Genomic DNA, 71,865 nt, shown 5'->3' with positions numbered 1-71,865 from the left:
GAGAAGTTGCTTTAAAACTTAGGAGAAAATAAATTTCCCAATGGTTTGTGTATCAAATAAAGCTGTTTTTAACTCTTGTGTGGACTGTGAGATTTTTCAAAAATATATTTCCCATTAAACTTCAAAAATAAGTTCAAAGAAAAAAAAAGAAATGAGCCCTTCTGAGCCTGGCAAGAATTCCAAGCTGTCGGGAATTGGCTGCCCTCTGCTGGTCAATTTGGGCACTGCAATTTTATGGATTTTTAGGTCCCATATTCTTAAAAATTATCAGAGCCCCTTTTTCAATCCCAAAAATAATCGTGGATTCTACGTAACAGTGTCATGCTTTTCACAAACGGGTTTTAATTTTACTCATAACTAACAGGAACTCAGAAATGCATTTAAAACATTATCTCTCTTGTTGCTTCATTCACCGCACCACACATCTTTATTGGGCACCTACTATCTGCTGAGTGCTGTCCTGGGACAGGACAGAGAAAGCTGTGTTCTACATCTGCTCCCGTTGAGGCCACAGACAATAAGCAAATGAACAAACTGACAGACAAAGCAAGTTCACCAGGAAGCCAGGTGGTGGTGAAGGCTGTGAAAATATATCACAAAGGCAGGTAATGGGCAGGCAGGCTGCTCTGAGCACAGATCCGGAGGCGGTGAGTGGCGGAGCTGCAGGAGGGGTGCTCCTGGCAGAGGGAACAGCCAGAGCAAAGGCCAGAGGACGGGGTGTGTTTGACTGGTCAGCAGGAGAACAAGGGGCCGGTGAGGGGATTCAGGAGAAGCAGGGAGATGCAATCAGGGGGACCAACCACACAGCCCCGAGGACGTCGGAATCAGACCTGTGCCAAGCAAACATGTGAGGGAACCTCTCCGACAGGCAACACCTCTCCTCGGCACGGAAGGGCTCCCGCAGATGAATCCCACCGCAGGCCGGGAATCCCACAGCTTCCCAGAAATTCGAGGAACCTGGGACAACAGCACAGGAAACCCAGCCTCACCCATTGCTGTGGCAATCCCTGCTCATGTTTGGGAGAGCTACCTCCACTCTAAGTCCCTGGTAGCCACGCTCAGGGGCCCAGGCTTCCCTGCTTCCTGGTCCCCACCTAGTCACCTATGTGGAGGTGCCTCTTGGGGAAAGCTACAATGGCAGCACACGGCCACCTGGAAGTTTCCGGGCACTCGAGGACAGAGGCCAGCCTCTCTGGAGTACACTGAGCCTGGGCACCCCCTGCCTGCCCCCTCGCCCTCCCCACTCTGGCCAAGCTGGGCCTGTTGTGCTGAGCAAAGGCCTCCGTGTCCAAGGCCATCACTGCCCCCCGCCCTAGTTTCCTCTCAGGAAGGGGCCCTGCCTCCCCTGGCTTAGGTCGTGATGACTCATGGAGGACAGCTGACCCCTGGCCCAGGGTCAGAGGGCACAAGTGTGCACCCACGGCCAGGCAGCATCCAAACTCTTTCAGTACATTGGTCCCGCTTAGGGGCAGGGAGGCAGAGCAAGGGCCATCCCATCATTAGGCTCCCCGAAGCTGCCTTGCCCTCAAAGCAGAGAAAGTGCCCTTGGCCATGAATCAGCATCGCCAGGGCACTGAGAGACATGCAGAGCTGGGGCCCACCCACACCACCCAATCAGGCTCTGCCTTCACACGCCCATCTCCCCGGGGTGCTGATGCACGGGGCAGCTGAGACCCGGCCTGATGCTTAGAAAGGACCACTCTGCCCCTAGCAGGCTGCTGCTCACTGCTGGCATCACTGTGTGGCATGAGGTCTCACTCTCTCTCCACCAGCAGCCCCTCCACACAGGGCATGAAGGCCAGCTCTGGGCCAGTGCTGGGCGCCCACCCCAGGACAGCCCGCTGCTCCATGCCACCAAGGCCATAAAACTCAAGTGTTTTCTTCCTGCCCTCCCCATCACCTCCTTGCACCCTGGCTTTCTCAGCAGACGTTCAGCTCCCAAAAGGCTACCAACCCTGCCCAACCCCCACGCGGCAGCGGGGCCATAATTAGCTCACACCCATCAGCACTTTCCAACAGGCCCCCCAGAGAGGAAAGCACTTCTCAAAGCTGACATGGGAATGTGCCGGGGAGGAAGAGGTGCCGGCTGTGCTGGGACAACACGGCTCCACCACCCTGGGTCCGGGGGCAGCTCCGGGGACAGCTGGGAACAGACCTGCTGGGCAGCAGCAGGGCTGTGGGAAGGAGAAGTGGCTGCAGCACTGGGATAGGTAAGGGACACGCTTGCAGGTTCCTCCGGAGGTTCGGCCCAAGAGTCCTGGGGGGAGAAGGGCCATCTGGCCGGTGAGATGGGCACCTGAAGGACTGTGGTCAGCCAGCGCCTCAAGTGGGCGCGGCTCCCACTTGCTGAGCAGTCAGTATGTACAGACACTTGTAGCAGGGGTTTTCTTTCCATCCTCACCCAATTTCTTAAATTTCATTATAAAAAATTTTCAGAGAAAATTCGTCATGAAAGCAAAATAATTACCATTATCCACAACTTCGACTCAACCATTATTTTTTTTTTTTTGCTAAGCTTTCTGCTCTGCAGATAGTTGGATGGGTTTTGTTGAACCATTATAAAGCATCTTAGAGACAGACATGCAGACTTCTGCCCTAAATGTTGTAGCAGACATCTCCAAAACAGGCATTCCTCCGTGAGATCGCAATGCTGTTAGCTCACCTGGCGAAATTAGCCACCATTCCCAGGATCAGACCCACGCCTGACCTTCCCGGCAAGAAGGGCCCCAGTGATCAGCATCCACAGACACAGGACCAGGGCCTCCGTGGCCACAGCCACATTGGGGACAAAGCACCCTGAGGAATATCAGCCACAGCTGCCAGAACCCCTCAGCTGCAGCTCTGGTTGTGCAGAGGCCCAGGGGTGGCTGGAGAGGCAGACCAGGGGTCTCCACGACAGAGCTGGGGGGAGCCCGGGTGCCGAAGCGGCAGGAGGAACAGTCAGCCACCAGCAAGTTCTCTATGTGCTTGTCTGTCCACTTATTCCGGCCTTGATATTTGAGGGCTCCACTGGGCACCAGGCTCCCTCCCTTTCTCCATCGATGCCAACTTCAAGTCTTCACGACCACTCCCTCAAAGCGCCCCCTGACCCTCCCAGACCCATCCTGTCCCCCACAGATGAACCCTGAGGGAGGGGCTTCATTGTCCCCCACTGTTTCTGCAGTGTCTTAGTAAGGTGCTCAGAAATGTCTGGAGACTGACGGAGGGAGTGGACATGAACAACGACGACAACAATAATAACAGCTGACACTCTCATCTTGCAATGAACCACACCCTGTATTCAACACATCACTGTCCCCGTGTCACAGGCGAGGAAACGGAGGCCCCGAGAGGTTGTGATGGTCCCACATCCCACAGCTAGGAAGTGATGAAGATGGTGGACACACCTGAGCTCTGGGCAGGAGGTGAGGTGGGGAAACTCTGAGGTGGGTGAGCACCGGGTTCTGGGGCTGCAGAGACTGGCTCTCCCCCTCACCCAGGGAGCTGACACCTCAAACTTGAAAGGTGGCAAGTGATAACCCGCTGCAGACAGGTGAGCAGTCTGCTGGGGATGGACTTGAACAGAGAGAACAGGGCAAGAGCCTAGGGGGCGAATCTCAGTTCGGGGCACTGGGACTGACCAGGGCCCACCCCAGGGGTCCTGGTTCGCATACAGCCAGGGCAGGATATGCAGACCAATTAAATGTTTATCTGTTTAATTCCTGCAAGGTAAGGAATTACTGGCTTTGGAGATGGCAGAGATTGAGGTGAGAACTGGGATTTAATTCAAATGCCTTAGAAAGTTCCAGTACACACACAGCAGCGGTAGACAAGACTGAGGGGTACGCAGGGTCAGATCGCACCACAAATGCCATGTCAAAGAACTTGATGTCACAAGGCTCCCTGCGCAGTCAGGGCCCACTCTGAGGGCTGGAAGGAATTGAGGTGACACCATCTGGGGGTGGAGGAGAAGGGGTGGCAGAGTAGGATCTCCACCAACAGGGACCCAGTCCTGGGCTGCAAGCCTATAAGAAAACTGGGTCCCTATCTGAAGTCCCCTGTCTGTCCAACCCCCCTAGAACCGTGGTCGGCAAACTGCGGCTCGCAAGCCACATGCGGCTCTTTGGCCCCTTGAGTGTGGCTCTTCCACAAAATACCACGGCCTGGGCGAGTCTATTTTGAAGAAGTGGCGTTAGAAGAAGTTTAAGTTTAAAAAATTTGGCTCTCAAAAGAAATGTCAACCATTGTACTGTTGATATTTGGCTCTGTTGACTAATGAGTTTGCAGACCACGGCCCTTGAATGTGAGCCCCATGAAAGCAGGAGTTGCCCCAGGGTTCACTGCTGGATGCCCAGCAAGTGACCCAGTGCGGTGTCTGCACACAGTAGGTGCTCAATAAATATGGGATGAGTTGTTAGAAGCTCAACAGGGGACACAGGGGCAGCCACTCAGATGACAAAGAGAGAACCCGTTCCCGTGTGGGAGTTGAGCACTAAAAATGTTCCCCCTCTCCTCCCTTCGCTCTTTTCCTCTCTTCTCTCTTCTTTCTTCTCCTCTCATCCTCCCTAACAAGCTGAGGCAGCCCACTGTCAGGACACCTGTCCAGGACGCATGGCAGTTTGTAAGCTCACAGGAAGGGGAAATTGAGGGGCAGGCCCGCAAACAACGTTGACGGGGAGGGAATCACGGAGATCAGCAGGAAGAAATGGGGAGACTGAAATCCAGGCACCTCGGCCGGTAGGGAAGAGAGTGCCAGAGGAGAAACTGGCCCAAAGTCACCAGCAAAGTGATGCCAAGTGTGCTCCAGCTCCCAGTGTCTCTGTGGCGAATGGACATCAGTGCCCCCCAGCCCCCAAACCCTAAGGTCCCGGCTGCAGCGATCAATCTACAAACAGGGAGCAGACACCCTGGGTGCCCCACCCAGACAACATCCCATCCCTGTCACGATTTTGGTGCGTGCTTCCCCCCGCATCTCTGTGCTTCTTCTTCTATGGGCGCACAGCTGGGACTCTCTTCTGAGAACTGGACAGGAGCTACTAGAACCCTGAACCACGGGCGTATTGGTGGGACTATGGAAGCCGGCTTTTTCCCCTCTTACATATAATCTCAATTACATCTGTAGACAAGCCTGGAAGGATGATGGTACCAGAGCAGGACGCCCAGGTGCAGAGGGCGGGGACAGGTAACCTGCCCAAGGCATACACCTAGCGGAGTTGGTGAAGTGGGACGCCTTGGGACCTGCCCTGGTGCCCATCCTCGGAAACGTTGCATGGGCCCGTTCACAATGTCGTTGGGAGACTCCCGGGTGCCGCACAGTGATGCCGCTTTTCGGGAAAGAGATCTCGCGGACCAGGAACCTGGATCTGTTGCCTTAACTCCCACGTCTTCTGCTGTTCGTCAACCTGGGAACACAGCTGCTAAAACACCACTTCCACCTCATGGGTTCCCAGGCACCTCGCTCCCAGAGCTGGGGAACGTGCAATGCTTTCAATAGTTCACAACCTTCGCCTTTTCCTCTCCTTCCCAATTCAGGAACTGAGTTGAGTTCCTTTCTCCCCAGTGCTGGGCAAGAGAGGAAGCAGTGTCTCCCCACCGCAGCCTGCACAGGCAGAGACTTGGTGGGCTGCTGGTTTCCTGCCTGCCCTTTGCCCCTTGTCACGCCCAGCCCATCCTCCACTAACAAATGGGCCACCTTTTGCCACATGTTCCCACTGCACCTGCCAGGCAGCCCGCCTGGATTTTACCCACTCACCAGAGAGGAACAGATGAGGATGGCCGGGGTCTCTTTTGGAATAAAAGTATGAGCTTCACTCACCACTGACACCACCATTGGTCCCTCCCCCTGTGGCATCCACCAATTACTCTGGGGCCCCATGCTCACAGGTCATGAGTAGGACATTTTTTACCTGACCACCCTATTACACCACTAATGTCTGCTCAGTGGAGAAACACCTAGAGCAAAACATCTTAATATATAAAGAGGTAATATAGGTAATATGCAAATTAGGCCGGGACAACTGCACAGGAGGAGGTTGCGCGTGCAGGTGAGGCCCAGAGCGGAGACAGAGACAGAGACAGGGGAGCCTGCTGGAGCCAGCGCGGCAGCTCCGGCACCCCCGGAGAGGACAGAAGCAGGGGGTTCAGGGGGGCCTGGGGCTGGTCGAGCCACCGTGCTGGCTCGGGCACCCCCGGAGCGGACACAGGCAGGGGGGCAGAGGGGGCCTGGGGCGGAAGTCAGGCATGGGTCTTGGCTGCCCGCGGCGGCGGTCCGGCCTGACTCCCACGGCAGCCCGGCACTGCGCAAGTCAAGCGCGGGTCCCGGCCACCTGTGGTGGCGGTCCAGCCTGACTCCCGCGGTGGCCGGCAGGGCACCTCCTTGCGCAACATGCCCTGGGCTTCTAGTAAGTTAATAAAATAAGAACTAAAACCAATTATTGTGAAGGGCTTACTGGGCCAGGCAGTTATGAATTTACTAGTAGCCCATTTGCAGGAAGAATCCTGCAAGCAGCCGCTGCGGCCACTGCCGCCGCTGCCATTGCGGCCGCCGCCATTGCGGCCGCCGCGCCTGCACCCGCGGGCCGCTGCCGCCCACCCCGCTCAGCCCTGCTCCGCCCCGCTCCGCCCCGCTCCACCCGCCCCCCAGGCTTTCCCTCTGGCATCCACGTTGCTTTCCGCTTTTCCTCCCTCTTCCTTCTAAGTTGTCTTCAGTCTTCACTCCTCCCTCCCTCAGCATATGCAAATTAACCGCCATCTTTGTTGGGTAATTTGCATATTCACCCTGATTGGTTGGTGGGCATGGCTTTGGCTGGTGGGCGTGGCTTGGGCGTAGCGAAGGTGCTGTCAATTTGCATATTACTATTTTATTAGGTAGGATTAGAGGCCCAGTGCACAAAATTTGTGCACTCGGGGGGGAGGGGCGTCCCTCAGCCCAGCCTGCGCCCTCTCATAGTCCGGGAGCTCTCGGGGGATGTCCTACTGACAGTCTAGGGGAGCAGGCCTAAGCCGGCAGTCGGACATCCTTAGCTCTGCTGCGGAGGCAGGAGAGGCTCCCACCACCACCACTGTGCTTGCCAGCTGTGAGCCTGGCTTCTGGCTGAGCAGTGCTTCCCCTGTGGGAGCGCACTGACCACCAGAGGGCAGCTCCTGCATTGAGCATCTGCCCCCTGGTGGTCAGTGCACATCATAGTGAGTGGTTGAGTGGCCTCAGCATATCATTAGCATATTATGCTTTGATTGGTTGAACGGACAACCAGACACTTAGCATATTAGGCTTTTATTATATAGGATATATTCTTCCTTCATGTTCATCCACTGGCTACATTATAGTCTAACTCCATGCTTCATCCAAGGCTTGAGTCAGCAAGAAGCTGTCATCCAGCCCTAGCCGGTGTGGCTCAGTGGATAGAGCGTCGGCCTGCGGACTGAAGGGTCCCAGGTTCGATTCCGGTCAAGGGCATGTACCTTGGTTGCGGGCACATCCCCAGTGGGGGGTGTGCAGGAGGCAGCTGATCGATGTTTCTCTCTCATTGATGTTTCTAATTCTCTATCCCTCTCCCTTCCTCTCTGTAAAAAATCAATAAAATATATTTAAAAAAAAAAGAAGCTGTCATCCAGCTTGTGTGCTTTAGGGGTGGGGAGCTCATTCCTCTCCAAAGCTAGGAAGTTCTTTCACATAATGAGATGCAACTGGCCTCCCTACCCCTTCCTCCATCAGGCCTTGGGAACCAACCTCACACAGCAAGCCCAGTTATGACCCGGAAGACACCTAAACACAAGTGCCCTTCCTCCCTCTCACTTCCTTCCCCCTCCCTCTGGGGTTCGTCCCTGTCCTGACCACCTCTCCCTGGTCAACAGAAGCCAACACTGAGTGGAGACGTCCTTCATGCCAGGAGCTTTGTGGTCATCCTCTCAGTCCTCACAACAATATTGCCATGGGGGCACCATTATTATCCGTTATACGTGTGGACAAAAAGGGACGCATGCTGCCCTGACAAGCCCAGGAAAGGCCTGCATGTCTCGCAAACTCAGAGACCTAAAGTCACCACAAAGGATGGTCTGCAGTTAAACTTTTAACTAAAAGCAGTGATGGTGGGTAGTCACCTCCTAGGCCGGTATCTTCACTGTCAAAGTCAACCTTTACCTTAACTGAGCCTATCTGTCTTTTTGCATCTATGATAACAATCCTTGAAATGTCTGGGTAACTTGTAACTTCCCTTTTTCCAGACCCCTTGGGGCACAACCTACTGTGCCCGGGTGCCAGGACATACACCGCAAATTCCTTCATTGTTATTGTTATCATGTTAATTGTTGACTGTTAAGTAAAAGAAGTATGTGTCTATCATTTTACTCTTTATCCAATCCGAGGTTCCTCCCCCCACCCCTGCTTTGCTTTCCCCGCCTCTCTAATCTATCACCAATGGATTTCATGTAACCCACCTACATCCCTCCTTTGATTGCAACGTATGAAAATAAAGGAAACCCCGCCATTCTCCGGAGCACTATCCCAATGCATTGAGATACTGCTTCCCAGCAACTGTAAACAGTTTGGCTCTAATAAACTCACAAAAATTCTTTACAGGTTTGAATGAATTTTTTTTTACGTTAACATACAGCTGAGCACGCCTGAGTGTCAGGTGAAGCTGTGTACCCAAAGGTGCATGGCCAGAGTCCAAAGTCCAGTCTCAACCCTTAGCCCTTAGCTTTCCTAACCCAGAAGTACTTCCAAGAAGCCAAAAGTGTTTCGTTGAACCCAGAAGACTAGGGAGTCTATGAGGGCGCCTATTAAAGGGCTATGAGCCTAAGAAGATGGAGGGAGTGCCTTAGAAACGGACGTGGAATGTTCTCCATAACATACCTGTGTCTGCTCAGCTCTGCCTGGAAACTGTTACAACTCACTTCCTCAGGGGGCGGGGGGCGGCATTAGGGGACCAGGGGTCAAGGATGAAGGGGAGAAATCCTTTTTACTCTCTATTCTTTTTCACTGTTTGGAATTAGCTTTACCTTTTTGAAACATATTTTAAAATGGAGAAATTAAATAATATGAACCCCTGAAGGGCAGAGACATGGAACAGTCATCTGTTCCCCCCGAGGGAGAGAGAGGGAGAATAAAAAGGGGATGGGAGGAAAGGGTGGAGGAACAGAAAGAGATTAACTTAAGATAGCCTCTTGGAAAATTTTATCCAAATTCTATCACATAGCAGGCATCACGTACTAAGCCGTCATGATTCAGGGAGGGCCCTGGAATGAGCTTGAAAAGGACCTGTTTTGCAGTTTTCTTTCTGCTCTATCTAGCTCGGTAGATACAGTGGGTGCACGACTTACGAAATCATTACCTTTCATGCTGACCACAGCAACCATCTCTCAGACAGCAGCTGGAAAAGATGAGGGAAGTGTCTAATTTGAGCTGTGCTCTGGCTCCTGGCCATCAGCTCTGCCCACTCCTGTGGGGCCCCCGGCGGGGTCCCTGAGCAATGCCCCAGCTAATGCTGCATGAGTGACCTGAACCAGAGGTGTTGGCGCGTGGTATATGGCTCCCAGCCTGGACTGCTGCCTGGCCTGCCAGGAAGAAGGGCCTCCCACCTGCAGGCCTCCCTGAGTGCCTGAGGGAGAGAAGTGCTCCCAGCAGCTCAAATATTTCTCCCTGCAGGTGCCAGGTCCCTCCCAGCCACCTCCACCCACAAGCCCTCAAGAATAGCAGAGGCTGCAAGTTTTCATCAGTTCGTGTCTCTGATAAGAATGAGTGGGCAAAGAAACACCCAGAGGTGGGAGCCAGCAGGAAATGGCTGGCTGGCTCCTGGGATTTGTCCTCAGGGGCATCTCACACACTGCCCAAGGAAATGCAGATCTGACAATGACCTGCTTCTGGGCAGCCTTAACAACGTCCATGTCAACCAAGGAAGCCACTTGATGAGCAAAATGGTGTGAGTCCAAGGATATTTAGCTCAGCGTGGTTATCTATATATATAAAAGCCTAAGCGAAAATACAACTGGTCAACCGATCAACCAGTCGACCAGTCGCTATGATGCACACTGACCACCAGGGCGTAGACACTCAGCATAGGATCTGCCCCCTGGTGGTCAGTGTGCTCACACAGCCAACCTCCCATGGCTGGCCAACCTCCCGCAGTCCCTTCCCCCGCAGTCCCTCCCCTAGGCCTCTATCACCCAATCGCCGGCCAGGCCAAGAGACGAATTTGTGCACTGGGCCTCTAGTAATAACAATAATGGGCAGCAGTCTAAATGCCCCATAGGCAGGCTGGGTGATATGAATGAGGATGAAGCCACAGGACACAATACTTCCACAGCACAAGTGTGCGTATGGAAGCGCTTTTGTGGATGTGGAAATATGTTCTCAAGATGCTGTTCAATGGCAACAGGAAACCACAAAATAGTGAATGTTACATGACTCTGATTTTGTAAAACAAGACACATACATGAACACATACAAAGAAAATGTCTGCACCATCATTTGGGCTGTACTCCAAAATATTTACAGGATCCTTTCCAAGGGGTAAGGTTAAGAGTTATCTATCTTCCTTTCTTTTTTCCTTCCTTCCTTCCTTTCTTTCTGTTAATATGTGCATTCTATTATTTCTGTGAAATGATAACTTTTCTTAAATTAACTTTTTTGAGGTATAATGTTTGAACCATAAAACACACTCACATTTGAAGTGTACATGACAAGTGTGTTGATGAATTTTCACAAATTTATACCACCCATGTAAAAACCACCAAAAACAAGATCTAGAACACCCCTTCGCCCACAAAAACTTCTCTTGAGCCCCTCTTAGGACATCCCTGCCCCCCGTCCCCAGTCCCAGCCCCAAACAACCTATGATCTGCTTTCTGTTATTAAATTAGATTGTTCTATGCTAGAGTTTCATGTAAGTAAATCATACAGCATGTTCTTTTCTGTGTCTGCCTTCTTTCACTCAGTGTAATGTTTTTGAGACTCTCCCATGTTCTATGAATCAGTAGGTTTTTTTTTTCTTTTTTGTAGCTGAATAACATTCCACTGTATAGATGTGCCATGATCTGTTTATCCATTCACTTCTTGTGGGTATGTGGCCTGTTTCCAGTTTGGGGTTACAATGACGAAGTTGTTATTCATGTTCAAATCTTTCTGTGGAGAACTGTTTTTCTTTCCCTTGGGGAAATGAATAGGAGTGGAATTGCTGGGTTATATGGTAAAAGTTTAGTTCTCTAAGAACTATGAAACTGTTTTACAAAGTGATGATATAATTGTACATTCCCACCAGCAACAGAAACTCCAGTTGCCCCATCCTTGCTAACAGTTGTCAGGCTTTTTAATTAGGCCATTCTAATGGGCATCTTTAAAGATTCATATCTTTTTGTGTGAAGTGTCTTATATGTTCCCCATATTTTCATGAAGTTGCTGGCTTATTATTGAATATAACAGGATTTTGGTTTTTCTTTTTTAAATATACTGGACACAAGTCCCTCATCGGATATATGCATCATAAATATTTTCTCCCAGTCAGTAACTGGAATGGGCTTTTCCATTTTCTTAAAGGAGTCTTTTGAAGAACACAAGTTTAAAATTTTGATTAAGCTCAATTACTAATGTTTTCCTTCTATGGTTTATGCAAATTTTTGTGTTTTATCTAAGAAATCTTTAACGCCGAAACCGGTTTGGCTCAGTGGATAGAGCGTCGGTCTGCGGACTGAAAGGTCCCAGGTTCAATTCCGGTCAAGGGCATGTTACATTTGGTTGCAGGCACATCCCCGGTGGGGGGTGTGCAGGAGGCAGCTGGTCGATGTTTCTCTCTCATCGATGTTTCTAGCTCTCTATCCCTCTCCCTTCCTCTCTGTAAAAAAATCAATAAAATATATTTTTTTTTAAAAAAGAAATCTTTATCCTAAGGTTATAAAGATTTTCTCCTATTTTTCTTCTTGAAGTTTTATAGTTTTGGCTTTTCTATTTAGGTTTATGACCTATTTTAGTTTAATTTTATAAATGGTGTGAGATAATGTTAAAGGTGCATTTCTTGCTTTAGATTGCCCTCAATTTCCACCATTAATTCAAAGGTGGCCTCATGGAACACGCACCCCCTGCACACAAGCAGGTGTTCCAATGTTGATTTGCTGAAACGCTCACGTAGATGTCCTGGTCAGTTACAGTGTCCGGGTAATTCAGAGGCACAGCGATACCTTGATGCTCTAAGCCACTTCCACTGTCACATCCGGGGTCCTCCGCAGCCCTGCAGGGAAAGGTGACTCTGCCGGGCTGTGGTCACGGAGGTCCCGTCAGCACAGCTTGACCACAGGAGCCTTAGACCTCTGCCTGTCATCGGGTTCACTTAATCCCCGAAAAACATTACAATCTATGGCATCCTCAGCAGGACTGAGGACATAAAGTGTGATTTATTGCTGCTGAAGCATGTCCTTTTGTATTTCCAAACTGCCTTGGGGAGCAATTCCTCACGATGTCAGCAGCTGGCTCAGGAGAGGAAGAAAGGGGGGAGCGTGAGGAAGAGGGAACTAGGACGGCGCATGTGCGCCCTTGCCCCAGGGACCCTCACCGGGACCCCTGCTGACCACCCAGGCCAGGAAGACGTCCGGCCTCCAAGTCCCAGGGAGGAGACTCTGAGGACCCTGGTGTGACCCGGGCTCCTGGGCCCACGGGAGGAGCCCTGGGTCCTCCACACTTCCTGCCCTCCCCGGCCCAGCTGCCCTGGTTTTATTAGAACCAGTTGCAGATGAGTTTCTGGAAACAACAGGAGCTGATTTCATCTGCCTCTCCCTGAACAGGGGAAACACACACAGCAAGGGCTGAGGTTGGTGAGCCTTTCCTGTGGGTCCCTCCGGAGTCCTCGCCCAGGAGGGCGTCTGGCACCACTGTCTCTGCACAGGAGGGGCACCTCCTTGACCATCCCACTGCGCTAAAACTCCAGGGTTCATGTTCCCCTGGCACTGCCGCCTGGATGCCAGGCCAAAGTCCTAGTTCTAATTAGTGCAGTAAGTAGAATTCTCAATTTCCAGTCCACCAATATTTTCTCAGCTCCCTAGTGCCCCAGGCCCCAGGTTAACCTCTGGAGACACTAACAAGGACACAGTCCCTGCCCTTGGGAAGCTCCTGGCCAGGCAGGTGATGGACCCAGCCCCACCGAACGGCTGCCCGAGCAGGAGGAACTCTCAGTCGTATCACCTGAGACCTGGCCTCGGGCCTGAGGAGGGAGGGACACTAATGCCTGGGGCATCTGACAGGGCCTCACGGGGGAGACGTCCAGCTTGATGGGCTTAGGACAGGGTTCCTCACCTTCAGCATGGTTGCCATTTGGAGCCAGATACTTCTTGTGGTGGGGGGCTGTCCTGCGCATTGTAAGATATTGAGCAGCACCCCTGGTTTTGAGCAGTAACACACACACTACCAAGTTTTGACAAACAGATGTGTCTCTTAGGAGCAACATTACCCCTAGTTGAGAATCACTGGCACAGAAAAGGCAGCAGGCCTTTTTCTAGGTGGAGAATAAAGAAAGGGCATTCCAGGTAGAAGAAACAACCTAAATACAGGTACATTCAAGGTAAGACTGAAAGGTAGTCTGCGTGGGGCGGGCAATGGCAAAATATGAAACTGGAAAGGGGAGCATAAGCTATACTGGGAGAGCCTGGGATATCTCATCAAAAAATGTGGCCTCGCCGAAACCGGTTTGGCTCAGTGGATAGAGCGTCAGCCTGTGGACTGAGGGGTCCCGGGTTCGATTCCGGTCAAGGGCACGTACATTGGTTGTGGGCACATCCCCAGTGGGGGGCGTGCAGGAGGCAGCTGATTGATGTTTCTCTCTCATCGATGTTTCTGACTCTCTCTCTCTCTCTCCCTTCCTCTCTGTGAAAAATCAATAAAATATATATTAAAAAAAGAAAAAGAAATGTGGCCTCTATCTTACAAGCAGTGGGGAGCCTTGCATGGTTATTAAGCAAGGAGTGACAGGATCAGGGTTACTACTTTAAACAACCACCCTGTCAGGGATGTGGAAGCAGGAAGAGCTGTTGGGAGGCTACTGCAACAGTCCAAGCAAGAGAAGATATGCACACACACAAAGAGGAATGTCGTCATACAGGGATGTCACCAAATAGATATGTCACCAGGCCAGACTTGTGAAGTGTGACAGGAATTTGGAGGAAGAATACGCTGACACAATGGTTGAGGGAAGTCCCAGCCAACTGAAGCTTTGTGTTAAGCCTTGAAGGGGGTGGCCAGGAGGGGGAGGGCATTCCTTGCCATCGGAGAGGCGCACAATCAATGAAACAGGACTGCAGGTCCACCTGGCTGAAGTGGAGGGCATCACCTTCAAGATGCCAAGCTAACAAACCTGGTCTCGGTCCCAGAGCCATGTGCTCAGAAGGACACAGACAATGGTTCGGGAAGATGTGTTGGAAAATGGTGTGCGAGATGAACCATGCACCCACATGCGCGTCCACCCACCATGCTGCCAATCGAGGGGAACCCAGGATAAAAGCCCTCATCCCCCATGTTCTTACAGCCGGCTAACCCCAGAGGACTCTCCAGATGCACAGGGAATGGGTCAACGTCTGCCCTGCCCAAGTGTCTCCCCATCGGCCGGAACAAGCCCAACAATTTTCTCAGAGCCGGTATAAATCCAAAAAGGAGAAACCTGATTTCACATGGCCAAAATGGGATTCCAGGTGATGCAGAAGGCAGAATCTGAGAGTATCTTTTTGCAGCCCCCTTCCACGGCCCCCATTATATGTGTCCTGTATCTTGTCTCCCTGGGCCCCGTGAGGTCTGGGAGGGCCCATGGCCACACCCAAGAATGTGGCCGGGACTTCTCCATTGCGGCACACCCCACATGCCTGGCTCTGTGCCAGGAATTGATGCTCAAAGAATATGCATGAGGCCAAGCTGCCGCTTGGCCCATTAGACAGGTTCTGGAACCATCCCATAAACACGCCTTAAAAACACCAGCTTCTTCTGCGGAGCTATGTGAAGAGTCAGCACCTTTTTATCCAAAGATAGAACGCTGAGCCTCTTTATCTGGCCCTCGGAGACTCGGCACAGCCTGAGGGTTTTGAGAAATGTGCCCACACAGAAGGTGGGAGGGAAGCATAAGCCATCCACACAGGTTAAAAGCGCTCTCCCAATATCGCAGGGGCACTTGTCACCCTGGGCACCCCGTGCCCTGGCTCCAGGGACTGACCTTCTCACAACTATTTGTTGACTGAATTTTTGCTGCTGTTTTCTGCCCCAAGTCTAACTGCTCTGATAGATAATATCTCATGATGAGAGGAATGTGGTAGGAAACACTTGGGGGGGCTGTTCCTATAGCCAGGCTCTGAGCTACGCTCCCGGGTCTCATCTCAGCGTCACAGCCATGCTTTGAGGTCACCCCCGTCATTTGCTCATTTTGCAGACAGGGGATGGGGTGTGTGAGATTCAGGCCCATGCTGTGCTCTGCGGGTACCCAGGAGCTCATGGAGGGAGGAGGCTCCCCACCCCCACCTGGCACACGGAGGGGGCTTCACTCTCCCCCGACGAGCTCCAGCCCCTTCCGGTGCTGCCTCCTCACTTGGACCTATTAGAGCATTTGATGCTCTCACCCCCATTTTACAGATGAGGACACCACGGCACAGAGAGGTTAGCTGCCTTATCCAAAGTCACACAGCTGATAAGGAGTGACATCCTTTTTTTTTTTTTAATATATTTTATTGATTTTTTTTACAGAGAAGAAGGGAGAGGGATAGAGAGCTAGAAACATCGATGAGAGAGGAACATCGACCAGCTGCCTCCTGCACACCCCCCCCCCCCCACACCGGGGATGTGCCCGCAACCAACGTACATGCCCTTGACCGGAATCGAACCTGGGACCTTTCAGTCCGCAGGCCGACGCTCTATCCACTGAGCCAAACCGGTTTCGGCAAGGAGTGACATCCTTAACTAGGAAACCACACAGTCGCTCAGGTCACTTGTACTCAGTAAATGCTTGCTGAGCGACGCAGAAGTGAAGTACGAGAGTAGAGATTGACTGGTTGTGATGAACGTCACCTTCCCCACCATCGTCACCACCTCCATCATTAGTAGTTTGTCAACGGGGATGTCTTTCTCAAGGCTGACTAAGAATAAGACAGGACTGCAGCCAGCTCCTTGGATGCCCAGGCCAGTGGTCACTACTCTGCTCTGAGCCTTGGTGTGTCCAACATGTTCCACCTGAGCATGGCCACGCTGCTGAGTCCCCTGGGCAGCCCTCCCTGCCTCTCCCTCCTGGGGACCTAAGACGGCCAGCTTCACCCCAGGGTCCCACACAGAGCCTGGGCCAGGTGTCTGCCTGTAGCCCGAGCGCCAAGGCAACACAGGGATCAAGAGTGTGGGTTTCTAGAAGGAAGGCCAAGAGACTAATCATAAGAGAGATGCAAATCAAAACAACAATGTGGTACCATCTCACACCTGTCAGAATGGCTATTATCAACAAGTCAACAAATGACAAGTGCTGGCGAGGATGCGGAGAAAAAGGAACCCTCGTGCACTGCTGGTGGGAATGCAGACTGGTGCAGCCACTGTGGAGAACAGTATGGAGTTTCCTCAAAAAACTAAAAATGGAACTCCCATTTGACCCAGTGACCCCACTTCTAGGAATATATCCCAAGAAACTAGAAACACGAATCAGAAAGGATATATGCACCCCTATGTTCATAGCAGCACAATTCACCATAGCTAAGATTTGGAAACAACCTAAGTGCCCATCAGCAGATGAGTGGATTAAATAACTGTGGTACATCTACACAATGGAATACTACGCTGCTGTAAAAAAGGAGTTCTTACCATTTGCAACAACATGGATGGAAATGGAGAGCATTATGCTAAGTGAAATTAGCCAGGCAAAGAAAGATAACTATCACATGATCTCACTCATTTGCGGAATATAATGAACAACATAAACTGATGAACAAAAATAGATCCAGAGACAGAGAAACATCAATCAGAACGTCAAACCTCAGGGAAGGTAGGGGATAGTTGGGGTGAGGGGGAGAGATCAACCAAAGGACTTATATGCATGCATATAAGCCTAATCAATGGACACAGACAACAGGGGGGTGGGGGCATAAATGGAAGGTGGGGGGTAATGGGGGAATAAAGACACATATGTAATACCTTAATCAATAAAGAAATTTAAAAAAAAAGAGTGTGGGTTTGGGGGGTGGATGGGCCTTCGATGAACAACATGGCTGGGCAGTCTTCCTAATCTCGTCTTCCTCATCAGGACACCAGGGACAAGAACAGACCTATCTCATAGGGTCACTTCCTTTCCCAAAACCAGCGGTGCCCATGTTCAGTTTGAGGTCTGACAAGCTCTCACACATGAGCTCTGATGGCCAGGCCTGGGCAGAACAAAGCACTCTTCCACCCGAGCCAGCACAGGGCATCTCAGTGGGCGGTCGGGTTGGGCTGGGGGCGGGGGGAAGGGCCAACAGTGCTGCCCACCTGGCCAGGTTGTGCCCAAGTGGTCATTGTCGAGGCCCAGTGCTCACTGCCAGGGCCCACGGGTTCGGAAGAGTCATGCACACTGCTGCCTGTACTGGTACAGCTTTCTTGGCTGTTGCACTGGCAGAATGTAGCACAGTTGGTTTAGCTATTCACTATCAATGGACACTTACCTGGGTTGTTGCCAGCCTGGGGCTATTATCAATGAAGCCAACGTGGACATTTTTGTACACGTCTTTTGGTGACCTATGCACTCATTTCCCTTGGTCATCTCTAGGAGGGGGATTACTAAATCACTTTCCCATGTCCTTGCATCATTTTAGACCCCAAGGACCATGTCTGAGAGTTCTAGCTGCTCTGCCTCGTCCCTGACCCTTGATACTCTGGGGGGAACGAGCTGTGTCTCTGTGATTTTGATTCCCATTTATCTAGTGAGTGATAATGCTTGGCAATATTTTATATGCTTCCTGGGCAGTTTGTATCCTTTATGGAAGGTCGGTGCTAAGCCTTGGCCCAGTCTTTAACCCAGTTGTCTGTCTTTTCCTTCTCGTTGATTTGCGGGAGTTCTTTATCCATTCCGGATATGCTTCCTTTACCAGAATCGTTGTAATTTGACTACCTTCTCTCTGTCTTTAGCTTGTCTTTTCAGTCCCCTAAGGGTGTCCTTGGAGGAACAGAAGTTTTAAATTTTGATGAGGTTCACTGTAACACTGGTCTCTTACGGCAGTGTCATTTGGGTCCTGTTTCAGAAACCTTTGCCTGCTCCAAGGTCCTTAGCTCACGATAAAATGTGCATTTGCCTGCGCTCCATTTCTTCAACCTCAGCCCTGCAAACTTCTCTCCGTCAGGAGGTCTCTCTTGTCACTGTACCCAGCCCCTGGCACAGCCCTGGCTCCTCGTGGGGGCGCCCCAGCGAGGCGGCCGACAGTCATTAGGTTTGCCCCTCAAAGCCCAGGATGCCCCTCACTGCCTCCCGCCTTGCTGCGCAGATAAGAAAAGATGCAGCCCTTTGATGGGGCTCCGGTTCTGAAGGCGAGACTGCAGAGAGGACTTCCAGCTGCCCCGTGATAACTGCCCCGACAGCTTCCCCAGGGGGCTCGTCTCGCAGAAGACACAGGACTCAAGTCACCTCCAGCCTGGTCCAGACACCAGGGCCTCCCTGGGAGCTCAGATCTTCCTCGGAGGGAAGATCAAAGACCCAGCCCCACTTAAGAGGCAGGCATTTGGATTGTGGAGATAATTGGGTCATGGGGTGAGGGAGCAGAGATAACTGTGGGGAGATGATTGGGTCACTTGAAACCCTAACTCCTTGAGCCTGTGGAAGACTCTGTCAGATCCTCACATCCTGGGGTCCTGGCTGGACCAGAAGGCCCCAGTTTAGAGGATTCAAAGGGAAAAAATTCACCCAGCTGTCCAAAACCTAAAAGGACATCACAAACGATCCAGGAATCCCTCATGTTGGAGGTGGGGGTTCCTATGAGTCCAATGACTTTGGAAAACCATCTGAGAGAATCGATGAAATCTAAGCATACGTGCTGTTCCTGTGTGCCCCAATTCCGCTCCCGGGTGTGTGTATACCCCGCAGAAATGCGCCCATATGTTCACCAAAAGGCATGTTCTATAATGTTCACAGCAGTATTAATACTAATAGCCCCAAACTGGGTACTACCCAAATGCCCAACAGGGGTTGGTAAATAAATGAGGGTGTATTCATGCAACGGAATACACTAAAGCAATGAGAATGAATATGCTATCGCTACACGAAACACAGGTGAATCTCCCAAACGCAGTGCTGAGAGAAAGAAGCCAGACAGAGAAAATACTCCATGATTCTACTGTACGAACTTCAAAAACAAATAACCTAACCCCTGCTGTTAGAAGTGAGGAGAGGGGTTGCTCCCGGGGTGGGGGGAGTAAGACGCGGCATGAGGGGACTCCAGAGGTGGGTCAAGTTCTGTATTTTGACCAGTGCTGGTGACTGCGCTGTGTTCAGTTTGGGAAATGCCACTGAGGCGTCCCCTTATCTCTGTGCATTTCCTCACGTGTATGTGACACTGCCGTCAGGGTTTCTTTTTCAAAGGGAGACTCCTTGGCATCAGAGAAACCTGAGCTGACACCTGGAATCTATCCCTTGGCAAGGAACTTCGCCCCCTGCTCCTCAACCTGCCCTATAGATGGGAGAGGAGCTCTCCCTCTCCCCTTGGCTTGTGATCAGGGTGCCGAAGAGAGAAACTGGACGCGCGTGTTCCACTGACCCACGGAAACTTCCTCGGAAGCCCTAGGAAGCCAGCACCCGCCAAAAGGAATCAAAATAAAAGAAACGTTACATTATTTGACAGGGTGCCCCCGGTTTTATTCAAGGACTAAGAAATAAGGATTAAAACAGGGCTCAACAGAACAAAGCTTGTAGTGCACGGAACAGACTTCCCTTTCAACCCAAAGACAGGCTATTTATTTGAACAAGAACTCGTACACGTCTCTTTTTATCCCTGTTGGAGCATATTTTATGTCACCACGAATTTCATGGTTATTAAAAGCTGAAAAGAAAAAAAGAAATCCTTTTAAAACTGCCTGATTTGCCGAAACCGGTTTGGCTCAGTGGATAGAGCGTCGGCCTGCGGACTCAAGGGTCCCGGGTTCGATTCCGGTCAAGGGCATGTACCTTGGTTGCGGGCACATCCCCGGTGGGGGGTGTGCAGGAGGCAGCTGATCGATGTTTCTCTCTCATCGATGTTTCTAACTCTCTATCCCTCTCTCTTCCTCTCTGTAAAAACTCAATAAAATATTTTTTTTTTTAAAAAACTGCCTGATGGTAGCAAGAGGAAGGGTGGTTTTCAAAGCCACGAGGATGGCAAGGACCTAGAAGGACCTCTGAAAGCCGACGGTCCACAGAGCCACCGGAAACTGAGCACACCCTGGCCTGGACGGAGCTACGCCACTTCTGGGGCCCGCCCCAACCGAAAGACACATGCTAGGACGTTTGCAGCTGCCCTGCCCAAATACCCACCGATGGTAAAGTGGAGAAATGAATCAGGCTATAGTCTCACACATGGACTACTATACAGCAACGAACACGAAAAACACAGCCTCACACCCACAAACGTAATTATGATCAAAAGCAGCTGGACACAGGCACGTCCACACTATATGACTCCGTGGCCATAAAGCCCCAAATCAAACAAAAGCGCCGTGTGGTGATGGGGCCAGCATAGTGGTTCCTGAAAAGGGAGAGCTGTGGGGAGGGGACGCAGTGGGGACTCTGGGGTGGGCTCACGCTCTGCCCCTTCGCCTGGGAGCTGGTCTCGTGGCGTGCACGCAGTGACAATCACCCCAGGGCTGCATTCACCGTGTGGTGCTTTGCTGTCTATGCTTTTTCCATACGAAATCGGGGTTAAGTTTAAAGCACATTTTAAAACGTGGCCTGGATGAACCTTGTATGAAGAGCTGGAAAATCTACCTGAACCTGAACCTAAAGAACCCCTTGGAAAGTGAGGCTGATGTGCCAGGCTCCCTTCAGGCAACACGCACAGAACCCCGGCGACAGGGCCGACTTCTCCCACTGGCCCAGTCCCAGCCCCGGGGCCACACGCCAGCCGGTCCGCGGACGCTGGGCCGAGAAGGAATGCTCTGAGCAGAGTTCCGTGTGGCACCGGCCCTCGGGCCCTGAGAGAGGGGGCCGGCTTTGCTGCAGGCCACGGAGGCCCAGCGTCCAGCCAGAAGCCACTGTGCCAGCTGTCCCGTGAGCGTCCAGGAAGGAAGGGAGGCTGCAGCCGTTCTGGGGTGCACACGTTCTACGGTGCTGCTGGGGACAGATTCCTGGTTGTGACTTAAGTCTGTATCGGTGAGTATTAAGTTAATCTAAAGGGAGGTCACTGGGTGGGCCTGGCTCAATCAGTAGGAAGTCTTTATAGAGGGATGCAGGCCCTCCCTGAAGGAGAGAGGCCAGTCGCAGGGTCTTCAATCGCTCTCCGTGTCTCTAGATCCTCCTTCCTTCACGCCGGCCGCCTGGGCGCACGAGCTTCACCCCCTCCCACGGGCCCAGCCCGCTGGTGGTCACCCTTCCCGACTTCCTGCCCTGCGGACATTGGACAGGCTCAGCCCCCACAGCAGGGTAAGCCCGCACCTTGTGGCAGGTCTGTCTCTCCATCCATCCGCCAGTATATGTCATGTATTTCTTTCCATCAACCTTTTGGGACTTAAAGTTGTATGTAGAAGGGAAACAGCGGATCAGCAGCATAAAAGGGAAACCAGTCTCCCTTTCCATAATCGAAGGGAGCCATGAAAATCAACACACATCCTTGTCCACCTTCTCAAAACCCAAAAGCTCCGAGAAGAACGCGATTTGGGGAGGCGGTTTTTTGTTTTTTTGTTTGTTTGTTAGTTCGTTTCACTTCTTTTGCTTTTCTAAATCTGGTGCATTCTCATTTGATGGAAAAGCCTGACCTGATCAGACCCGAGGCCTTTCTGGCTACGCCTCCCACGCAGCAGGAGAACCACGTTTCCCCGAAGAAACAGGAATAGAAAAGAACCGCCTCCAGTAGCGACACCCAATCAATCACCGTGTGAGCACCGCACTGCCTCCCCCAAACCCAAAAGAAACACGGATTTCAAAGTCCCTCTGGCTCGGAAGTGTGGCTGGAGAAGGTGCTGACGAACACTGGTTGTGCAAGTGCAGTTATGAGGGGACAGATACAAACACGTACACCCGCACCCAAAGCAAGCGGGACACGGCCTTACCCTCCGAGGAGGTTCCAGGTCCCGAAGTCCCCTGGCCTGCCGTCCTCGGGGCCTCTCCCGCGGCGGGCAGCTGCCGCGGGGCGTCCGTCCCAGCGCTCAGCGGGCTGTGGCCGCGCACCCCAAAGGCCGCACCACCACGGCGGCCTGTTACGTAGTAATTTGGACATCTTCTGTGCAAGTTGGACGTCTTACGTGCAAGGCTGACGTCTTACGCCCTTCGTAGTTAGTTGGACGTCTTACGTGCAAGTTGGACGTCTGACGTCACGGCTGGCCTCCCCGGGTGGTGCGTCCTGATGGAGCCAGGCGGGCGGCGCTGCTCCTCTGACGTAGCCTCGGACGTCACGCTGCCTCATTTCTGCAAGCTCTCCGGGACAAAGGGTCCCAGATGCCAGAGCTGGAGGCAGACATCCCACCTGACAATGACAGGAGAACCAGAAGGCGGTAGTCCTGTTCTAAACGCGCCATTATTTTATAAGTTTTAGTGTTGGTTGAGTGTGTACCAAGCATGCACTTTTTTTCCTAATGAATAAAGGAGATGTGTGCATATCTGTTTTCTTTGCGGCATGAGCTATGGAACCCAAAGATCCCAACTCCATCATCTACTGAGGACGTGAGGCCGAGTGAGTCCCTGGGCCCGCCGAGTGACCTTCCCAGTCTGACGTGTGCCCCACGATTGAGCTGATCCCTTTCATACAATGTTGACAGTTCTCTCCTGTCTCCGTCAGTTAGTTATGCCCCCATTGGAGGCCGGAATGATGGCTGGAGGGAGAAACCCCCATGGAGCCCCTCCTAACGTGCTCTTCGGGAATGGTGAGTGACCCTTTGGGAATTTCCCTCCGGCCCTGCCCAGTCCCTTCCTTCCCCACCCCACCCTACCCCATTCCCAGCTCCCTCCAGACTCCTGTGCGCTGGGAAGTCCAGACGCCTCCAACATCCTCCATCCTTCCTTCTTGTGCCAAACAGGGGCCCAGAGGGAGAGAAGCGCCTGGAGGCTGAGGGGAGATGGTCATCCTGGCATTTGGAGGCCCGCGGTCCCACTGAGACTGTAAGGACAATGCTTGGCAAAGCAGCTTAGGAGTTCTAGGTGGTTTCCATGGCTTGGAACTTATAACCTTCTTTTCTTTTTCCCATGTAGAGAAAACGCTTTGGCTCCCGGCCAGCCTCTGACCAGCAGCTTCTAATTACCCAGGAGGGGAGAAAAAAGCAGGCTGGAGGCAAGCAGGGGGTGCTGAATCACGGGGAGCAGGGACAGGAAGCCCAGAAACTTTCCTCCTCCCCAGGCCACAAGGATGCTGTGCAGGGGAGGTGGCGCCAGGTTGGGGAGGCCTGGACATGTTCACTGAGGCTACACCCACTGGATTCTCTGTGACCTGGAAGCACAGCCCTTTAGGGCAAAGGAGGACCAGTCCCTCCTCCAGGACTGTATTAGTCAGTACCCTAGCTGCTGTAACAAATGGGCCCTGAAATTTCAGTGGCATCACACAAAATTTATTTTTCACACTGGACATAATCCAGGGGCTGGTCACACGCTCACGTAGGAGCCCAAGCTCCTTTCATCTGTGTGTCTGTGTTCCCAGGGGTATACAATTTCTTCTCTCAGATCCTCCCTGTCCCACCATTAAACAGGGGAGGGGGAGACGTGTGGAGAAGGCACACAGTACTTAACCACGGGCTTAGCCAGTGTTGCCAAATATATGTTTTGTGAGCCACATGTATAATTTTACATTTTTATAGTTATATTTTTAAAAGTAAAAAGGGGTAGATATTAATTTTAATAATTTATTTTTAACCAAATATACCTAAAACATCAACATGTGATCAATATAAAAATATGACATATTTTACATTATTTCACACAAAGTCTTCAAAATCTGCTGTGTATGTTATACTTACACCTCTTAATTTGGATGCTAAATTTCACTGGAAGTGCTTGATCTAGAATTTAGAGTTCATAACATTTATAGTTGAAAAAGTCGATTCACCTACCAAGTTGGTACAAACAGGTTGAAGAGTTTTCTTCGCAGCCGAATCGCGTTTTCACGTTAAAATCCATTCACGTTAAGTAATATTGAAAATGCAGTCCCTGGGTCACACGGGCCACATTGCAAGTGCTCTGTGGCCGGACTTGGCTGGTGGAGACCGTGGAGAACAGAGCAGCTCTGGAACTCAGGCCAAATCTACAATGACCCCTGGGATCCCTCATTACAGGGAAAAATCTGTGAGAATTACTTCTTCCCCAGGCTCATTTGCGAAAGAAACCATCGCGCTGGGAAAATAACAGAGGCGCGGAGACTGCTCATTATTCTTTTTCTGCAGCCGTGCCCCTGGTTTCCCAGGGCTGTTGTCTGACCAATGGCAGCGTGGTGTCCCCTGGCTCCCCCAGGGGAAGGCAGCCTGAACCTTCAACAAGACCATCAGGGCCTGGGGACAACCTGGATACGTCCTGGACAATTCTCTGTCGATTGGATTGGAAGACTGTAGGTGGGACGCAGGGCTTTTGAGAAGAGCCAATGCCCTGAGGCCCTGCGGGCTGATGGGTCACATGGCCGTCGAGAGTCTGGATGCAATTACAGTCACTCAAAGGATGGGACTCCAGGTCACCCACTGGGTCAGTTCTGTGGGGCTGCTGCCCGAGCATCACAAACGAGGGGGCTCAGCACAACAGAAATGTATTCTCTCGCAGTTCTGGAGGGCAGCAGCCCGAGTTCAGGGTGAGGGCAGGGTTGGTTCTTTTTCCGAGGCTCTGAGGGAGGATTCTTCTGCCAGTGCCTGGGGGCGTCGGCCATCCTTGGTGTCCCTTGGCTTGTACACGCGCCACTCCAAGTTCTGCTTCCGTCTTCAGAGGGCCTCCTCCCTGTGTGTGTCTGTGTCCCAATGTCCCTCTTCTTTATAAGGACACCGGTCAGATTGGATTTAGTGCCCACTCTAATCCAATCGGAGCTCATCTTATAACATCACATCTTCAGAGATCCCACTTCCCATAAAGGTCACGTTCACAGGTACGGGAGTTAGGACCTGAACATATGTTTGGGGGGAGGGGAAACCCAAGCCACAACAGCACTTTACAGTCATCCAATCATGAAACCTCCATCCACCCTGGGAGGTGAGTGACCCTAGGATCCCCATTTCACAGGCAGAGACGTGGGTCAGTGAGAACCCAGCTTGTCAATGACAGTCCTCATCTCCAAGCTGGTCCTTCCCCAGAGCCAGCTCTCTCCATCACTCCCTCCTGCACTTCCTGGAACCCTCGACATCGTCCAGCTCAGATACTAGGATACGTACTTGTTTTGAAGGACAATCCATAAAACCCAAGGCAGTCTGCTCAGGTTCAAGCTTCCCCATTTAATGACCCGGGATGCCAATTCTGATGAATTACAAGCACTTTCCTACGGGATTGACCAGAAATCTGAAAAGGGCCATTTGATATTTCTCTACTCCCTCCAACCTCAGCCAGCCTGGAACACAATATGGAAAACTGCAGATGCAACATGTGAAAATGAGATTTTCTTCTAATTAGCTAGAGAGGAAAGCCCAGATGGCTGTCCTGCTCCTGCAGCGGGCACACCCCCACCTTCTGGAGCCCCTTGCCCCAGTCTCAGCTCATAGCACCTACCTGACCCTCACACAACTCAGCCCTCTTCCAAGTGACAAAGAGAAGGCAAAGCCAGAGATTACCCCCAGGAAAGCAAAACCACTCTGCAAGTCCTTCACCGGGCCAGGCACCTGAAGCCACATGGTTACTGCACCCGCGAGGGAAGACAGAGACAGCAGGGCCTGCAAATGTCCACAGCATCCCTCCTCACACCTGGCCAGATGGGCTCTGGGACAGCATCGATGACAACAGGACCACCAGGAGTGATTTTGCTGCCAGGTCCCACCCTCCCGGCCAGGGCCATGTAAGGCTGCCCCAGAGAGCTTGGTGGCCCCTAACCCTTCCTCAGCAATCTGAAAGCGCTCCCCAAATGACAGTGGGAGGAAAGCCCCTCCGAATGCACCCACAGACTGGACTTGGGGGGGGGGGTCGAGGCTTTGATCACAGCCCTGCATGCCGGCTGGAGCCCGGCCATTTTCCTGCATCTCATTAGGGGCGCGCGGTGCCGCCAGAACATCAGACAAGCCTGGCATTCTCCGTTTGACCTAATAAAGCCTCGCTAAATTGCGCTGCTCTCATTCCTGGAGAAATGAGGCCTGCTCCAATTACTCTCCTAAGAAAAGCCTCTTAGAAAATGCCGGAGTGGGGGCAGAGGCAGGCACTCTCTGCCCGCCTGGGAGCGGGGCTCGGACACCCCGGCTGCTTTCTACAAGCAGCCTGTGTGGGAGGTGGGCGCTCTGGGAGAAGGTAGGGCCTCAGGGGCCCCTAAAAGGCACTGTTCTCCCCCCCCCCCCCACACACACACACACACACAGGGTAGGGGCTCCTGTCTCCCAAATTGGCAGGTGGCATTGAGCATTAAGGGAAAATTGGCCTGGCCAGGTCAGGGTGGAGGTGGAAACTACTCGGCTTTGGTAGGAAATAACAGTGAAGAGAGAGAGAATGGTGCTGGGTTTCCCTGAATCAATGACGGATTATAGGCCTGCTTGGGTGGGGCCCCGGGAGGAGGCTCCCAGGATGGAGGGATGGTTCTCGGGATGAGGGATGAGGGATGAGGGATGGTTCTCGGGATGAGGAATGGGAAAAGGAGCCAGGATATACACTCGTGTATACCCAGCACGCGTGCACGTGCACACACACACACACAATCTCAGAACTTGGCCTGAGGTTATCCAGTCTGGATTTGGAAAACATGGTGGGACTGATCTGGTTGCTTCTCAAGGTATTCACTTCCTCCCTTCCCACCACTCCTCCAGGCTTGCAGGAGGGGATGGGAGCTCTCCTGGGAAGGTAAAGGACGAGAAGGAGGCCTGCGTGCTGGGAGAAGCTGAGCTGGGCTCCCGTTTCAGGGGAGGCCTCAGCTGCCCATGGAGAGCACCTGGGTGAGGTGGCCCTGCAGACCCGTCTCCTGTGGGAGCCAGAGCTCAGGGGATGCGAGCGGCCCCATGCTGTGATAATGTGTTATAAAATTATGCAAAGCAACCGTACACAACGTTCTAAGAATTAGCTTAGAGCTGCAATTATCCAAAATGTTATTAAACAGCCTATTTTTAAAAGGAGCTTATTTTCTCATAAAATTTTTTAAAGCTGAAAGCCCAATTTACTATGAAAGCACATCCACTTTTTCAGTTCATAGCTTACCTGCTGATACTACACCCACGGTAGGCATTGCTAATCAATCACAGAACACACCAGATCTAATTCACACTCCTTTCAACATGACGCTATCTCTGGCTGAAGCACTCCCTCCCTCCCTCCCTTCCCCCTGGCTAGGTCTCAGTTTAAGTTTTTCTCCAAAACTACTTTCCAGGCCATTGCCAAGTTGGGTCACCTATCCCTTCTTTGGGCTTGCCCTATCATAGTATGCCTTCTCACCACACGGCATGTGCCTGCTTTCCTGTCCATCTCTCCCACCAGGTGAGCTTCATGAGAGCTCAGGTTAATGCCCTATTCACCATGGCCCTCCAGGGCCTGGCACAAAGTCTGGCACATAGTAGGGACTCGTGGTGAGCATTGCAGGGGTATCACCAAGATCCCTTCTCTCCTGCCTCTTTGTGATGAAGACACAGGAGTGGAAGGGGCTGAGCCTACCCCCAGGTTCAGGTCTGAATCCTTATCGCAGAGATCAGCCCAGGTAAGTCAGAGCTAAACCAATCAGAGCATGTTATTCCTCTGGCTAGAAAGATTGAACCAGGAATGGGCACACGATCCATCTGCAGCCATTGAGATGTGATGGGGAGCCTGTTGGAGGCTTCTGGGAAAGCATCGGCTTCTCCTAGGAACCAGCTGTTTCTCCTTATGGGGGGGGGGGGGTGTGTGGAGGCGATGCCTGGAACTCCTGCAGCCCTTTTGCAACCTAGAGGTAAACCTGAGAATGAGCTTACACTTCAGAAAGAAATCAGGCCTTTAGTGACGCCATAGGTATAGTAAGCCAAACCAAAGCTGAAGCCCACCCCACCTCTGGAACATTCCTTACTTACAGTTGATCGTTTATTGTGTCAGCCAATACAACTGGGCTCAGACCTGGTTCCCACCTTTCTGACTCGGCCACTTCAAGTCACTTTTCTTCCTGGTCCTGAAAACAGCCTGGGTTCAAATCCCAGCTCCAGCACCACTTCCTCACCATGGGCCTTCGGCAAGTCACAGTGCCAACTTGAGTCTTGGTTTCTTCAGGCATAAAATCCTATCTAATAAAGAGGGAATCTGCTAATTGACCATCACTCCATCACAAAGATGGCTGCACCCACAGCTGAGGCCAAGTTCCCATAAGGAGCCTTAAGGAGCAATCAGCAGGGACCTGAGGCTACGCCCTCCCCCACCCCCATGGGGCTTGACAGGGGTCCTTAGGCCACGCCTCCCACCTGGCAGGGCTTGACAGGGGACCTCAGGCCATGCCCCCCACCCTGGAGTCAGGCTGGGGGACCTCAGGCCACACCCCCTGCCCCAGTGCCAGGCCAGGGGACCTGAGGCCATGCCTCCCCCGCAGCAGAGCTTGATGGGGGACCTCAAGGTGTGTTTCCTGTCCTGGTGCTGGGCTAGGAGACCTCAGGCTGCTCTCCTTGCTCCAGCGCCAGGCCGGGGGACCTCAGGCCGCACCCCCTGCCCAGCGGGGCTTGACGGGGAATCTGAGGCTGCACTCCCTGCCTGGCAGGGCTTGACAAGGGTGGGAATGGTTGGGTCTGGATCTAGCCCAATGCAGGGGCGGCGGGGGGAGCGGGGGCTGTGGCCGGGTCTGGGTCTCACGTGATTTTGAGGTGCATATGGGTGGGCGGGGACTTGACTCTGGGTCCCGTGGTGTGCCCCAGACTCTGACAGGAGGAAGGTTTTCATATACATTTTAGTAATTTTCTTTCATCTCTGACACTTCTATTATAGAGAAAGGGCAAATAGCAATATTAAATTATTTCCTCTAATTAATCCCCTTATAATGTGCACGAATTTCGTGCACCCGGTCACTAGTGTGGTTAATAAAAGGTCAGGTGTTAGGCGTTACTTCCCCTTTCATGCTGTTTCCCTGTGCGATCACTCCACCCAGCCACAGCGATGGTCACAGGAAGAACGGACATCCCCAAACCCTTGGGCAAAGGAGGGAAGGTACCAAGGATCGTGGCTCTGGGTGCTGGCTCTTTTTGGAACCAATAGGTATATTTTTTTCATAAATGTTGACCTAGCACATATTTAATGCCGGGCTCTATTCTACATGCTTTGCAAATATTAACTTAAATATTATCAACAACTCTGTGAAGTGGGTACTGTGGCTATACCCATGAAATAAACAAGGCCCAGAAGGGTTAAGTGACTTGCCTGATGTCACAGAGGCAGTTGGGTGGGGGAGTCTGGGTTTGGACTCAGGAGGCCTGTGGCTCCCGTTAGAACATGGAGCCACCCTAGCATGTCATAATAACGTGTGTATTTACATAAAATGGCTCGTTTGATCTTCACAGCAACTCCAGGAAATATACATCGTTACTACCTCATTTGACAGACGGCAAATCCATCTCTGTGAAATACAAAAATACTCCTCCATTCATGGGTGGGTGAATGAATGAGTGAATGAACGAATGACGGTGGGCCGACCTGTTGAGTGATCTTGGCTTGATCCCTGTGTTCCTGGCCAAGAGTCCACTCAGGAAGTCCCAGTTGCCCCCAGAGTGTGCTCTTGGGACCAGGGCCTCATCCTGTGTGGAATCCCTGAGAGCGGCCCTGGGCACTGAGTTCCCAGTAGCTTCAAAGGGAGGCCGGAGCCAGCTGAGCTCCCAGGGGGCGAGGACAGCGGGGAAAGCTGGCCTGGCCCCTGCTGCTGCGGACTCGGCCCCGCTGTCAGACGTCAGAAGCGTCAGGCGGCTTTGGTCTCAGGCCTCAGCCGATGGAACAGGGGCAGCGCGGAGCCAGGCGCTTCTGGGAACCGTGCTGGCATTTCCTGGTTTTGTCAACGCTGAAGAAGCGCCCCAGAAACCACACGCAGAACAAAGTCTCCGGGGCGCTGCCTGGAAGGCGAGAGGATTAGAGAGAGGGAGAGGAGACGGGGGCGCTGGGGGAGCCTCCTCCGGAGCCTGGGAACTGCTTCTGGCCTCCCCCGAGATGTCAGCTCCACCGGGATGTCTCGGGACCTCACACTGTACCTCATCCACCAGGCAACAGGTCACCATGTACCGAGAGCGGGCTTGTCAGCCAGGTGTGCCAGCCAGATGTGCCGGCCAGGTGTGCTCCAGGTGTGCCGAGCACCCACGGGCCTGCTCCCCCAACCATCCTCCGTCCTCCCCATCCCCGGGGTAAGGACCTTTGTTGCCCCCATTTTACAAATGAGATCATCGAGGCTTGGGGTGGTGGAGTACCTGGGGGTGATGAGGCTGGATCTGGACCAGCCCATGTCATCCCAAGGTCGGTGTCGGCGATTTCCGCCGGCTTCTCTGTTTTGTTTTCATAGATAACATGGCTCGCAAATGAGAAAGTGGAAGAGGTACTGGTGAAGAGTCCCTGCATCTCTGACAGATGAGGAAACTGAGGCCCAGAGTGGGGAGAGACTTTTTCGCAGGGCTTCGCCCTCAACACCCTGTGACACACGCCACACAGGTTGGAATCCAGGTCCTCTGTAACACGTGGAGGTGGGGCTCACCCAAATCCACCGGGTGCACTCAGCCCCCAGCCCGCTGCTTGGGGTGAGGCTGCAGGCCTGGGCCGCATGGCCCTTAGTCCTGCTGCCTCCCAGGCCCTGCTCGTGGGGCCCCAGAAGGAGACTCCCAGGATGAAGGGATGGTTCTCGGGATGCGAGCAGGGGCTTCCCGGGGGAAAGGAGCCAGGATGCACAGTCGTGTATGCACAGCTTCGAGATGGACACCCGCACACACTCACACGTTCTCTGTGCACCCACAACCCAAGCTCCCATTGGCTGTCCCAGACAAGGCAGGATGAGGGTCCTGGGAGGGTCGGGGGAATGCCCAGGTGAGCTGCTTACCCCCCTGACAGGGACCCCCCTCCCCTCCCCCAAGGCTGCCCCGTCCTGGTGCACCGGAGGCCAGGCCGGGGTCACAGTCTCGGTCTCCCTGTTTCCTCCTCCCTCGCGCTTTCTCCTGTCTCCCGGTCGCTCACACTGCGTGCTGGTTTCTCTGCATCCCTGTGTGTGTAGCTCTCTCTCCACCTGCCCCTGATCACCTGAGCTCTCCTGCCTTCTCCCTCCCAGCCCTTCTCACTCTCTCCCACTCGCTTTGCTCTCGTCCTCTCCCTCTCTCTCTCCCCACCACCTCCTTAGGGGCCTCCCCTGTGGACATTGCAGGGCAATCCTCTAACCAGGCCCGCGGCTGGCCCGCTCTGGGACCTGGCCTCTCCTGGCCCTTGGAGGCCTGCTGAGCACTGCGTCCCTGGAACCAGGAGGCGGCCAGGAGGCAGGAGTGGGCCCTGGCCGGGAGGCTTCTGCAGGAATTTGCGGGGAGGCAGGAAGCAGAAAGCAGCTGAGTCCTTCTCCCCCTGTCCTCCGTTTGGGGTGGGGGAGAGGCCTCCTGTCTGGAGGGGTTTGCATCTTATCAGGGGCCACTCCCCCACCAGCCTTGGGGGTGGCTGCTCGGGAGCAGCATTCTTGAGCTGCCCTGGGCTGTGCGCAGGGACCAGCTCTGCTCTCCCAGGGATAAACTATGCCTGGGATGGGTCTGAGTTTTCAAACTGTAGACGGCCCCCAAACCTGCGCTCCTTTCTTCCAGAACGTGGCCTTTGTCCCCGTCCAAAGTCCTGGCCCCCTGCAGGGAAGGGCTGTAGCTACAAGGAAACCCAGGCCTCCTCTTGGCTGGAAATTTGACCAATCCTGTCTGCTCAGAAGTGGGGTCAGCAGGGCCCTCAGCCCAGGCTCCTGGGTCCTCTAAGAACAGCCGGGGAGAGGGCTGGGGGCTGCGGAGCCCAAATGGGGAGACAGACGGGGAGCGACAGAGAAAGAGGCAATGAGGGCCCGTCAGGGAGACTGCCCGAGAGAAGCCAGGGCAGCCTGGAGGCACCTGGGGAAGGGGACACGGGCTCCTGCTGGTGGTACAGCAGGATGCTAGACCGAGGCCACGCCCCCTGCGCCTGGCAGCCTTGGGAACACATGGGAGCTACATGCTGGTTATGTGACTATTTCAAACCCTGGCCAGTTTGGCTCAGTGGATAGAGCATCAGCCTGTGGACTGAAGGATCCTGGGTTCGATTCTGATCAAGAGCACGTACCTCGGTTGCAGGCTCGATCCCCGGCCCTGGTCAGGGTGCGTGTGGGAGGCAACCAATCGATGTGTCTCTCTCACATGGATGTTTCTCTCTGTGTGTCTCTCCCTCTCCCTTCCACTCTCTCTAAAAATCAATGGGAAAATATCCTCGGGTGAGGATTAACAACAGCAACAACAAAAGAATATTTCAGCACAGATAACAGAGCCACCTCTTCTCCGTCCTCTTCACCGGGAGCGTAGAGACCCTCACGGAGAGGGGCTGGAGACAGACCTGGCTGAGTCGAGGGTTACCCAAATTCAGACCGTGCAGCCCACTCTCAGGGTTTTGCCCTGTCACCACACCTGCCTTAGGAGAGTGTGGGCTCTGGAGCCACGCAGCCTGGGTTCAAATCCCCGTTCTTCCACATATTGGCTATGTGACCAGGGGCAGGGGATCTAACTTCTCTGTGCCTTTGTTTACTTATCTAGAAAACATGGATAATAATCTGCATCGTGGGGTTCTCATGGAACTCTGGTGCTCCTGCCAAAGACACAGAACTCAAGTTGAGTCACAAGGATGCATCAGACAAACCCAAATTGAGGGGCGTTCTACAAAATAACTGGCCTGCAGTCTGCAAAGGTCTCCACAGTGGAGAGTCACCCCAAAATAAATGCATACATACATACATTAATACATACATACATGCATGAATTCATACATACATGCATAAATACACACATACATAAATACATAAATAAGAGTGACTGGCCCTAGCCAGTTTAGCTCAGTGGATAGAGCTTCGGCCTGCAGACTGAAGGGTCCCGGGTTCGATTCTAGTCAAGGGCACATGCCCGGGTTGCGGGCTCGATCCCCAGTGGGGGGCATGCAGGAGGCAGCCAATCAATGATTCTCTCTCATCACTGAGGTTTCTGTCTCTCTCCCTTCTTCTCTGAAATCAATAAAGATATTTTAAAAAGGAAAGAATTCACTACTTTAAAAAATCTTTCTTTAAAAAAAATAGAGTGACCGTCGGCCCTGAGACATGGCAGCTCAATGCCCCGTGGGGTCCTGCACGGGGCTCTTTCACTGTAAAAGGGTTCTTGGGGCAACTGCTGAGACCAGATGACAGTGATGACCTCTCATCCTGATGGCTCCTGTAGTTCTGTAGGGGGCTGTCCTGTGTGCAGGACGCACCCTAAAGCATGGGGGTGCTGGACCTCGGTCAGCGACTTGCACTCAGAAAGCCCAGCTGCTCCAGGCTGGCAGCTCTTCTGTAGGTGTGAAAGTCTTTTTATTTTCTTAATGTATATGAAAAATTAAAAAGAATACATTTGTATCCAAAACAAACAATAACAGTAAAACCCCAGGAGAAATTAGTAAATCGAGGTGGGTATTAAAGACCCGTGGGTACCACTCTGAGACTTCCGTCTTAACCAGAGGCCTGAGAGCCTTTCTCCCACGTGGGAGTCGTGTTTTTAGGGCCCAGCCCTGCACGTTTGGGAAACTTTGAGGCACTAGGAAGACACTGAGCTGCAGTGTCAGACAGACCTGCCCAGACCCCAGCTCTGCCTTCCAGCTGGGCAGCCTTAGACAACATATTCACCCTCTCTGAGCCTCAGTCTCCTCATCTGCAAAGCGACATGCTAGCACCTACCTTCGAGTGGCTGTAATTAATGAGGCCCGTATTCAAAGTGCAATAGAAGGTGGCTCGGTGGGAGGCTGTTTTTAGAAGCTGTTTTCATGTGGGTCCTCCACGGCCAGGGTTCTTTGTTCCTGTCCTTTGCCTCAAACATGGGCTCCCGGCCAGCATCCTCCTGGGCTCCCTACAGGCCACCTCCTGGCTGGGCCAGGTCCCCTCGGGAGCCACTGATCTCCCATTCAAGACCTGGGGGAAGTGGGGCCATAAACCTCCCTCCGCCCCTCCTGTCTCTGGAGATCAAACCCTTATCAGAATCAAAGCCGCCCAGCTGATGGATGAGCCCACAGGATCCAGGGGCCCCGGCGGCCAGCCCCTCGCTGTTATATGGAGCCCAGAGCCCTCCAGCCACCTCACCAGGAGCCTGGGCACAATTTAATGTGGGCCAGAAGGTGACTGGGGCCTCCTCAGGAAAGATGCTTATCTCTCTCTGGAAGGAGGAGGGGACGGAGGTGTCAGCAGGCAGGCGGGGTGAAGAGGCCACGCTGATAGGGAAGGCCACCTCCCCGGTGTCCCTCGGCAGATGGCTGGAGCCCCAAATGGCTTTCCGAACCCAGAGAGCCCAGAGCTGAAAGTTTGCAGCCATGAACAGATGGACCAACCCAGCGCGTTTTGTTTCGGGAGGCTTTGGCGGAGAGACACGATGGGAAGTGCCCCTCTGACACCCTCTGGACTCAGCCTCCCAGCAAAAAGACCCCATATCCAGGGGATGGAAGATTCCAGAAGGACCTGGCCAGGCTGAGAGCTGACTAGAGTCCCAGCCTTGGGGGACCCCTGTAGGGAACCACAGAGCTGGCAGGGATGTGATTTTGAGCATGTCAGCGTCCGGGTGCGTCAGACAGGGCCTTGAGATGAAAGAAACTCCATTGCTCTTGCTGGAGGCACCAGAGCATTCTGGGCAGTCCATCTCACGCCCGCTGCCGGGTTCGAATCCTGGCTCCTGCTCTGTGACTCACTGGTAGCATCAGGGTGGGCAAAAGGGCACCCTTCGGTGTGTGTTGTGTGGGCGGGCCTGCCCAGGGCTGCATTATGGCTATGGCTAAGGAAGTGGTTGTGTTTCAGGGTCAAATTACAATTCAAGGGACAGTGTAGGAGTGGTGAGTGGAGTCTGCAAGGAAAGACACCAAAGTGTCAATAGCGATGGAATTTGAGCCTGAACTAATGCACTGTTATTTTATGCATTTCCCAAGGCCTTTTCAATGAGCCTCTATCCCCCTTTTACATGAAGAACTGAACTCCAAGAAACTCTGTAACAGACGCCCCGCGCAGCCAGACCCAGGGCAAGGTGGCTGGTCCTCCTGGCTCTGCCCCCTGGAGAACCCCGAGTCTGGTGGGGCCACACTGCCCCTCCCCCCGGCCCCTCCAGGATTTACAGCTGCTGTGAACGTCGGTGCTGTGCAGAGTCACTGAGATGATTGTAACTTTGCCCCCTCTGTTACCAGCAGCTCCTCACACTGTGCTACGGTGTCTGGTCCCCAGGACTCGCTGGCCCTGTGCTGGGACTGAGTTCCTGCGGGCAATGCCCCCAGCCCCACAGCCCTGTGCGCCAGCTGCCTGCTTGGGATCAACCTGGTTCCACGTGCAAATGCACTTTTGGCTTCGGCTTTCCTTGGCTTAACAATGAATGAATGAATGAATGAATGAATGAATGAATGAATGAATATAAAAATGAAACCCTCTGGAGGAACATTGTGGGGTGGGATGGAATGAGGAGGAAGCTTGGGCATGCCGGAGAGACTGGTTTTCCTCATGCCCTTAGGACTGGAAAGCCAAGAATTAAAGGCTGAGAGGCGAAGCAAAGGGACTGTGGAGGCAGGGAGGCCTGGGTTCAAACCCTGCCTCTGTCTGCCACTAAATGTGTGGCCCTGAACAAGGTGCCTAATTCTGGGAGCCTCGGGCTTGTCATGTGCAAAATTGGTTAACAATTTCTCTCTTGTGGGTTGTGAGGGCCGGGAAGATGCTCTATGAACAGACCAACACATAGTAAATTATCACTAGACATAGTTATGAAGGTAATGGAACATCAAAGCCCATCCCGGCCAGTGGCTCTCAACTCCAGCTGAGAATTACCTGGAGAAATATTTACAAACAGGAATTCCAGAAGCCACGACATAGCTGACTCCAGGCTGAGCAGGAAAGTCAAGGGGAGCCCAGAACTAGTCCTTTGGGGAAGCCAGCGTTGGGCACTGGGTGCAGGGTGAGTTCCTCCGAGCGGAGGCCCCTGCAGGAGATGCGCACATGGAGTTCTCTGCGGACAGCGTCTCTCAACGGCCCTGCCCCACGCATGCTCTTCCATATCCATTTTATGAAGCTCTGAGGGTGAAACCACGTACCCAGAGTCCACAGAGAACCAGGATTTGAATACAAAAAACATCTAACTCAGAAGCCAGTTTTTCTACTAACCCATGTAGACCCCGCTCGAATTTTCATGGGGCAGGGGGAGGTCTTTGCAGGAATCTCTGGGTGGAGCAACATCACCCCTTAGAATTAATTTTCACATCCCTATTCCAAAGTATCCATGATGCAAAGTGAGTGAGTGTGTGTGTGTGTGTGTGTGTGAGAGAGAGAGAGAGAGAGAGAGAGAGAGAGAGAGAGAGAGAGGAGCCTGGTCCTTTAGGCTGTGTGACATTGGGGAAGTTGCGTCCCTTCTCTGGAGAGTCTAGAAGCACCTCTGGACACAGTCACCTGGGTACCCTATTGCATTTGTGAGAACAAAAGCTCAGCATGTGAGTGTGAATTGCAAGAGCTTTAACCTGGGGCAGAGGGTCCCACTTCGGCAACAGGTCTGGGTCCCTCAGGCTGTGTTCAACAGTGACACCATGTGGCCACCACCGGTGCAGCAGCTCTAAGGGGAAGAGTTGGGGGAGGTGGGGTCAAGCATGTTAATTAAGTGTGTATTCCTTCTCCACCTGAGTCTGCGGATGTCAGCTGACCTCTGCCTTGCACTGAGAACATTCCCAAAGCTCTTGGACAGCAGTGGAGGTCTTCAAGAGGGGATACCAGACGTGGGATGAATAAGGACAAGTTGAACTTGATTACTTTTTACAAAATGTGATCACAGTTGACCTCCAAACTGGGGAAAGCTGTTATATTTCATAGTTCTGAAAATGGCTTTTTGGGGAGCACAGCCCTAGGCTGGTACTATCTGTCCATGAGAAAAGGCTATGGGATTGGCACACATTGGATTACTACAGAAATTCCAGGGGTGGACAGGGGGGCGGGTCTGCCCTTTGGGGACACTTGCCCAGTGCGGACTCTGTCCACTTCCTCTTACTCTTTCATGTGCGTGAGCTCCGCCGAGGGTCTTTCCTTGGCTGACCCTGTCAGCGTGCTCACATGGTTCTGTTTTTCTGACAACAGCTGGTTGCCCAGGAAACGGAGTGGAGCCCAGGGAAGAGCCTGTCTTCCCTGCAGGGAAATTCAGGCTTTACTCCTCTCTCCATCCACAGCCACTTCTTGACTTGACCTCAGAAAACTCTGCCAAACCCGAAGCAAGGAGCTCTCCCCCCCCCTCCCCCGCCCCCGCCGGGACCTTTCATTGGAGGCTGAGCACAGCTGGAAGCAGGAAGCAAGGCTGGGCTGAGAGAGCAGGGCCGCAGGGCCAGAGTGGCCTCCAGACACCATATCACTCCAACTCGTTATTTTTTCAATGTAAACTTTTTATCGAAGTGCAACCTATACATACAGCATGCACAGTCCTAACCAGACTGCTCAAGGAGTGTCACAAACTGATCACCCAGCAACTAGCACCCAGAGAAAAGGAACGAACTCCGTCAGCCCACCAGAAGCACCCTTTGCATCCCCCGGGGTCTCTCCCCCCCCCCCCCCCCCCACGCCCAGGAAGGTCACCGCTCTTCTGGCTTCTCGCAGCAGAGATTTCTTCATTTGTTCTTGAACTTGATATAAATGGAATCATATAGTGCGCACTCTTAGGAGTCTGGACTACGCCTTTAACACCGTGCTGGTGAAAGCTACCCATGCCATAACCTGTGGCAGCAGCTTGTTCATGCTCAGCACTGTGCCACAGCCCGTTGTGTAAACGCCCTACCGCTTACGTCTCCCAGCACGATGGATGGGCACCGGGACAGCTCCCAGGGTTTGTCTAAATGGAGCAATGCTGCCATGAGCATTCTTGTCCGTGTCTTTGGATGAATGTGAGTTTGCATTTCTGTTGAGTGTATACCCAGAGAGTTGAGACGCTGCGTCACAGGGGCGGATCTAGTAGCCACTGCCACGAGTTTTCCAAAATGCTTATAGCAAATTTTCACCAAGTTGTTCTCTTGTCGGCACTTGGTATTGTCTCTTTTTCTCTTTAGCCACTTGCCCATCCCTTTCATTTTACTGAGGCCGAAGAGACTAGCCATTCCCCAAGCCCCAAAAGCAGGGGCACTGGCAGGAGCCTGGAGCCAGCACTACAGTCATGTCATCCTTCCTATCGTGCAAGAGGCACCTGTTCAGTTCTCCCGTTGGGAGAGTCTTGTCCAGTTAAACCATTCTTATAAACCAGAGCATGGCAGGCACGCCCCTGAGAAATAGCCGCGGGTTATCAGCCTGTCTGGTGGGGTAATGGAAGCCAGACAGTTCTTCCCCAATCTCTTCCAGGTTTCTCTCTCTCTTTGGACCCGACAGGTGTATAAATGTTTAACTTTTCAGAATGTGCTAATCTGAAAATTGCATTTTTCCAGCATTAGATAGCTAAAGAAATCTTTCCAAAGATGCATGATTTTCAGGTCTTTTGGCTGACATTTTAAAGCGCTCTTCCGTGTATATGCATGTTTTCAGACACATGTGGATGTGTGCATGCGTATGTACACACATGTGTGTGTTCTCATTGCCTACTTTCATCCCAGGTCCCTTTATATCAAGTCAAACACGTGCAATCAAGAATCATCTGCCTGAAGAGGTTTGAGGGCCTCAAGGACTGGTCCCTTTATTGACCCATTCATTCCTTGACCCAAGATTCATTTATGTAGCTCTGTATGCCTGGCCCAGAGGACGGAATGATGAGCCTCTGACACGGCCAGTCCCTGCCCTTGCAGAACAAACAGCCCAGCAGGCGGAGGCAGACAGGTGACAAGGCAAAGTCGGTGAGTGTGAAAAGTGCTATGATGAGGATGCAGGGCACGAAGGGGGTGCAAAGGAGTGGCCCGATCCGGTTTCGGGAAGACAGAAGCTTCGTGGAGGGAGCTGGCACCTACCAGATGAGGAGGGGTGAGCCAGGAAAGTCAGGAAGTATGTTCCAAGCAGAGGGCACAGCAACTGCCAAGAGAGGGTGTGCATCAGGGAACCCAACAGGCAAAGAGGCTAGAGCTCGGGGGCGCTGTTTTATTATGCTGATTTATTGTGCTTTCACATGCCCCGCTGCACTGTGAGTCTCTAAGAGCAGCTCCCAAGCTCTTTGACCAAGGAATAGAGCTGCAAAAGGGTAAACAGGTATGAAACACCCCCATGTGCTGTCTCGTGTGGTCTTCAAACCCTTCTGATCTGTGCACCGGCAGCCTTGGCATCCCCAGGGAGCTGGTTAGAAATGCAGTCTCAGTGCCTGGCCCAGACCTACTCGATCAGAATCCGCACTTTATCAAACCCCTGGGTGACTCCTGTGTGCCTGAGAGTCCAGAAGCACCCCTGCCCTAAGAGTCCACGAAGCAAGTTTTATTGCACCCATTTTAAGGTAAAGAGAGGTCCAGCAAGAAGAGCTATCACTGTTAATAAGTAACTAGTGATTGCTTATTGCTCCCTTTCTAGTCCAAGTCGCGGGTCTTATGGATGAGAACATGGAGGCGCAGAGAGGGGATGTGCCTTGCCCAAGGTCACACAGCAAGGCTAGCACATGCATCCATTCAATGGGCTTTCCCTAACCCCAAATTGCCAGGAGCTATGGTTCTCAGTGCGGTCGGTGGGCCAGTGACATCAACATCACCCTGGACTCTTGTTAAAATGCTTATTTTGAGGCCCCTCCTCAGACCTGCTGCATCCGAACCCCTGAGGAGGAGGCCCCGTAGTCTGCATTTTAGCAAGCCCTTCAGATGCATCTTGGGCTCAGTTGGAGAATTGCTGGAGGAATTCCCTGAAGGAATACCATGCAATTCTTTAGTTTACTCACTAGAGGGAGCCAGCGCCCCAGAGACACAGCCTGCTGGCCTTCCTTGCTGTGGTTTCCCAGTGGTTTTCACCTGCTGGCTCAGTCCGACTGCTGTTCAGGGGAGATCCTCAGGTCACAGAGCCCTTCACTTCCCTGAGCTTCATTTTCCTCATCTGCAAAGCAGGGCTGCTGTCCCCAATGGCTTTTGAGTCCCCAACCCCAGCCTTGGTATTTTACAAGGCCTCTGTGAATGTCTGTGAGTCGCTGGGAAACGGAAGGCGATGTTGTGAAGACGGGTGTTCTTTTTGGGTGGTTCTGCTATGCTTCCATGTGTTTTCTCGTTTATACCCATGAATTACATACTCTTTAGCCAGGGAATGCGACTGCATGTGAGGACTGGAGCTGTGGCAGCTATCTTGGGCCCAGGAGGAGAGATACCCAAGGAAAACATGCTGAGCATGGCCATGCTCAGTATGATGGAACCTGGCTCCTTCACAATGTCATTGACCTACTAAATTAGCCCAGAGCTCCCCCGCCTTGGAACATCTTGTGATGTGAGCTAATAAATCCCCGGTAGCTTACTCCACCTGGGGTTGGGACTTCCGTTGCTTGCAGCTGAAGGCGTTCCACCTGTCTTGCCATCTTAGCTACTTGTGAGAAGATTCCTTAATCTACACAGGCCATGGTTCGCTTGGAAACGCTCCCCTTCTGGGAATTACACCACCCCCTCCCTTCAACCACCATGGAGGTTCCCCATGGAGCCACCGTAATTCCTACAGGGATGGCTGCACTCCCAAGACCAAGGGTGACGGTGACCTGCCTCTCAGATACAAAATATCTCCTTTATCACATAAGTTCTATCAGATAGCACTGCCCTAGAGCTTTTTTGAAATACACATTTTTGAATGGGATAACTAATTAAAATGGTAGTGCTTTATGTTCAGAAGTTCTTACTCATCCCTGTATTTCCCTGCAAGAATCCTGTCAAATTTGGATCAATATACTATTATTCTCATTTTGAATCAGGAAACAGGCTCAGAGCACCTTGCCCACAGATGCACAGAAACAGCAAGGCAAGTGGTGGGCTGTCCTAGCGACAGTCTCCTCGTCCCGTTCATGAGGCTTATTTTGAAGGCAATGCTCCTTAGAAGGAAGGCTCAGGGTTTTGCAGCTGCTGCATTTCCTGTGGACGAAGTAGGAAGAGTGTTGGAACCCAGGGAACAACTATGCTTGTTTCTGAAAAAAAAATAAATAAATAAAAGCAACAACACCCAGTTGCCCCGTGGCTCTGGAGCTATTTCTGAAGATGCCAAGACCAAGCCTCCCTCAAAAGAACAATTATCTTATTCAAAGCCATCATCATGAATCCCCTGAAGTAACGGTTTTGCTCCTCTGAGCAGAATTGAAGGGCAATCACGAATATGGTCAGAGGCCCTGCATTGCTGCCGAAGGACCTAACTGTAATCAGGGGTGGGGATTATAATCCAAAAGATCACCTCACCCTCCCTCTAATATCATAGATCCTCCGAAATGGCTCACTTTTCTACTGCGTCAACTCTGCCCCTCGGTCCCTGTCAACTCTTCATTTAAGACTGTACGCAGATGACTCAGAAAGAGAGCAAGAAACACTGACCAAGTTTCTGTCTAGATCAGGCGTCCTCAAACTACGGCCCGCGGGCCACCTGCGGGTGTTTTTGCCGTTTTTTTTTTTGTTGTTTTTTTTTTACTTCAAAATAAGATATGTGCAGTGTGCATAGGAATTTGTTCATAGTTTTTTTTAAAACTATAGTCCGGCCCTCCAACGGTCTGAGGGACAGTGAACTGGCCCCCTGTTTAAAAAGTTTGAGGACCCCTGGTCTAGATGCTGCTGCTGCTGATGGTGGTGGTCATGGTGGTGGTGACGATCGTGATGGTGATGGTGGTGGCGGTGACGATAGTGATGGTGATGGTGGTGGCGGTTAGGTTAATTACATAAATCATGATCGGGGCCCTTACTGGTATTTTCAAGGTGCCAGCCCCTGGGCCACGTGCCTCCGCTACCTCCCTCACTTTTCTCACGCCCCCGAGGCCTTTCTCTCCAGGTTCTGAGGAGCATGAATTCCTAAACGGTGGTTGCCTTCACGAGTGGGGACTCCCAGTGTTCCCCAGGGGGTTGTGCAGGAAGAACACATCGTTCCAGTCTTAGTCTGGCTGCTTCCTAGGCATGTGAACCTGGAAAGTGACTTCCTGTGTCAGCCTCTTCATCAACAGAAGAGGGGGAAGCACGGTCCCTACCTTAGAGGGTTTGCGAAACAATCACACGAGATGCTGGACACAGACTGCTGAGACAGATGCAGCCAGCAGGTGCCCTCGAGGTTCCTTTCCCTGGTCCCGCTGCGCACAGCACCCTGGGCAGCCACACTCCTCCTTGGGGTTGTAAAGACACCTGCTGCAGAAACGTGCAAGTCTCTCTTCAGCAGTACAGGCATATTCCTTGGAGAAAGTGCAGGTTCTGTGACAGACCACCACAATAACGCGAATACCGCAATAAAAATGAATACCGCAATAAAGTGAGTACCACAATAAAGTGAATACCGCAATAAAGTGAGCTGGGGCCTTTTTGCTGGTGGAAGGTGTTACCTTCAGAGCTTGTAAACCATGCAATATCTGTGGAGTGCGACACAGTGACGTGACTAAAACTTGGTGCAATGGAATGAGGTATGACTATAGTTACCAGACTTTGCCCACACAAAAATCACCTCTGCAGCATTGTAAAGCTTTGGACACCTGGCCCAGGCCCCAGGAGAGTGGAATCGGGGACTCCAGGGTTTACAAAGCTCCCAGGTGGTTCCAATGTGCAGCCCATGTCCCAGAGGGCGCTGCCCACTAAAATTGTAACGGGAGCCTATGACATTTAAAAGTTTTTATTATCACATGAACTGAAGTAAAAAGAGACAAGAGACATGACTTTAATAACCACATTTCATTTGGGACATATAGCCAAGATGTGCTCATTCACACATGTAATCCAACACTGAGAGATTATTAATGAGGCCTTTTACATTTGTGTTCTGTGCCAAGTCTTTGAAGTCTGCTGAGCATTTCACACGTAGGGCACAGCTCAGTTCGGACTCACCCATTGCAAGTGACTAGTGGCTGCCACTGGCACACTCACCTGGCAAGACAGGCAATCCCCACCTCGCAGATGAAGAAACTGAGACTCCGAGAGATGAAGGAACTGGTCCAGGTCCCACAGCTGTTCAGTGGCAAAGGAGACTGGAACCCAGGTGTCCGGGCTGCAGCCTGGCGCCCCTTTCCTCCCACACCAGCTCCAGGTGGTTCCTGGCTTCCGCGTGCTGTCTGGAGACTGCCCCCAAAGGTGGAGGGGGCAGCAGAGAGCACCCCAGAGGCTGAATTACCCCTAGTCTTGGGCTCCGGAGTCCCCACCCCTCGTGGGGCTGGATCTGTTCTTGGAGACGATTTCTCTGTCATCCATTCTTCCCTCTCCAGGGCAGCGGCTGAGATCTGGGCCTCTTTGCCCAAAATGTATGGCTCACCGAGCACAGTGCTCAGGACACAATGGGGGCCCTGGTGGGACCACAGAAACGAGGGAGTGTCCCCTGGGACCTCTGGAGACAGCCAGTTGGTAGGACAGGAATTCTTGGGGGTCCCAGGATAGTTGCCTCTGGGCAGTGGCCACTCTGTTCCCATGGCTTGGACATCCCCTCCTGGTGGCTTTCCTCCACAGAAGCCCTTTTTTGGTCCTTGGGGACTCTCAGGGGCCCACCCAGACACCCCCTTGCTGCTTGACTTTCCCGCCATTCGAGGCATGGCTCCTGTGTTTGTCAGTGTCTGTCTCCGCTGGATGGAGCGGCAGGCAGGTGGGCTCTGCGCCTATTCATCTCCCGCTGACCCCCACCCTCGCGCCTGAGAGGGGCCGACACACAGCGGCTCCACAGAGACTTGTGAAACGAATTCGTTGAGCAGTTCCCAAATTCAAGGAACCTAGAAAGGTTAGTGCAGTTTCTAAAGACTCCACACTGAACAGGGACTAACTCGGGCCTGGAAGAATCCAATTCCGTAGGCATACGGGAGAGGAAGCCACGGTCGTTTCTGGCGTCACATTAACAGGGTTTGTTTCCATTTGCTCAGTAGAAGTTGCATCACGTGCCACTTACATCAGCTTAGCGCAACCCCCTGAGGGGGTCTTTGTTATTGATAAAATTCCATCAGGGACTTGGGACCCAGCTTTCCCCTCAAGGTGTCTCCCAAGTGGAGAGGAGAGCGTGGTTTCTTACTTTGGGCAGCACTAGCACCTCAACATATTATTCACGTGTAGCCTCTCTAAATCTCCTGCAAGTCCCATCCCGTCCTGGAGCCTGCCCTCTCTCCCCATCCCCCGGGGGACCTGGACACACGTCCCATAGCTGGCACACCTGGGCGGCGCTCTGTGGAAGGTGTCCCCTTTCCAACACCTCCCCAGCCAGTGTCCCAACAAGCACTTTGTCGGGGGAGCCCTTCAACGTTTTGTATCCTGTCTGACACGTCCAACGTATGCTCAGAAAATATAGACTCAAAAGTGTCTGGTGGGTGTGACAGCCCCTCGCAGAACCAAAAAGACCCACTGGCCATGCTTTGGGGCAGTAAGAAAACGCTGGGTTCCAAGAAATGTCAATAAATCTCAGAACAAAGCTCAAGAATATTTAGCAACTACCCCCAAAAATTATCTAGCATCCAACCAAAAAATTAGTGAACCTGAAGACAGAGCAAGAAACAAAATGACCCACGAGAGAATAAAGATTGAAAAGTAATGAACAGAGCATCTGTGAGCTGTGGGACAAACAGCCTAATGAATGTGTAGCCATATATATATATGAGATAGGGGGCAGGAGGAGGAAACAGAAAAAAAATACTTAGAGAAATAACGGCTAGATCTAAGAAACTCAAAACTCAATAAGAAAATAAACAGCCCTATTTCTTTAAATGGGCCAAAGACCTTAACAAACACCTCACCAAAGAAAATATACAGGTGGTGAGTAAGCATGTAAAATGATGCTCAACATCGTATACCACTAGGGAAACACAAATTAAAACCACAACCGGGTACCTCTGCACACCTATTAGAAGGGCCAAAATCTAGAACACCGATAACACCAAGTGCTGGCAAGGGTGTGGAGCAACAGGAACTCTCATCGCTGGTGGGAATGCAAGATGCTACATTTTGCCACTTTAAAGACAGTTTGGCCCTTTCTCACAAAAGTAAACATACTCTTACCATAAATTCAATAATCTCGCTTCTTGGTATTTATCCAGAGGAGTTGAAGACTTACGTCCACACCAAAACCTGCACACCGATGTTTATAGCAGTTTTGTTCATAATTGTCAAAACTTGGAAGCAACCAAGATGTCCTTCGGTGGGTGTGTGAATAAACAAGCATCGGTACATTCAGAGAATGGAATATTGCTCAGTGATAAAAAGAAAGGAGCTATGAAGCCATGAAAAGCATAGAGGAAACTTAAATGTGTGTTACAAAGTGAAAGAAGGCGATCTGAAAAGACTACACACGCTGTATGATGCCAATTCTATGACATGCTGGAAAAGGCAACACTACGGAGACAGTGGTTGCCAGAGGTTGGACCCGCCCAGAAAACCAGGATAATCTCCCTACTTCAGGTCCAGAACCCTAATCATATCTGCACAACTCCCTTTCACCATATAATGTAACTATTCACAGATTCTAGGGATAAAGGTGTGAATATTTTGGGGAGGGGGCTCATTCTGCCTACCACTGCATTTGTACATGTAAGTTCTTGTACACAAACGTTCATAGAAATTTTATTTGTCATCACCAAAACCTGGAAAAAACATCAACATGGGAGGTGGGCAAACAACATGGGATGTGGTATGTCTGTGCAGTGTAAGGCTGCTCAGCACGCGGTAGAATGAACTATGGATATATGCTGCCACGTAGAAGGATCTAAAAGCAACTATGCTGTATGAGAGAAGCCAGACCTCTTCCTTCCCCCGAAGCTGCACAAACCATGTAATTCCATTTGTATTAAAATTCCGGAAAATGCAAACTAATGTATAGTGACAGGAGCATATCAGTAGTCGCCAGGGGTGGGGTGCGGCAAGGGAGACCTGGTGGGAGGGATTACGAAGGGGCCTGAGCAAACCTTTGGGGTGATGGGTACATTCATTATCTTGAGGGTGGTTGTGGTTTCTGGAGTGTATACATGTGTCAAAGCTTATCGAATTGTGTGGTTCGATGTACCTTTAAATAGGTGTGGTTCGTTGTACATCAATTATACCTCAATGCAGCTGGTATTAAAAGGCATTTCTCAACAATGGGGTACATCCTTTATCAAAGAGAGAAGATATTACTATGCCAAATGTTAAACTGTTGGAAGTAGACCGTGGCCATACAGGTGATCATCCTACTATTCTTTCAGCTCCTCGGGATACTTGAAAATTCTCATACTAACGAATTGGGAGGCAAGCACCCAGGCTAGGGAGCCAGACCTCCAGGGCATCAAGCCTGATTCTGCATATCCTCGCCGTGCTCCCCAGCACCTCGTGCTTCACCGGTGAAATGGGCCCAGTCTTCACACGGAGTCCCCGCCCACCCAGGTCGTGCGCAGGAAATGAATGCACGAAGCAGACTGAGCAGGGGCCTGGGATGGTGAATGCTTGTTCCACAAGGCAGCTGTCGTTCTAAGTCTAGCTCCCTTCCCTGAGGGACACAGAAACTGAACTAGAGAGGGTGAGAGGCTTCACTGAAGTCACACAGCTTCTGCTGGGGCCTGAATCTGCGCTTTCTCTTTGGGACACTCACCGGCTACCACACTTCTGAGAAGTTCACTGTTTATGGAAACAGTGGCCAGGCCACACACACCCTACTCTCAGGGGATGCTGTCCTCACTCTGGTCAACAAAGGAAGCCAGGCCTAGCACCCACATGTATTTTTAACAAGGTGAAGATGCACACTTTGCATATCTTGTCTTTTTTTTTTTTTTTCACAGTTTGAGGCTCAAGGTCCCAGTTAAAATTAGATGTTTTTGTTTGTTTGTTTAGAGAGGTGAGATCTCATCGGCACAAACTCCGGGATCAGAACTCTTTCTTTAGAGCGGAATCAGATTGTAAAATGTACTCCTCACAACACGTTTATTTGGTTACTTCCATTTGTATTGAAGCCTTAAGGCCTCCCAGGGCCACGTAGGGCTGCCCAGGAGTATACTGCATAGACGCCATGTACAGGCGCCCAAGACGTGCACGCCGGTAAGTGCCCAGTTGAATCCGGAAGTGAGGGGAAGATTTTCTAGAATCAGGGAGAAGTCTTGTGCAGTCATCCTCCTCTCAACCTTTGGGGAGCTGACCACTTGGCTTGCTAAGTGGTTTTGTTCAAGGGAGCAGAGGGGCATAAAGGAGATCGGCGTGTGATTGGAGAGGAGAGGAAGCTGAAAGGTAATGACTGAGCAGGAGAAAAGAAACTTTCTCCTTGTCTCCTTATCCACCTCCTACCCACCGACCTGGAGCACACACAGTAAAATTCAAGTCTTGCAGTGGCCATGACATGAGAGGCACGTGTGCTGTGTTGAATTATTTATCGCAAAGAATTCCCTTTGGCGAGGCGACCCTATAGCTGCTGGGGACGTCCCTCCAGCCCGCTATTCCGATGTGGCACACGTGCCGTCCACACACTGTTTCTGGTGCACAAGGAGCGAGGAAATGGAGAGGAAGAGTTCGGGAACTTCTGTAGCAATCTGACGGAGGAGGTTTGCGTCTCTTACTAATAAGTTTGGGGCTTATATTTTGCACATCTTTGTTATTTTATTTTTCTAGTCATTTGCGCTTACTGTATTTTAGAAGCATATCAGTGAGCAATGGATTAGAAGATATTTTTCATTTCAAAAATGATATGCATGTTTGTTTTTATGCTTCAGCTCCTAATATATTAAGTAGAGATCAACCGTCATTTTTTTCACTTTATAACCTGCAGTCAAATATGTGGCATAACTATAATACAAATATCCCCCTCTATCGATCACCTTCAGTTGGGAAGAGCCTCTCCCTAGAAGCAGAATAAAGACTCGCCTTCCAGGGAAGTGATTACTGTGTCTGGTTAGTGGAGGGGAAAAAAACGATAAAATGTTGACCAATGCGAATTTGCCTCTGAACAGGGCCGGGTATGTTTTCGTCACCTGGCTAAAACAGCAGTGTGACGACCACCCTGCTTTTGTCCTCTCCAGTAAAAGGCTCAGCATTTCGCCACAAGCATGGACAAGGGCAGCGTGAGCACGCCTGCTTCAGTTCTGGGCAATCACAGTTCACGCCATCTCAAAGGTAGCAGATCCAACGTTCATCTAGATAAAGTGCTATTCTCTTCATGTTGCCAAATGCCCACTAACATTTTCCATTTCACTTTTAGTTCACCTTATGCCCTTCTCCACAGCAGGTTTGAGAAGAACCGCCTCAGGGCACAGCTGTGTGGCAGGATGGCAGGATTTTGCTTCTGGGCATTCTACACAGTGGTCCGCCCACCGGACAATATGTAAGGACCACCTGGGAGCTTATGCAAATGCCTCTGTCCAGGCCCCATCACCGAGACCAAGGCGGGGCCCAGGTGTTTGGCTTTGGAGGCTCCCACCCCATGACTGGGATTCAGCCGGCCCACAGCTGTGCTTGGGCACCTCTGTGCTTTAACACACCATCCACCGCATGGTTCTCTGGTTGAACTGCCCAGGCACCGCGCCTGTCTCCAACCTCAGCTGCAACGAAGGAACAGCTCGCGAAGAAGACAGTATTCGGGCTGCCCCTTAAGGACTCGGTAGGATTGGAACATGCAGAGAGAGGGATAGGACTTGAGGAAAAGCACAGATGCAGGAAAGTGTAAGGAATGTCACGGTGGGCTGGAGAGAGGGGCCCAGTTCGGTGAAAAATAGGTGCGCAAATACGTATCACACTCCACCCTTCCTCACCCATAGCAAGCACCCTTGCAGTGAGCCCAGAGAGAGCCTCATAACCCCAATGATCACAGAATGTTCCAGACACACAACCACCAACCAATCACACTTTGCCCATGAAATATCATCTCAGGGCTGAAGAGTGGAGGAAGGGAGGAGGAGAGAGGGGGAAGCTACATTTAGGGCAAGATCGCAGAAGGCACTGAAGGCATTGCTACGGAATCAAACGTCCCTCCCAATGGCTACAGGGTTTGAGCCGATGGCCTGCTGCAGTCAGAGCTGCGCTTTGGCGATCACACGGAGCCCTGTGGCTCCTTTGGAGTTGCGGAAGAGAGAGCCAAGGAAGTGACCGGGTCCAAACAGACACGCTGCAGGTGAAAGAGAGGGTCGAAAGCGAGAACTGGTACAGAGGTGAAATAGTCAGGAATTCATAACATTCCATCAGGTTGGGGAGAGAGGGAGAAGAACTTGGCAATGACTTTGAGGTTTGGCGCCTCAGTCAATGCGGGATGGGTTGGCACCATCTACAAGAATAGTAAAGACCAGAGGAGAAACTAGGAGGGAGGGGGATGCTGACTTCAGTTTGGACATTTTCAATTCATGCGGTCAGAAGGTCACCCAGGTGGAAATTTCTAGCAGGCAGTAGAACCTGTGGGCAGAGAGAGGAGAGGCCAAGCTAGAAAGAGCCACAGAGCCCAAAGGTCATGGATATCGCTGGCGCCCAATGTGCAATTCGAGGCTCACAGTAGGGCGAGGCTCACGGTAGAGTCCTCCCCCCAGCCTGCACTCCGCTCCATGCACTGCCCTCCTGCCCCAGGATGCTGGGACCCTGTGGCTTCTCCACCCTCTCGACCCCTCTCGGCCGAGCCCACTGATGACTTTCTGGTTTCAGCTGCCTGGAAGGGAGGCAGGCTTGGTTTCTTTGAAGAGAGTGGAAGTTGGTTTCACAGAAGGTGGTGTCCACATCCCAGTTTCTACCTGCGGGCTACAGCAAGGTGTCAGCTGAGAGGGTGGCTCCGCGGCGGCTGTGGCTTCATGTGGGAGGCCTGCGGCGGCCTGTGACTTGAAATGAGATTGATGGGGCTGAGCCAGTTCCCTCTGGAGACCCATCACATCTTCAAGTCCATACCTGCCGTGGGCACAGCGCCCTGGCTCTGAGGGGTGGCCTGCAGGAGGCCCAGCTGGTGGGGACCCCAAGCAGAAGAGGAGGGAGGCCCGCCTGTGGACAGTTCCAGGGGGACAAAGCCAGGGACCACCTTACTCCAGGAGGCCTCCTAGCCTGCCCTGGGTGGAAGAGGGTGGGGCAGTTAAGTGCCTAAATAGGTTAGAGCTGGAGCTGAGATTTAAAATCAGGACAAGAGAAATGAGGAAACTGGAGCTCGGAGAGGAGAAGTGATGACCAGGACCTCGCAGGCACTGGGCCACTTGAACTAATTCCCACTAATTTTCTTCTTCCCTCCCTCTTTTCTGTCTTCTTTCTTCCCTCTCTCCCTTCTTCCTCCTTCTCCCCCTTTCTCCCTCCTGGCCTCTCACTCACCCACCCATCCCTCCCCCCTTCTTCCCTGCCATATTTATTCCACAGTTTCTGTGGACACTCAAGGCAGTGGTAAAAAGACAGGTGTCTCTGTTCTCTTGGGCAGGGGGCCCACTTTTGAAGGCACCCTCTTTTCCTTTGCACTTTAAAGCAGAGCTATAGGCCAGGGCTGACACCAGGACCAGCTACAATGACTAAGGACCCCCTGCCCTGGCGCTGACCAATCAGTGAAGACCACAACCCTGAGGGCACACACCTGGAAAGCTGATGAATATTCCACGGAAAGCCTCCCCTGGGAGGGCCCCAACCTTCCCACCCCCCACCCCTCTCTCTCTCTGTTTCCCTCCTTCCCTCCTTCCCTCCCTCCCTCTCCACCTGCACCTTCTTCCTTTAGGTGTCTCTTTGCTTTCTTTCTCCTAAGCTCCAAGGGCCCTTTATTTTATTTTTTTGCCTCTGTAACTTGTTTCCTGCTTGCAAGAAACAATAAAATAACCTGAAACAGAGCTATGATTCACATAACATGAAATTCACCACTTCAAGGGCAATTCGATGGCCTTCTCACCGTCACAATGTTGGTGTGTTTTCAGAGACCCAAGGGTTCCGTGTCCAGGCTTTGTCGCTCCTGGTTTCACGGATGCGGCCCCTGCCTGGGAGAGCTAACGCGAGGTTCAGTGAAGAGCATCCAGCGGTGTCCTCACGTGGTGACTGCCGTGACCTGCCGATTGGTGGGACCAGAGCCGCACGTGGAGAGACGGAAGGGAACGTCCAGAAACCACCTTCCAGAGGCTCGCAGCCTGGGAGAGGAGCTCACTCCTCCTTGCAAGAGAGAGAAAGAGCGGCCGCTGAGGAACCGTTCTTACAGGACCGCGGGCGTTCAGATGAGAATGTTCCGACAGAGTGGACAATCCGTCTCCTGGCTCTCGAGCCACGTGCTGTTTTTCTGGCTTTCATCTCGCCCTCTGTTTTTCCAGCTTCTAAACTAAGACATTCACATGATTGGACAGTTCACAGGAAACTGAAGCAGGTGCTCGGTTTCCAGGCCCCGGGGCCAGCTGGATGTGGGCATGAGGGCCAGCTGGATGTGGGCATGAGGGCCAGTTTGTCGCTCCAAATGCCAGCCCTTCCTCCTTGGGCCTCCAGAGACTCAACAATACCGGTGCGTGTGTACCACCAGGACCCCCACGTGACCCACTGGCGGGGTGCGGGGAGCTGGTGCCAAAGGCTGACCCCCCTGGAAGGTGCTCAGCATCTCCAAAGCTCTGTGCCTGCAGGACGATGCTGCAGCTCCCAGCTCAGCCTGGGCCCAGGAGCGGGCGCCAACCTGGTTCTCCCGCCTGGTCCCTGCCCTCCCGCTCCAGGAACGTGCCTGGCTCAACAGCAGGCTTTGCTTTTTCTGTCTCTGTACCCCAGATACTTGGTAGCACATAGTTGGTCCCCTTAAATGTTTGTTGCAAAGATCCACAGCTCCCATTTGCCAATTCCAGAAGAAATAAAACATGAATCGGGGAGGGGAGTCTCTGTGTTCATTAAGCCACAAGAAGACACAGGTTGGTAAAGATTCAGGCCCCCCAAGGCAAACGGGAATGGACCCTCCAGTCTTCTCAAACTGATGACCCAAAACAAAACTGAGCGTCGGCGTGCTCTCCAGCCGGCCTCTGCTCAATGCGGATGGTTCCCGTTTCCAACAAAGACCTGGTGCCGTTTCTGCTTTGAGAGCAACCTTCTGACTTGGCCCCGCCGAGGGGACTTGGCCTCTGAAAGCAACGATGAGCAGCATTCTTTGACCAAGGATGGTATTTTTATTCTGTGACATCAATTTCAAAACGTGTCCCAGGACCCCGGGTAGGCAGCATCAGCCCCCAGCCAGGAAGGCATGTGAGTAACAGGGCTGCAAGAGGCCAGGGGGCCCGTCTTTCCACACAGGAAAAGGGAGGCGCGTCTTGCAGCTGACATGTGGTGTGTTTGCTTACACGTGGTCCTGCTGCCCACACGCACACCTGTTGGGGCCAACGGAACATTGCACTTTCCTACCTGGGAGGAAAGTCCATGGCCTGCCCAGTGACTATCGCACATGATGGAAGACCCTAAGAAAGTGCCTGCTGAGGAGGTGCCAGAGGCATTTATGGCCTCTGAGAGCAATGTCGAGGGACATTTTTTGACCAAGGATGACATTTTCATTCTGTGACACTGGTTTCAAAAATCTGCCCATGACGTGCCCTGGAGAGTTTGTTATGTGTGGCCATCCATGAACTCACAGCACCCGATCCGGACAGACCTGGCCCGAACTCCAGCCCTGAGGCCTGCATCCTGTGTGATTGTGAGCACATGACGTGGTCTCCCCGAGTCCAGTCCCTGTCCTGGCTTTGCCACTTATTACCCACAGGACCTTGAACGGTGTGTCTCTCCAAGTTCAACGTCTCCACACGAGGTCTCAGGTAGTAATAGTTCTCACAACTCCCCGAGTGCCTGTGAGCACCACGGCCAGTGGAGAGCCGTCATTGGGAATGTGACCTTTGACCCCAGCAGTCTCCATGCAAAGCTTGGTTCTTCCATTTGCTGTGTGGGAAGCATGGTGGGTGTTCCTCTTAAACTAAACCCTCATTTTTCTCCTCTGTGAAATGGGGACAATAATAGCACCCATCACACAGGACTTGGGGAAGTTGAAGGAGGTAAGCAGGTAACATTTTGGCGCCATGCCTGGCATGGAACCTAGTTCTTACCCTGTGATGCTACCTATTATAGAACCCACTCCAAACCGCTGCTCCCACGCCTGTGTGCTCAGGCTTCAAGGAGTGACCCCGCACTGCCCACCCCGATTCTGAAATTAGATTCATCGTTCATTTACAACTCCCCCTGCCCCCCGACCCCCGACCCCCCCCCCCCCCCCGCCACAGGAAATCCTGGAATCCAGCTTCTCATAAAAGAGCTGTTTAAATGGTCAAAGGATTAAACCCCCAAACATGCATCAAAGGCCAACAGCCATTCAAGAAACGGTACATAACCCAGCCTTTACTGATAAGGTGAAGGTCCAGAAAACTGGCTAATGAAACTGCTGCATCTGAGCCCAGACCTCACTTCCTCTCCCATTCATCTTCTCCACTTCGCTCCTTCCATATCCAGCTGAGGTTCTGTGATTTATAACTTTAGTCATGACCTTTCTCTTAATTACATTTTTTTAATCCTCACCGAAGAATATTTTTTTCCATTGATTTTTAGAGAGAGGGAAAGGGAGAGAGGAGGGGGAGGAAGAGGAAGAGGAGGGAGAGAACGAGGAGGAAGAGGAGGGGGGAGAGAGAGAGAGAGAAATATCAACATGGGAGAGACACATGGATTAGTTGCCTCCCACATATGCCCTGACTAGGACTTGGGTTCGAACCTGCAACGGAGGTACATGCCCTCCACCGGAATTGAACCTGAGACCCTTAGGTCCACAGGCCGACGCTCAAAGCACTTAGCCAAAGCAGCCAGGGCATTCAGTCATGACCTTGACAATGTTCAGAACTCCCCAGAATTCCAAGGCACTGGAGCTGGTTCTCTTCGTACGAGGCCATCCATGTGCTCTTGTTAGCCCAAGTATGTCCTCTAATGTAACTCCTGTCTGTGGAGGAACAAAGCACACGAGGCGCCCCTTCCTCTGGAAAAATAATATCAGAAGTAACACTTTCTCTCGAGAGAACGTACGCAGCGTCTGAGTGGCTCAGTGTGAGCCAGCAAGTCTAGAGGCCACGGAGGAGTTTCAGGGAGAACTTGGTTTTGTTCTTCTGTCTCACCTTTCACACTCACTTATGCCACCAGAAGAAAGAAGTCCCCGAATGTGAATGAACGTGATCGTTTGCTTTGCTTATGGACGTTTTAAACACCATTTTTGTCCTTTTGTAGTCCTGAGACCTTCTGAAGCATGTGGGGTGATTATGTAAGTCACCAAATAGCTAGAGTGCAGATGGATTCTCTGTAGATGGTGTCATTTGCTGGAAAGGATCAAGGGTGAGCTCACCGAGCCTTCACGCAGAGTGTCCTGTGCTCAAGGCTGGACAGCCTCCGCCTGCGCTCTGGGTGTGCCGAGAGGGGCGCCCTGGCTGGTGCCCACTGCGGGGTGCACACGTCAACGTTTTTCATTTTCCGAAAAACCCAGGTCCAACGCAACTCTTCCTGCTGTGGAGACATGATCAGTCCATAAAATGAGAGAGAAAGACCAAACGAAGATGCAACACAGCGACACGGGGATCCTTAGACACCATTTTAGAATGGGCCTTAGAAATGGGGAGACCGAGGCCCACAAAATCCAGTGAGTGTCAGAGCCATAAGAGCCCCATGAGTAGTTCTTATTCCTGGCTGAGGGTCTAGAGAGACTAACATGCAGGGGACTCCAAGCTCCCATGTCTGACGGGCTACGTTTCCACCACCTTGTGGCCAGCAGAGGGGCCCCTCTCTCAGCCTCTGGGCATCGCTCCCAGCTGGCCGTCTGGTCAGGGTGGCCATCCTGCTCGAATCAGACCCCCCACCCCCTCCACAAGCCAGCCGTTTCGTTTCTCTCTGCAGTGTCTCACTCACGGTGTAAAATTAGCTCAGCCATGAGTTTCAGGAACAAATACCTGCAGAAACCAGTGGGGACTTTCCTCCTCTGCTGCCAGCAGGCTGGGCCCCCAGCAATGGAGGCGTGCTGGGGAGATCTTGAAGGGGGGACTCCGCTGTAGCCAGGGGGCCCCCACACCTCACCTGGGATGCCCGGGAAGCAGAAGAAAAGTCCTAAGCCTTTCCCCCTCTGGTGGCCGAGGCAACTGCTCACCCTGTCGCACGCATGCCCTGCTGTTCTGGGTGCTCTTGTAAACATCCTTGCTGCCTTAGGGGCGCACGCTCCTGAGGTGTGCCATTGGTACAGAAGAGTGGCACTGGCACAGAAGAGGACACAAATCTGAACGCAGGGCTCGGTGGATTGTCACACACTGAGCGCCCCCATGCCAGCATTAGGTGAAGATATGATTAGCCCCCAGAACCCTCCTCCTACCCCCTCCCAGTCACTACTGGCCCCCAGGGCAGCCCCCATCCTAGCATCCAATACTGTGGATGGGTTTTGCCTGGTGTCAGACTCTGTTTACATGGATTCAGCGTGCGGACTGTTCTGTTTCTGGTTCATTTTCCCAAATCACGTCCGGGAAATGATCCGCAGTGCTCTGTGTAGTTGTCGACCCCTCGTCCTCAGGGCTCTCTTCTCTCTTCTGTAAACACACCGCGGGTTGTAAGGTTGCTACCATTTTTGTAAGTTAAAAAGGGCAGTAGAACAATTGGCAGTTTCTTATGATTCCACCCAGTATTTATCCATGCATTTTATTCCTGACCAGCACTTGGTGTGGTCTTAAATTCTCAGGCTGATTTGCTTTTAAATTCTTGTCGCCTGCCCATCAGTCTGAATGGCTACATCACCCTGCACAGGGCATGCCCAGCACATTGCCCGCCCCTCACTGTTGGGCATCAGATGCTCCCCTGCATAGAGAATCTTTATCCGTGTCCCCTGATGGACCTGGTGGGAATTTGTTGGGGATATATGTCCAGGAGTGGAGTCACTTGTGTATTCTTGGGAGGCCACATTTTTTTAAATATTCACTGCTCTGATACCGGGTAGCGTGGCTAGCAGCGCCAAAGGCAGTGTATGGATGAAGTGGTGAGCAAACATCCTGCAATCCCAGGGTCAGGGGCATGGTGAAGGGGGTGCCATGACCAGCCAGCAGGGGGTGCTGCTTCCCTTGGGATCCTCAAGGCCAAGGGTCCCAGGAGGTTAGAGAGGTCATCCCATGGGTGCTGTCCTAAGTATTCCAATGCCTTCTCAGTGACCCCAGACACCACCTGGAGCTGGACTGGGCCCCCAGGGTCATCCATTGATGGGGGATGGGCTACTAAAGTGTGCTGGGTAGAAAGCGGTCCTCAAATCTCCACACACCCCTATGCCCTCCTCTGCCATCTCCTGGCCACCAGGAAAAGAAAGCAGAAGGCAGCGAGATGCCCCTGAGGCCCATCTCAGCACCTCAGGCTTTAGCCCCCTGCCCCCTCCTGAACCCAAGCTCCCAGCCAGGGCCTCCAAGCATTTTGCTGAGCCATGTCCCTTTCGATGGCCCTGCCCTGTGGAATGGCAAGGGTAAGAAAGAAAGTGAAAATGAAAAAGAAAAGTTGAACAAATATTGATGGCAGAGTCCATGGTCTGGGGGACAGTGTCCCCTTATCCAACATGATAAGAGCTGATATCATTTGAACCTTGGGATCAAATCTCAAACCGGATGACAGCCTTTTAAGCTTTGACAGCAGGAAATGTTCTTGTCTCTGCACCTTTTCCTATGAGGACCGAGTCCCATTCATTCATCCATTTGTTCATTCTTTCCCAAGCATTTACTGGGCACCTACTGTGTGCTGGGCAAGGAGTCAGCACAGAAGATCGAGTGGCAACAAGACCAGAGCCTCGGACAGTGGGACAGGCCTGTGCCCTCATTCACAAAGAGTCTCAGTCTTGACTTCGAGATGCTTCCACACAACCGGCCCGGACTTGAAAGGAAGACATCCGCCATAGAGTGCTGAACTTCTGTTTGCTTTCAGGCCTCTGTTTTGGCATTTCTTCACTAAAAAAAATATAAATAAACCAACAATGTGAACCAAACTGGAAGCTGCCCGTGCCTCATTCAACTTGTGACGGTCAGTCCTGGACAAGACGTGGAAGCCCCTGGAGGGAATGCTGCTTGAGCTTCCTCGCTGCTTCTCTCCCACACTGCGTTCTTAAAGCAACCGTTTTTACTAAGTTAGTGCTGGGGTGTGTCTAGAGTCACAGTAACAGCCACCATGTGCGTGCACTTCTGTCCGAAGCACTTCACACTGACCCATGTATTAGGATCCCCATTTCACAGATGAGGAAGTTGAGGCAGAGAAGTTAGGAAGCTCTTTCGAGGCCACCTAGGAAATGGGTGCAGAGAGAGAGGGTGCAGCCCAGGCAGACTGGCTCTAGGGCACCCTGGACCTCTGTGCTCTACTGTGGGACGTGCAACAGGCCAGAGGGGCCAGAAACCGGGCCACCATCCACACCAGCGGCCTCATGGATAGTAGGCATCTGGAGAAGGTTCTAGAAGATGAAGACTTCCTCCAGCAGGCTTCAGGTGGCTTCTGGGAAGGCAGCGCCCTGAGATTTTATGGCTCCTCAACACCGGAACAGGACAGCATTCCCAGAAATGATGCGGGTTTTATGACAGCTCCGCATCCGGTTTCTGCGCGTTTGTTTGACTTTCCTTTCCACTTTCTTTTTGTTTGGGGAGTTTTATTTACTCCCCACCCTGTGTTATTTTTCCTTTTCCACCCAACTTTGTGTCTTCCCGTGCTTTCCAGGTTTTCTGCATTGAGCCCATGTTACATTCAGAAATTTTTTTTTGAATGTTACTTTATGTTAGTAGGTAAATAAATGCTTACTGTCTCTAACCCATGGGTCAAGGAGAAGAAATTGGGGGAATAATTCAAGCAATCAATATCATTCCGTTGTGACGTTTTCTTGGCATATGCTTTAGGCCAATGGGGCCTCAAAGAAAATTCTTTGAAAACATTTGCTCTATTTCGGCATCAAGACATGATCGGGTCTGAGGGTACCCGGGGACCGGAGGGGCCCTGCTGGCGGTATTGCCGAGGAGGAAACTGAAACCCAGAGTGGTTAGGTACTAGTCCCAGGGCCACACAGCTGTGGCTCCACCTCACCAGGACCAGAGCGGACCAGGGAGGTGCTGTGGAAGTGGCCGGAACACAGCAGGCGGGGAGCCTGGTCGCTGCCCTTTGAGTGAGACACCATTTTCTCCAAGGGCTTGTTAAGCCTGTGAGCCGCCTTTGCCCAGCTCTGCTCTGGCGAGTGAAAAATGGACCCTAGAGCAAAGCTCCCTTCGTGGCGCGGAATAAAGCCTGTCAGCTCTGCAGTCACGTTTCTGCAAAGAGCAGGTGGTGCTCATAGAGGCCACTTCCTCTCTCCAGGCCTCCGTTTCCAACCTACGCAATGAGAGGGCCGGTCATGGTAGTCATAGTAACGCACACGGAGGAAGGGTTGGTTACCTACCAGGGACAACCTCACTTCAACCTCACAAGAGCCCTCATACAGATAGGTAAACTGAGGCAGGGCGTGGTTAAGTCATCCACCAGAGCGATGCGATGACGATGAGCAAAGCCAGGATTTGAACCGGGGCCTCTGTGGAGAGTGGGTCACAGAGACTGGGACCCACTCTCCACACCACCTGATTCTGGGACGTTCTGGCAGCCCTGCTGGCTTGGCGTTGTCCCCCAGGCTTTAGCTCAACATCAGAAAGAAGCAGGCCCAAGGATGGTCCCGCGTGAGTTGGGACGTTTCAGCGGCACCATCCACGCTCCCCAGGGCAGAATGTAACGGTGATGGTGCTGACAGTCTGCACTTGGTTTTCTACAAGGGAAATACTGGGGGACACTGGCTTCCACGACATTCCAGAAGAGAAAGAAGAGGAGAATGCGGTTTCAGTAGCTAAGCCAGGAGCCTGATCCTTCCCCGGGTCTGAACGTGTTGAGCGTCAGTGTTCCCCATCTGCAAAGCGGGAGGATGAGACGCAGATAGGCACCGATTCCTGGCCAAGGCCGAGCTCAGAACCCCTCTCCCCTCCTTTGAGAAGGTGACAGTCACAGCTCCATGCAGGGAGCACGTTCTCTGTGCCAGCCCAGTGCCAAGGGTGTCACACAAGTAAATCATCAGTCCCCACACCGTCCAGTGAGGTGGAGGCTGCTGCTATCCTCATGTCCCTAATGGGGAATTCGAGGCACCGAGAGGATCAGTGGTCCTGTGGCTAGAAAGTTGGGAGGACAGGCTGGAAGGGGAGCCACACAGCAGGGCTCCAGGACCTGGGCTCAGGGCACCACACCCCACCACACACCTCTCAAAGCCGGCACCACTGTTGCCACCTGTATGCCAGGAGCTGGGGCCACCAGTGGACAGCCCCAGAGGAATGGAGGTGACAGGTCTGCATTCCCACCCCAAGGCCAGCACCCCAATGCACTCCACTCCGTATGGGAGGAAGCCGGGAAGGCTGCAGAAAGTCAACTCTGAACAGCTGCACAGCTGGACATCAGGAAGGAAATCAGAGCCGCCCTGCTGGCCCTCCTCCAGGGCCAGGAGGCTCTGACCCACGAGAAACAGGAGGCTGGAGGGGCAGGCATCTCCCATCAATCCCAGAGCCTCACTTGGACCCCACTCTTGACTGTGATTTTGACCTTCTCCGAAGGCATCAGCAAGATGCCAGAGTTCTGCTGTCTCCCCGGAATGGAACTGAAGGGAGAAAACTTTAGAGACAGGTGGACAAATGTTTCCCCCCTACTCGAGTGGCTCTTAGCTGGAGGCCTGGGAGCCGCGTCACCTACCCCCATGGTTCTCCAGCCACAAGCCAGGCTTATGTCAGGCCTCCCTGCAGAGTCACCAAAAGGGTTAAGAAGCCCCAAGGAGGCCGAGGGTCCCACCTTGCAGACTAAATGTGGGCAAGAGAAGGTGGCCCCCTGCGGAGCATCCTCTGCAGCCCAGGTGGCGCTGGCTGTCGCTCTCCATGAGGCCGTGGAGTGCAGTATTAGGGCATTAGCCTTGGATCCCAGCTTCCTGGCTCCGCGCCCCACTGCTGTGTGGCCTCAGGAAGATGACTTCATGTCCCCAGACTTCAGTTCTGCTCCATCCAATGGGGCTAAAGGTAGTTCTTACCTCACAGGGTCATGGGTTACGCCCATGGGAGCTATGAGCAGAGCCTGGCACACATAGCAAGAGCTCAGTGAATTAGTTCCGAGGGCTTTCTGACTGTCCTTCGAGAAAAGGCCACCTAGGGGGCAGCCTGGGACCCTGCTCTTCAAGGAGGGCCTAACACCAGCACCTGAGGTCACACGTGCACACTCATGCACACACATCCAAACACAGACACACTCACACGCACAGCCACATGTGCATCCACGGGCACACACACAGAGGCACCCAGTGGCTGCCTCTCCGCTCCTCTCCTTCCAAGGGAGCGGGGCAGGGTGGGGCAGGCAGTGGGTACGGTGCCAGGGCAGAGCCCAATTGCTCAATGCCAGGACCACACTGGGTCTCAACGGTCAGGGACCTGGCTGTCAGAGAGCCTTGCAATACGCCTCTGTGGGCCACGGGCTTATAATATTTTTAGAGAAGTTGGGTTTCTGCCAAGTTCCTCTGCTTCAGATTGTTCCTGGAGCTGGTGGGTTCCCACCCACCGAGGTCCTCAGCCCCGCTCTTCAGCTTCTCCGGGGGGCTCTGCAGAAGCACAGAGGCCACCACCTCTGACCCCACACAGGGTGCCCAGCCAATCGGACACCACACCTGCCTCCGCGATCCCTCACACACGACAAGGACCTTCGGTCCCCAGGGCCTTTGCACTGGCTGGTCTGTCTTCCTGGATGGCCCTTCCCCCACCTTCAACACCAGTCCTTTTCCTTCCCAGCTGGCTCCTTCTCCTGCTCTAGGGCGCAGCCTAGATGGACTCCCTCAACAAGAATTCTCCCTGAGCATCTGAAGTGGGCACCTTCTCTCAGGTTGTCATTCTATAGCCATCCTTTTTGTTCAAAATGTTGGCCATGCATGTCTCTTTGCTGACCATGCCTGGCAGTCAGTGAGCTCTCTTGGTGCTTGGTGAATAAGCATGGAAACCCAGTCCTGCAGCCATCAATCTAAGTTAGCAAACCCCTCCGGGGGCCATGGCATCATGCTATGGGACCACACACCTCAGGGAGAAACACGCACAGAGGGAAGGAGACATTAACAGATTGTTAGGACCTGCGTGCGGGCAAGGTGCCTGCGGATGGAGCCACGCTCAGACACAGTGAGCTGTCAGCAACTGTGGTGCCTGCCGTCTCACTTCAATGAGCCCCACATCAACCCTGTGAGTTAGGGAGGGCTAGGGTTCCTGTCCCCATTGTAAAGATGCAGAAGCTAAAGTCCAGAGAAGTTACTCAGACTGCCCAGGCCACAGAGCTGGCGTACGGCTCGGCTCCCTGGTCTCCAGTCTGCCGCTCGCTGGGCTTCTCAGCCCCTTTCTAATCTTGGTGGGGACGGGGGACCCCACCACCGTGCTGCAGAGAAAGCATCCATTCTCCCTGGAAGGAGCGCGTGTTCTGAGCCCCATTCCAGAGTCAACGCTAAGGTGCCAAATTCATCAAGCAACTTGGTCCTGCCCTGTGTCACCACGGATGCACCCCACTGACACTGGGAATTTGCAGGAGAGGGGAGATGACCAACCAGGGAGCAGAGCTGAGCAGGATCTCGGCTGGAGAGGAGGCAGACAGCGGGCTGGCCACGCAGAAGCACGGGCGGAGGGCTCTGGTCTCCAGAACAAGCTGGAGACAGCCAAGGGGTAAAGGCTACACGCAGGGGTCAGCTCCAGCGTGGCCCTCATGTTCCTTGCTAAGTAACAAATCGTGACCGTGTCTATTTTTACCTAATCTTCATCATTCCACTGGTGAAAGGGCCTTGAAAATTGAGGAAGTATGGATGGACTCCTTTTTTCTTCTTAATCCAAGTGCAAGATTCCCGCTTTCGAGAGAGTGTGCTGGGGCCTGGAGGGGGGAGGGGGAGCATGCAAAGGCATGGGCTGCTCCAAGCTGAATCCTTCCTTCACCCTCCTAACTGGGATCTGGGAGGCCACGGCTGCGTCCCGTGGGTCCCGCATCGCGGCCCTGGCAGCTGTGTGTTGTGACATCCCCAGGGTGGATCGGGCACGCTCTGGGCACAGGGTTGGTTTCTAGATTACCCCCGAGAACTCTCGCCCAGAGCCCTTCTTTCATAATGTAGCTCACAGCATTCCCACAAACGGTCACCGAGTATTTTAGGCGACACGTTTCTATAACTGTAATGCTCCTTAAAACTTTTTTTTCAGTTTGCCCTTTTGCAAGATAACTGTTTTTATACTGATTCAGACGCTCTTTCTCTCGGAATTGAGACCGAGGGCACAATTCCTCCGTGACTAGCGGGGGTCATGCTGTGGACTTTTAGCCCAAAGCGGCCGAAGCCACCTCCTCTGCCTCAGTGACCCGTAGAGAGACCCTCCACATGCACCCTCCCCATTTTTTCCTCCATAACAGGAAAAGGTGTCACCATTTGAAAGCAACCAGGAAAATAAGGCATCCTTCTGATATCCCACGGGGAGGGTCCCTGACACAGGGCTCATCCAAAGCAGGTCACTCTCGGTCCACTTCACTGTGAAAACAGCCACTGGGAAGCTGCAAGCATTCCTCCACATGCAAAATCTTTGCTTAGTGTAATCCTATTTTTATACACACAGACATGCACACACACGCACACACACGCACACGCACGCACGCACGCACGCACACACACACTTCTAGAAAGAATGCTAGCAAACTAGTAGCATCAGTTACTTCTGGCTTGGAAATTGAGGAAGGGAGAAGCTTTTTCACTTTCTATATATTTCCCCTATTATTTAAAATGTTGCCAATAGACCTATTGTTTCTTAGATTCGTGTGTATTTTTTTCTTTGAAAACAAAAAAAAGGAAATATGATTGTGCACCTAACACATGCCAAGACACTAAATTGGATGCTTGAATGTCATACGAAAATGAGAAGTGGTCATCAAAGCAGTCATTACTGTTTAGCTGAGGGATTACTAGGTGCCCAGCACTTTTATAACCACTTTGCACATGTGATTTCATTTGATCCTTCAACAGCTCTTTGAAGTGGTCACTACTGTTGTTTCCATTTGATAGGTGAGGAGTGAACGTGAGACCCAAAGTTAAGCCATTTATCCATGTCCTCAGCGTGGATGACAGAGGGCGATGGCTGGGTTTGAACTCAGGAGCCGTGAGTGAGCAGTGTGCAGCAGGGGAGCGTGCAGAGAGCAGGGTTTGAGCGGCAGCAGCTGGAAGGCACTAGGGGTGGAAAGGTGTGAGTCAGGAGGGGTTCTAAAAACACCTACATGCTCAAGCCCTAGAGATACGTTTGGGGAAAAAGGTGAGTTCTAGTGTTTATCGAGGGGTGTTCTCTGCAGTTACGCTTTTGAGATTGTCAGTTTTTTATGATATACTCCAATTTTTTTAAAACCACTTTGCTGTCCATCTGTTTACACAGCACCTTGGCCATACAGGTATAACAAACATGAAACTTAAGAATGAGCTCCCTTGCCCTGGCCGGTGTGACTTAGTTGAACATCATCCCATACACCAAAAGGTTGCCAGTTCGATTCCCAGTCAAGGCACATGCCTGGGTTTGGGGCTTGATCCCTAGTAGAGGGCGTGCAGGAGGCAGCAGATTGATGTTTCTCTCTTTCTCTCTCTCTCTCTCTCTCTCTCTCTCTCTCTCTCTCTCTCTCTCTCTTCCTTTCTCTCTCTCTAAAAATCTATAAAACTATTCTTTAAAAAAAAAAAAGAATGAGCTCCGTTAAGCCCCTCAGTCATTTGTGACAAGGCCACACAGTGATACTAGCCTCTGCTGAGACCCCTGAAAATGAAACCCCGGAGACAGCACCCCGCGGACATTAAATCTCAAGCCGGTAAGTGTTGGAGATGATGTTTTAAAGTACGGTTTGCATAACATAAAACTCATAACTCCAAAGATGGCAGCACAGATGCAGTCTTCCCTGAGACTGTGAGTCGGGAGGTTTACTACAGGAGCAGGTGTTTAACACACACATGTGGTTGTGGGGGGAAGCAGATGCCAGCTAGAAATTTGGTTTGAGGACATTGAGTTCCAGGTCATTAGTCTACTTTGTGACTTTTTGCCCAACTGCAATGTGACAGCGAGGGTATTTCTGAGGAATGTAACTGCTTGGCTGGCAGGAGACTACACCCCTGAGTTTTCAAGGCAATAGCTCCGGAGTCTGAAACAGCCACACACAGGGGTGCAGCATGCACACTGCGTTAAGGACCCGGCTTTCAGGTAAAGTTAAAACTACAAGCTGTGTGCTGCCCAGTCTGAAGCAAAGGACTCCTTTTTTTTTTTCTTTTTTCTTTTTTCTTTTTTTTTTTTTTTGCATAAAAGTCACAGCTATGAGCTGGTCTGCATTCACCCAGTGGGGGCACCTTCTTCTAACCCATTTCCCCAGCAGGGTGCCTTTTCCCAGGTTAGCTGGCCATGACTCTAGGCTCTGGAGCCAATGGAGTGAGAGAGGAGCAAGGCAGGCCTTGAAGGTGCTCTATGTCAAGGTCAGGAGGAAGCGGTCTCAAGGTGTGGTCTGATTTTAAAAAAAGAAAAAGAAAAGAAATGAGGCACTTTTATGAGTTCAGTTTGCAGGAATGTGGAACTTTCAGGAGCTTCTCACCTTGAGGTTGGCCATGAACCCTGTTAAACATTGACAGACAAAAGTGGATGGCAACTCCAATCTGAGATTCTCTTCAAAGTCACACCTGCAGTCTTGGGTTTGTATGGGACCATGGCAGGTAAGGATGACCCGGCAGGAGCCAGGCTGGTTGCCTCCAACTGGCATGATTTAAAAAAAAAAAATGTATGTTTTTATTGATTAAAAGAGGGAGAGAGAGAGAAACATCAATGATGAGAGAGAAGCATTGATTGGCTGCCTCCTGCACACCTCCTACTGGGGATCAAGCCTGTAACCCAGGTATGTGCCCTGACCGGGAATCAAACCGTGACCTTCTAGTTCATAGGTCAACACTCAACCACTGAGCCACATTGGCCTGTCTAACTGGCATGATTTCAATTAAACAGCCCTCACGCCTGCTCACCTGAAATTCTTTCATCAAGTACACATTAGTCCTAGAATCAAGAAAAGGCGCCCCCTGTAGTTGCTCTAAAGGAAGTGCTCTGTTTATTTAAATCACATGGAGGGATAAGTGGCTGATGCTAGAACCCCTGAGAACAAGGTGTGGCCCAGGAAGGAGAGACCCCAAGGCAGTCCCAAGCTAAGGAAGAGGGTGTGTCATAGAAGGGAGAGGGTGGGGGGAGCAGAGTGAGACACAGAGAGACCAGCCTGGAGCTCAGCTCTGTACCTCTTCTTCGCTTCTTTCATTTGTCCCATGAACAGACACTGGCCTCTGCCGTGAGCCAGTCACCCTGCCAATGCTGGGAAGAGGGGAGTGAAGATGTTTCCTCACCTCCAGGGGCTGTCATCTCTACAGTAGTATACAACAATGGATATGTGTGGGATTTCCTGTGTCGGGCATCCACCAAGCACTTTTAACTGCATTGTCTCATGAATCCTCACATTAACCTCCAGAGGCAGGTGCTGCTTTCAACCCGCATTTCATAGAAGAAGAAACGGAGGCTCAGAAAGGGAAGGTGATTTAGCTGAGCTCACACAGCCAGGACCATCTCGCTCCAACCCTGCAGTCTTACTGACTCCGAGACATCCCTTTAAAGCAGCGATTTTAAGCTGGTGTGCTGCCAAAAAATTTAAAACGTGCAATCCTGACCATTTAGTCAGGGCCACTGACCTCTTTTCCCTTAGATTGTCAAAGTAAAAAAGTGACAACAGCCAACACAACAATAGCCGTCAGGTGTGAATGCCCTGTCTTGAAGCATAAATGTATAGGTCATATAGTAGAGTTGCATGTTATTGGTCACATCACATAAGGTTGCATCTGATTGGTCAATTCTTGGTATCAGAAATCCTGATTTTTTTTAAGTCACTTTGGCCCAGCCAGTGTGGCTCAGTGGTCTAGTTTTGACCTATGAACCAGGAGATCACAATTCGATTCCTGGTCAGGACACATGCCTAGGTTGCGGGCTCAATCCCCAGTAGTGGGGATGCAAGAGGCAGCGGATCAATGATTCTCTTTCATTATTGATGTTTCTATCTCCCTCTCCCTTCCTCTCTGAAATCAATAAAAATGTATTTTTTAAAGTCACTTTGGAGCAAAAAGAGTAAGTAATTGCTATTGTTATGATTTTTGTAAATCAATCAAAATTATACCCATGGACCCACCAAAAAATTTTTGATCTGATCAGCAAAAAATATATTTTTGGTGTGCTGCAGAATTTTAGTACAGGCAGTCCTCAGGTTACATCGGGCTCAACGTACACTGTTTCGTGGTTACTTCGCCATCTCCCATCCTATATAATAAAAGGCTAATATGCAAATCGACCAAAAGGCAGAACGACTGGTTGCTATGATGCACACTGACCACCAAGGGGCAGACGCTCAACACAGGAGCTGCTCTCTGGTGGTCAGTGTGCTCCCACAGAGGGGGCACCACTCAACCAGAGACCAGGCTCATGGCTGGCAAGCTCAGGGGCAGTGGTGGGACCCCCTTCCTCCTCCAAGGTAGCACTAAGGATGTCCGACTGCTGAGAGGGCCTAAGCCGTCAGTTGGACATCCACCGAGGGCTCCTGGACTGCAAGAGGGAGCAGGCTGGGCTGAGGGACCCCCCCCCCAAGTGCACGATTTTTGTGCACCGGGCCTCTAGTTTATTTATATAAAAAAAAAAGTTCCGTCATTTCGACATATGTACATATGTACTTTATGTTTTTTATTATTTATTTACCACAAGTAAAGATCAGGAATTGTTATCTTTTAATTTTTTTTTTTTACTGTTTCACTTCATTACTGCTGTGTATGTGCTCCATGTGAGTGACATAGGTGCTTATGTAGGTGGGTTCGGACCTACGGCAAAAATCAAGTTACGTGACGCCATAGGAACGGATCTCCGACATAACCCAAGGACCTACTGTAATTAGTTTATGTGTGCCATGAGATAAAAAAAAAAAAAAGTTGAAAATCACTGCTTTAAAGGAATATTTTACTGGTAAAATGTGTCAAATGTTGGGTAATTATAGGAATTAAGAGGTTTGAAACCTTGTACTGTATAAGGAACGCTGTACAATGAACTCTAAATTGTCACTGAATAGAAACTCCACATGGAGTTTTTGTGACTGAGGAGTTTGCAGTTAGCTTGAGTGCCTGACCAAAAGTCAAAAAAAAGTGGGTCCATGGGTCAAGGGGGCCCCCAAGATGCTGCAAGGAAACAGTTGTGGCAGTCTGAGCTTACATGATGTAAAACCATCCCTTCCGTGGAGCTGAGCTCAGGTTCAAGGTGAGATCACCCCTTCGCAATGAGGGGTGGGCACACCAGGCTGACTCCCACCCAGGCTGTTCCTAAAGGACACCAGCCCACGATCCCAGGTCGGTCGCTTGAGGCTCAAAGAGGCTAGTGTTGGAGAAAAACGTAAGGCCATATTATGCAGAGGACGCCACTTAAAAGGGAGCTGCACGGGCATTCCTCCAATTACATGCAAGTACCAGTCCTAGCAGTAGTAGTAATCCCAGTAGCAACGGTAGTAACCATCACAGTGGTAATAATGGTAACCACAGCAGTGGTCACGTGATTGGTAGCAATCATCACAGCAGTAGAAGTGGTCACGTGGCATAACAAACAGTGGTGGTAGAAATGGGAGCAGCAATACCAGCAGCATGTGCAAACACCCTGCTGGGGCGGGAAAAAGCTGGCCACTTTCAGAGAGAAGGCGGTGACGGGGGAGGCAAAGGCCCCCTTCCATTGCCCAGGAGAGGAAAGCATTTCCCATTAGAAATTTTTTGAAAAATATTGAGAAAATACACCACCTAACAAAATCATCCAACCAGTATGCTGGGTATCAGCCTGTGCATCGAAAGGTTGCCGGTTCTATTCCTGGTCAGGGCATATGCCCAGGTTTTGGGCTCAATCCCTGATAGGTGGCGGGCAGGAGACAGCTGATGCATGTTTTGCTCTCACATCAATGTTTCTCTCTCTTCCTCTCTCTCTAAAAATCTAAAAACAAAAAACCATCACCCACAATCTCACCACTTTTGCAATTATACAAAGAAGCAGAAATTCCCCCTTTCATCCTTTTGCCCCCGTCAAATCTGGGGACTTGATTGGCAGAGGAGGTAGGCCTATCAAAGTGTATAAAATTATTTGCATTGACATGAACTGCCCCAGATGTCTCTGTTTTTATCACTCCCTTGAATATCTGTGATAGTCCTTCCTCCGCAGCTCCCAGCTGGCCTGTCTCTGGCAGCACAACAAACTGCTATGGCCGGGGAGCATGTAAGCTGAGATCAATAGTCTCTGAGCAAAAATTGCAAGTCCATCCTGTGCACAGGGCACAGGCCAGAAGCCCTGGTCTTCAGGTCACCTGTGTGGGGCTGAGGTTTGTATGTGGATCTGAGCCCATTTGCCCTCATCTTTATTTTCATCGTTACTTTCCGGATGGTTGGAATTTTTTTGGCATCTGACTTTGAGAGTCACAGTGTTGAAATAGTGACAAATGAGCCCCCGTAAGAGAATGAATGCTCTGCCAGAGAAGAATGAGCGAGGGAGGGGAGAGTTAGCTTAGAGCTAATGGCCGCCCCACACAGACTCTTAGAAAGACATGGCCCTTCCAGCAGGGGATCCACCCTTGGGAAAGCCCTGGGCAAGTCTTTCAGAATGAGGTGAAAATGAGTCGGTAGTAGCATGAAAAAAGTCAGTTCTGAGGGCTATTTTCAGCATGGGGGGGAGAGGGGGGGGAGGCGCACCAGATTCTTGCCACAAAGGCAAATGAAAACCCAAAAGTAATGAAATAATCTAGCCAGTGAAAACTGCCTTGGGGCAGCAGAAACTTTCATTTTTAGGTAATGACTTAAAAGACCAGAACTGGTTATGGGCAGTCCCCTCCACCAGAAGTGTGAGGTCTATTCTCAGGTTTGAGTTCCTGTCCTCTCACCTCCTGCCCAATTTATCATTACGATAAGTTTAAAGCCACGTGTCCTTTGTGGTATCTCCTCTCCTTTGTAAAATTCCATTAAACTTCACTCATTCATTTTTAGTCCATTTTGCATCATTTTTGAAACACACCTCCGCAAAAGAATACCACTGAATAGAAGAGGAATTCGGACATAATTTTGAAAGAACTGTGCTGTTCTTGAATGTTATTCTTGTGTTCAGAGAGCTGATGGTGGCAGGCATCACAGCCAATGCAGCTCTGTGGCAGGGGGAGTGGAGGTGAGATGAAAGCAGGAGTGAGTCTCCTGCCCTAATCAGGACCTCTGGGGCCACCTGCCTGTCACCCTAGTGTTTTCTTTCCCCACTTAAGTATTTTCTTTTGAACTTTCATGCACTGTGGGGATCAGCCAATCTCAGGAACCATCTTTTTTTTTTTTAAGGCCTACTCAAAACTTCCAACATAATTCCCCACCAAGTGGTAATAAGACTATTTTGCATCTTTGCTACTCAAACTGCACCCAACACCATCAGGTCCCCTGAGAGCTGGTTAGAAATGCACCATCTCAGACCCTGCTCCCAGACCTGCTGAATCAGAACCTGCATCTCTGCCCCCAGGACACCATGTGCGGGAGCATTGCTTTACAGCACAGTTTTTTATCCGTTTGCGCAACACTTATTTGAACCCTAGCTATTCTCAACGTGCTAGCCTACTTCCCAGGAAGAATATAAAACATAAGATACCATTGTGTCACCCAACAAATTCAACAAAAAGGAAAAAAAACATAAGATACAGTGCCTGGTCTCAGGTGCCCACCGCCCTGGGGAAGACAGACACCCAACCCCGCCCGCTTCTGTTGAATGCCACACGTAGGAAGCAAAGGGCACTGAGGAGAAGTCTTCTTCACCCACCCCCACCAGCTGTCCCCAGGAATGTCCCACAGTACCCAGCTCTTAGCCATTTGGAAGGATCTTCTGTTAATCTGTCTTCCCCAGAGACTGCAGTCTCCCGGAGGTCAGGAGCTGTGTCTTATTGGCAGTGTGTTCCACGTGCCCAAAATATGTGTGTGATTGAATTAAATATGTGTGTGATTGAATTAAATAATGTGTGTAATTGAATTAAATATGTGTGCAATTGAATTAAGCAGCCAAGGTTCATTGTAAGCACCTGAAACAATCCATGCTTCTTCAAAACCAGTCCCTATTATGTCCAGCCTGGTCCTCAACCTCTTTGCTCTTGTCCGCCCACAGCTGGCACCATTAAGCTCCCTTAGCAGGGTCAACCCCACGCAGGCTAGGCACTCCAGCCCAGGCCTCTGGAGTCTCGGCACTAGTGCTTGGGCTACTCATGAGGCTGACCTTGAGTACCAGCTGTGACCTTGTTATCAGGTTGACCTTGGGCACCTGGGATTTTTCTTCCTTGTTTCTGAGCTCCCTCTCCCACCCCCACCCCACCACCACCACCTTCTGCTTCAATTAATGGTCACTCCAGTTTCTTGCTTGCTTGTTACATCTGATCCCCTTGTCTGGGGCCCTGATTTCTTCTTCGGCTATCAGAGCTTCCTGCACTGACCAGAGCTGCCCACGCAGACATTCAAGTGTGCCCTGTTTCCAAATTCCTTTAAGCTCTGCTCTATGTGAGTGTCAAGCCCCTCTTGACTTCCCCTTGACTGGCTAACTTTAGCCTATGATAACCTTCTCCACACAGACTCTGGCTTCCTGGCCTGGGTTTCCCCTGCTCCCCAACATTGCAGCTGTGTCCATGTTCCTCTCTCCTGCACCCCTTAAGCCCATACTTAATAACCCATATTTAAGTATTCCATACTGAAGCTCAACAAATATGTATTGATGAATGAGAAGACGGATGGATGAATGGTTAGAAGAGTAGAAGATGTCTAGACAGACAAATGAATCGATAAATGGATAAATGATTGGTTGAACAAAAGGAGAGATAGATAGATAGATAGATAGATAGATAGATAGATAGATAATAGATAGATAGATAGAATAAAGAAATTTACTAGCTCAGACTTGAAAGTCCAACACACCTGCAGCAGAAATTACTGGATCAATTCTCCGGTTACCAGTGTGCCTAGAACCAGGGTCTATAGAGAAGAATGAAAGATGGCCCTGTCCTCGTGGCGCTCAAAGTCTAGAGTACCTAGGCCCCACTCTTCAATGGGAGGTGGGTAAGACCACAGTCTAACTGAACAGCCCCCAGTCATGTCCAGTGCTTCCTTCATGGTCAGGATCCCTGCTAGGATGGTTTCCTTATCTGTAAGATGGGGATGATGATAGTCTCTGTACCTACCTGTGTTAGTTTCCTGTGGCTGCTCTAACACATGACCACAAATGTGGTGACTTACAACAATACACATCAATCTTCTCACAGTTCTGGAGGCCAAAAATCTGAAATCAGTTTTGCTGGGCCAAAATGCCGGTGTCAGCAGGGCTTCCTCTGGGAGAGAATTCCAGGGGAGAATCCTTTTCCTTGCCTCTTCCAGTTT

Source organism: Cnephaeus nilssonii, assembly GCF_951640355.1.
Source record: "Cnephaeus nilssonii genome assembly, chromosome: 20".
Lineage (NCBI taxonomy): Eukaryota > Metazoa > Chordata > Mammalia > Chiroptera > Vespertilionidae > Cnephaeus > Cnephaeus nilssonii.
The sequence above is the reverse complement of the archived record's forward strand: the minus strand, read 5'-3'. Positions refer to the sequence as shown.